Genomic DNA, 64,855 nt, shown 5'->3' on the forward strand with positions numbered 1-64,855 from the left:
AGTCAGACTTTTGATTATCTACCGTGACTACTTTTTCGTCACAAGGGTTTTTGCCACGTGTCATCAGGTGGGACGAAAAAAAAAAGAGTGTTGACGGACTAGAGATTAGTAGCGTCATTGTCCGGAGTCGTCCGTCCATTTTGTAGCGGTCCAGCAACGTACACTAACCCCTAATAACAACCTGCTCTAGGGCCGGCCTCGCAGCCCTCACCCCTTTTTTCCCCTTGCTACAGTCGCGAGAGAGGCGAAAATAGGCGACTCAAGCTTTCTCGGCGGTGACTGCGTCGATCCCCTCGTCTCCTTGGACTCCGGTGGCTCGCCGGGGACGGGAGACAGGGGATCTACCCCTCGCCGTGCGAGTTTGTATAGGGTAGGTAGGTTTAGGATCTAGTTTCTCCTAGGGTTGCGTCTCATCTTCATGGCGGCGATGATTTTGGTGCTGCTGGCGGCGGCGGTGCTGCTGCGGCGGTCAATAATCCTCCTCGGCGGCGTGCGGGGAGAGGGATCTGCGAGGTCAGTTCTTCCTCTACTTGATGCGAGGTGGGGGATGACTTCTTCCCCGTTGTTGGGGTTTGATTCCGGCTCGTCGGTTTCCATGCCGGCGAGGGTGGATGCCTCTGCTGGGTTGCTTGCTCTCAGATCCAGAGCTGGCAACCGTAGCTCTTGCTCTCCTCTGTTTCCGACGGACGATGGCCGGCGAGCTCGTGGAGGAGGAGTTCCTTCCGAGGAGCGCCTGTACAGGAGTCCGGCCTTGGTTCTTCGTCGTCTCCGGTGGGCGGCGGAGGTAGGAGGCTTTTGTTTCAAGGCTGCAGAGTTGGCTAGGGGATGGATGGATGTTTGGTGGCTGGACCAGGCTCGGTCTTCCTTCGACGATGGCGGTCGTCGACGGCGAGCAGAAGTCCAGGAGCTGAGGAGCTTGGGGCGCGGCCCCGGTCGATGTGCGATTGCCGATGGCTCCATCCCGTCCTTTGGGATGGGTGTCCATTGCGACTCACCTCAAAGCCGGCAGGCGATGGAGTTTCTTCAGCTCATGGGGTTGCTCGGTGTGCTCCTCGACGGCGGCTGCCGGCGGCGGAGTTCTCGAGCAGCATTGTTTTCTCAAGGACCTAGGGACTTGGTCGTAATTTTTCTTTACCTCAGGGTCCTTTGTGATGTTTGGGTGACACAGCTGTCTCTGTATCCTTCCAGTGTGTTCCTGTATCTGTACGTGTATGTGTATGTTTTCCTTACCTAGAAATGCAGGAATATTTATCAAAAAAAAATAACAACCTGCTCTGCTCCTGAGCTCCTCCCTGTTATGTAAGGCTGTCACAGCAACACCACCAGTCCGCAACGCAATGGCGATGCTGACGAGCGCCCTCCTCCACTGCCTCTCCGCCGCCGCCCTTCTTCTCGTGCCGCTCTCCACTGCGCAACCGCTTCCATGGCAGCTCTGCAACAACACCGCCGGGAACTTCAGCGAGAACAGCACCTATCAAGCCAACATCCGTCTGCTCGAGAACACCCTCCCCAACAACGCCTCCTCCTCTCCTGCTCTCTTCGCTACCGGCGCTGCAGGCACGGCGCCGGACGTTGTCTACGCTCTCGCGCTCTGCCGCGGGGACACCAACGCCTCTTCCTGCGCGAGCTGCGTCAAGCGAGCGTTCCAGGACGCCCAGCAGCTGTGCGCGCTGAACAAGGGCGCCACCATGTACGACGACCCCTGCATCCTCCGCTACGCCGACCGGGACTTCCTGGCCAACACCACCGACAACAGGGGCGTGTTTATCGCCTGGAGCTTCGACAACGTCAGCGCGTCGGCGGCTGCGGCGTTCGACGCCGCCTCCGGCCGTCTCGTCAACGCGACCGCTGACTACGCGGCGGCGGACCCAGCCAGGCGTTTCGGCACAGGGGAAGAGGCGTTCGGCGACAGCTATCCCATGATTTACTCGCTGGCGCAGTGCACGCCGGACATGACGGCGGCCGACTGCCGGACATGCCTTGGCGACATCATCAGGAGGTTCACCCCCACGTATTTCAGCAGCAAGCATGGCGGCAGAGTATTCGGAGTGCGCTGCAACTTCCGATTCGAGACATACCCTTTCTTCTTCGGTCGAGCGCTACTGCAACTTCCAGGGCCGCAGGGGCCACCGCCAGCGAGCATCACGCCACCGGCTAGCGGCCAAGGTGAGTTGCATGAACAGAATTTTCTGGTTGATGATTTCGTTTTACTCTGATAACTTTACAGTCTTGTTCCACGGCTACTCTGTCAAACTTCTATTTAATTAATTTAAGGACTAAAAAGGTACTGTCTTAAGTGAAAATAGTTATCGGCAGTCTTCGTCACAGTTTATTAATGTTCTGGCTGTGTCCCTTCTACTGTTTGCACTTTTTCAGGAGGAACAAGAGATAGAACAGGACGGATCCTGGCCATTACATTGCCTTTAGCTGCTGCAGTACTAGCTGTCACAATGATATGCTTTTGTTTCCGGAGTAGGAGAACACCAGCACAGAACCACTCAGGAAAACCAGGTAAGCCCTGCTTAATAAGTTACATCAAGTTGTTATTCAATTGGCCTGAAAGCAGAGAACGCGGTGAACAATTTCATACTCCCTTCGTTCCAAATTATAGGTCATTCCAAGAATCTTGGTGAGTAAAAAATTTTCAGGTTTGACCAAATTTATATGACAAGATAATAACATTTATGATACCAATTAAGTATCTACCAATTAAGTATCATTAGATTCTTTGTTAGCTATATTTTCATATTGCACCTATTTGATGTCATAAATCTTTATATTTCTTTTTATAATTTTGGTCAAACTTTGAGATGGTTTGACTCTCCAAGATTCTTGGAATGACTTATAATTTGGAACGGAGGGAGTATGTCATTTTCCAAAGTTTTATGATTATTGACTGCAAAAATACCAATTACACTTTCTCCTAGTAGTTAATAAAGTGGTGATCAAGTTTCCTGTAAAGAACGAAAACCTTGTGTTTATAAGTTGTACAGTATCATTGTGTGCCTATTCTCTTCCCAACAGATTCTACTACTCCTGATGACATTGAAAGCATCGATTCACTCCTCCTTGACCTATCAACGCTACGGGCAGCAACAGATAACTTCGCTGAAAGCAATAAGCTTGGCGAAGGAGGGTTCGGTGCGGTTTATAAGGTAGCAACCATATCTAAATGCAGGCACGTTCCCTTTTTTGTTGCAAATCAGTAGACGATGGTTGAGTGCCTTTTCACACGTGCAGGGAGTCCTTTCTGGAGGCCGTGAAATAGCAGTGAAGAGGCTCTCACTTGGTTCCAGGCAAGGGGTATCAGAGCTGAAAACTGAGCTGGTACTAGTTGCCAAGCTTCAACACAAGAACCTTGTGAGGCTCATAGGGGTTTGCCTGGAACAGGACGAGAAGCTACTCGTGTATGAATACATGCCAAACAGGAGCCTTGACACCGTTCTTTTCGGTACGTTCCTCTTGGTAGCCGTTTCTCAAAATGGTCTAGTTCATAATAGGAGCATCATGATTGCAACGAAAGAAGCCATGTCGTTCTATTGGAATGCATGTTTCAAAAATACACTGGGCCTAGCTCCACATTTGTAAACACTATGAGACACTGGTGGTTCGAATCACAGATTCTCAGAGAAGCAAAGAACTGGAATGGGGGAAGAGGCTCAAGATTGTAAATGGAGTTGCCCGAGGCTTGCAATATCTCCACGAAGAATCACAACTGAAGATAGTTCATCGAGACCTCAAACCAAGCAACGTACTGCTTGACATTGCTTATAACCCGAAGATCTCAGACTTTGGCTTAGCAAAACTCTTCGACGTGGATCAATCCCAAGGTGTCACCAGTCACATTGCTGGAACATAGTAAGTACTATTATGTATTTCCTTGACAAAGCATCTAGATAGCATAGGTATATAAGGCAGTGATAATTGTTTGGTTAATGTTTCAGTGGATACATGGCACCAGAGTACGCAATGCACGGGCAGTATTCAGTCAAGTCAGACGTCTTCAGTCTTGGTGTTCTGATCTTGGAGATGGTCACAGGGAGGAAAAACAGCAGCTTTGATAACTCGGAGCAATCTGTTGACCTCTTGAGTCTTGTGAGTACTTCTTTCTTATAGAATTAAATGGACGGACCCAGTTCGATTGCATAGCAGCAACAGAACAAAAACAGTAATCATTTTACATCCCATGGCAAAGGCTGGGCAGCACAGCACCAACAAGACACTAGCACATACACCGTGCATACTTGGGTAAAACGACCAGGAAGTTCAGAAAAAAAAATTACAACCAAAAAGAGGCAAAAAGAAAAAAGACAAAGAAAAAAAAAGGCAATGACTCCTCCAGCGCAGGCCATCTCACAAGGAGTATTTCTGACAGTAGGAGCCAACCATCGCCCATCAGCCGCACCTCCGGTTTCCCAGCTCCAGCTTCAGAAGGTAGCCTGAGAACATATCCATATGTTTCACTGGGCACAGCACGCCCCAACCTTTCAGCATCGTCACCATGGGTCGCCAGATATATTGCATATATTGCGCCACACACAGCCCTGGAAACACCATTTATTCCTTTCCAAATGCTCCACAGAGCAGAAGCATACACCATATTAGTTAAGAGTCACTATGTGTTTCATCTCGCAAAGCTAAAATCTGGCTAAAGATTCATAGTCAACAACAGTTTGACTATTCGGAAGTTCGCCTAAATAAGCCCAAACCAATTTAGATACCACAAAATCAAAGAGTAGATGGTGTACTCCTTTTCATTACAAAACAAGCATGATCCATCCTCAAGGTATCTCAAGGTATTGTCACTAGTCAGAATTTTGTTTTCCAACACCAACCACGAGAAGACATGAACTATTAGAGGAACTCTAATCTTACAGACTGCTGGGGTAAAAGCAGGTTGCACGCCCCCCCCCCCCCCCCCAACCCAACAACACCCCAAAAAAGTTGACAATGTAATATAAAGAACTGGAGGAATAAACACCACTCGAATTATATTGCTAAACCATCTCATCCTCTTTCCCACTCAATCTCAAAGTGGAAGCAAATAGCAATCTGTACCTTTTTCTAAAGAGGGCAGGTGTAACACATCATCTCCTAAAGGTGCATCTAAGGTTAACACCATCCCAAAGGGTAGCGATAGTCGCTGACTTCTCATTCACCAAGTTATAAACATCCCAAAAAAAAGTATAGCCAAGCTAGCTGACCCAAGCCACTTAACTTCCCAAAAGCGCACTCTCTCACCATTACCCACTTGCCACCAGCCCAGAACAACACACCCTTCAAGAACTGTGAGAAACCAGCATCCCTGCCTGTAAAGTGTGTGTGTGTGTGTGTGTGTGTGTGTGTGTGTGTGTGTGTGTGTGTGTGTGTGTGTGTGTGTGTGTGTGTGTGTGTGTGTGTGTGTGTGTGTGTGTGTGTGTGTGTGTGTGTGTGTGTGTGTGTGTGTGTGAGTTATAATTGGAATCGAAGCTAGACAGTTTTGATGACAATTAATCTCCCCACATAGGAGAATAGCTTTCCTCTGAACCCAGCAATACACTTGATCACCTTATCTACCAAATGCTGGATATCCTATGTGCTTGCTGTTCATCAAGCTTAAGGCCTAAGGGAGACAATGTCCCTTTTTATGGAAGGTGATTCTCATGATCTCGTCCAATTGAGTTGCTCGAAACAAGCTAGAGTACTTGAGATTTCTAAGGGCCCTCTCTTCAAAGCATATTGGAGCGAGAGCGCTAGGACACCACCAGGTCTAAAGTCAATCATGAGGCCCTGCACCAAATCCATGTTGGCCGCTTTGGATAATATCCTAGTTAGAACATCTCTCTCGAGGTTGAAGAGCCTTTGGGAAATAGGGTCACCCTGCTTAAGCTCATTACCAATTTTGAAAAACTTGTGTTCTTTCCCGTTTAGATTACATCGACAGAGCCGCCACTACTATTTCATCTGATGGACAGCTCCTATTTTTTCGAACCACTATAAATTTCTCTCAAAAAGATGAGACATTCAGGAAATCATTTTTTTTTACTGACTAAATCATCAGTCTTCTGAAATCTTTTGCTCGATGGACATCACCCCTCTCTTCCTTCCTAAGTGCTACATATATTCATCATCGCATCCTTATCCTCTACTAGACCATTCGGGCCCTCTAGGACAGTAATGAGTTTCTTCCTGTTGAGTTGGTAAGAGCATCTACAGCCGTCACTTTTCTCCAATAAACTACTACTATTAGGAAAAGAATATGCTCCAGCAGTTTCTCAATACATTCTCTTTCCTCAATAATTATTGGTTTGTCCCAATATTTCCTCCCAACTCCCTCAAATAAAGAGAGGATTCGTGCTCTCCCAGTACGTTTGTTGTATTGAAACAAGATATTGGGAGATCGTAAAAGTGTCTCTCCTAGTAATCCATAAAAATAGCATTGGGACATCCCAGTAACATCTTATTGGGAGGTGTTTATTGGGAACCACAGGAGATGCACGCACTTAGCCACCACTTGAAAGTAAGGCAATATTTCTATCTCCTTCCAAAAGAATCATATCTCTCCACCTCTATCTCGCCTTAATCTCATATAGAGATCCTTGCTGTTCTAGTTTCTTAGAAACCTCCCTAAATCTAGCCCTCTCCTGAATGTTCAAGTCTCTAGATTCAGAGAGTAAGTTCAGAGAGATGGAACTCCTCTGCCAACTCTCTTTTCCGTATTTTGTGAGCACTTCTTCATCTCACAAAGACTATACTGAACTAATTCTCGTAACATTTTCCAATAACTAGTAGAGTAACCTGCGCATTTGTGCAGCTAGCTATGACACATAATTTGTTCCTCTCTTTTGGATCTTGTCAATTTGATTTTGTCACTTTTAAAGCACTTTGATTGATAGTGCAAAGCAAGTGAATACATCATGTTTTTTTTCTGTGTATTTTTAGCTCCAGATATAAGTTATCATACACACTGTCAACTTATTAATATATGGTATTTGGGATACATATTACTTCGTAAAAAATGATAGTAAGAAGCTATAAAATTAATATGTGTTTTTCTTAACAAATCTAATAATACAATTTTATGCACCAATCCAATACTTTTTCTTATAATAATGGCTTAACGTGAGAGTACAACAACGCTTAATCAACAAACTTAGTTTCTCGAATAGCTCCATCAATGGCAGATACCACAACTCTAGCCTCATCAAGGTGTTCCTTGGTAGTTGATACTGCTCTGCCGACATCAACAAATGCTTGCACCTCGATCCGACCCTCCACTGATCGCCATCATGTTCGTGATAGTGTTATATTATCCATCTTCTCGCATTATTTTACAGTTTGATTTAGCTAAGCTCTAAACGATCTTATTTGTAATCCAAAGAATCTAGAAGCATATACAGATAGTATGAGTTGGATTCCAATGTGGTCATGTCTCCGCAATTAATTTTATCTAGTACAACTAAGTTAAATCCTTTGTCTCCCCGTCAGATTTAATATGCTCTTTCCTTTTTACAGTAAGGTTCACATGGAAGCTACTTTTCTAAAATAAGAAAATATTTTTTAAATAGCAATGGTTGGTATTGATGGATAGGCTTAGTGGTATTTTGGGCTAATTTTTATTGTAATGGTAGTTGTGGGTAATTTTTATTTTTTTCTCCGATTAACGTGAGATTTTCTAGACCTTAAGAGTGAAGGTGGAGACTTTTTTTTTGGTCAAGTACTAAGATAAAAGATTGTTACATCGTATGTGCAGGTCTGGGAACATTGGACCACGGGAAAAATTGAAGAGTTGCTCGATCCATTCTTGAGCCGCCGGGCTCCTCAAGATGAGATATTGAAGCTTGTCAACGTTGGGCTTCTGTGTGTTCAGGACAGCCCTGCAGATAGGCCGATGATGTCGTCTGTAAACATCATGCTTAGCAGCAACACGGTCTCGCTCCAGGCCCCGTCAAAGCCAACATTTTGTGTTCAGGAGATGGAAGATCAATCGCACTTCTATTCTGATGCGCATCCTAGAGCAACGCAGTTCCAGTCCACAAGCAAGTCAAAGGCAACAATGTCACCAAATGAGATGACGCTTACAGAGCTCGAACCAAGATGAACATGAGCCTTCCAAATGCTGTCATCAAATATTCCGTTGATAAATAAATAATGCTCCGCGGCCGGAAAAATCGTACTCTGCGTGTTAGTGCATTTCAAGTCTTACATTGGATTAGCAACCCTCTTGGATTATATATATATATAAACAAGCCACCTCACGGCTAGCATCAAGAATCCAATAGTTCTTATATCTTGTCTCTTCTTGGTTTGAAGTTGTACTTATATTTACTATCACCATCTTTGTTGACTGTTAGAATAACTCAAATCTAGGGCATGTCAAACATATTTATTTGTTGGGCTCTGATATACTATTATCTACTTCGATCAACCTCTCATAGATAATTTTATACAAGTTATTTTTTATTTTCACTATAAATGAATCACTTTTATGGCTTTATTTTCTTTAATAGTAGAAGTTTTGACAATTAATAGTACGTAGCTAACAGTATCACTACTACAAAAAGGGTACGTAGGGGAGGGTAAAAACTCATTTTAGAGGTGGGTACCGCACCGGCTCCTGCTTTCCGCAGGTAAAAATAGCTGTTTGCAGGGGCAGGTCACCCCCTCACCCACCCCCTAGAAATGCCCAGTCCACCAAAAAAATCACAGATTTAAATTTAAATTTTTTGAATCTATTAGCCGCTATTTTTGTAATTTGGATTCCCACCAACTTAGAACTATCAAAGCTACTGCGCGATCGAATGTCATAGTGATCGACATGGAACATGTTTCATAAATATAATTAATTATGCATGCAAAATTACATCATATGGAGATAGAACACAGACATATATATATATATATATATATATATATATATATATATATATATATCATCATTATAGTACATCATTAAAATTGAAGCTCGAATGCATATTTTTTCTCCTATTTATGAATGCTACTTAAGGAGGCACGATATTGCTTCTTCTCCCACTCAGGAAGACCAAGATATTTAGGATCCGTTGCTAATTCGTATTCTTTATTATAAAATGTGCTCCTTCACTTCATGCATAATGAAACCACATAAATCGGCGACTACGTGTAGAAGTTCTATCTCATGAAGTTGTCCCTCATACCTTGTTGGATGGTGCTGCAATTAATGAGAATCCATGGAGAATTTAAGCAAGTGTTAGATATACAAAAAAAATAATGTAACACATGTACATCTATCCCTCATAAAGAGTAGTTTCTTACACTTTCAAGATCAGTTGTGTATCTCGCTTGCACCCTGAGATGCTCGCATATGTAATACCCACAATACATGGAATTAGTAGGTTGCATGTGGCACGAGAAGTTGTGCGTAGAGACATTTCTATTTTTTTCTTGGCGGGATGAGCACCTCCTAATTTAATGTAGTGATGGTAAGTCCTGTTTTGAAAATGAAGAAATGAGAAGTTAGTTTGTAAATGCATACTTTATGAAAATTTTTGCATGATGTACATATGGAGGATAATAAGTTCACTAACAATCGGAGGATAAATATGAAATCCTTGAATGTGCCCTTTGACCAATCCAAGGAGTCCAATACAAGAACTCTTCCAAGCTTCGGTTGTAGGACAAAAGCAATCCAGTGATTTCTGCAAACATATTTATACAATTTTTAGCTATATGGATCAGAGCACGTGCATATTGTAACAAATGATTGAAATTAGACGCACTTGATGTTGTATGGGGCAAATATGCAATAGGCCACATCTCCCTATTCTCGAATCATCTTTGATATGTAGGACACAACCCTCATCATGGCCTCTTTGTGAAGCTTTATTCGTTCCTCAACTATCTCCTTAGGCATTTGACAGTCCTTGAACGCATCATTGTCGTCCTCCCACGTACTTGGCCTATTGTGCCTGGCCTTGCAAATAGCTATAGGATCAAGGTACCTTTGCCTTGTATCTAAAACATATGCATCATTTGTCTGCATCCTGTAGAATAGAATATATGACAATTATATATATATACATATATATATATATATACACATATATATATAGTAATTAAGGTCATAGCATAGAAGAAATTAAGTATCGATGAGACAATTACATGCACCAGAGTCTAACAATTTTGATGTCTAGTTCTCCGAGGCAGAACATAGTGGGAATGTCTCAAAAATCGAACAAGACATCAGTAATGCCAACACCTGGAGGTCCAAATATATACTTATGGATAGTATAGAGCGTATATGGTATGGAGCCCAACTCTACATGCCCTCATGTACCAATTTTGCATCCTCTGCATTTCACTTGGAATCTCAGAGATTGCCCAGTCGGGTAGAAATGGTTTTTCGTATTGAAACATATTAGAACAATCCTCTAAATCTTGAATTCCATTCACCCCCAACTACTAGTTTGGAGTTCGTGTCAGTGCGGGGCTGGGAAAATCCTGGTCTTCTAGCACTAGAGTTTGAATCATCTTTTGACTTGTCCTTTCATTGAGCCTTGACTCAGCTTGCTTCATGTTTGGCGTGCCATATATATCTACAATATATTTTCTGTCATTCAAGTCCCCGTAAGAACGTATCACTCGCGGCACCACCCACGGCTGTTGTTGTTTTTGTCATGCTAGGCCAGTGGAGTATGCTCTCGTGATCAGGCAACCGAAACCAGTGGTGATCTCAGAGCCAGTGGTTATGCCTCTCGGGATGGTAGAGCCGGTGGTGATTGTGGCAAAACCGCCCAAATGAAATTGGCTTAAATGCGCTAACTATCATCTTATTAGTTAATCAAGTTGTCACGTACTTAAAATGATGTAATCTGATAGTCTATAGGGTAAGTCCCAATAAACCCGAATAATCTCGATCGAAATGTACACCAGAAGTCTCGCACGACGACAAAATAGATAGCAACATTAAGGCACATATTTACAAAACAGCTTTCAAATTACAATTCAATGTAATAAGTAATAGCAGCGGTAAAGAATCTATCCTGAGAAAACTATTTTTTAGTAGACAACAACGAAATGGTTCGGTAACTACATCATGGTGAGGACGTCACTACATCATGGTGAGGACGTCACATCGAACCCACCGATGTGAATCCTGGTTAGCTCCAACCAGCAATAGTTATACATGAAAACTGAATCAACAACAAACCCTGAGCAACTGAGCAACTAATACTTACTCGACTAGTGGTATATCCTTAGCCGACTCCTAGTATGCAAGGCTTTTGGCAGGTGTGTTTGTTTTGCCAAAAACTACTAAAAGTGGATCCTTACTCTCACGATTTTAGAACAAGTTTAAGTAAGAATTACTATCTGCTACGCTTGCAACATAAATAAAATATCTAGAGTGAAAAACAATTAATTTGATAACCCAATTAATTCCAATAATCACTAACAATCATTTTAATTCTTTTCTACAGTGTGACACAGCGATCAAGGTTCTCTTATTCAAGAGCGGAGGCAAATAAATTCGATTTAATCCTTGCAAGGAAAAACCTAATCACACAACACATGCAACTCTGTCGAGTGACAAACATCAACAGTTTGCCACTACAAAAAGGATGAACCTCCCCTCAACCCGGGACCGCTAGCCCCACCGATACCTACGAAGGGTTAACCATAAGTTTTTTTGGCTAGCACCACTGGAGAATCGGGTATCAGTTCAAACACCAAAGTTACTGAGGTACTTGGCTTACCGGGTTCGACTACCTCCTACTATCGGCATATGATTAATACTGTTCAAACTTGATCAACAGGGCCAACAACGAACAAACCTTAACTGACACGGATGGGACTACATATCCATACCAACCTCACATAGACCATTCTCATCCCCGCCCAGTCCCAATCTTTCCATGTGAAACAATTGCAATAAGTAAATTACCCATAATGAGAGATCCTAAAGCTCGCAAGTGTTGCCTTGACTTCTATCGATCTTAATTAAGCATGGCAAGGCTAATGACTTACACATGCTAGTATAGCCCAAAGGAACCTAGGGAACATGCATCTATGGTTTCATTCAACTCCTAAAAACTTAATGCATAAATACTTAATAAAAGCATTGCATAATTTCAAATTAATGGGTTATGCTCCGGGGCTTGCATGTGGGGGTTCCACACAATGTCAGTTCAGCTAGCTTCTCTGATTCCACAAGCACCTCTACTCCTGATACCCAGTCTGATCTTCCATCTTCTGGACTTGTCCACCAAACACCATCTTGTGGCTCGGCTTCAACATCACACTCTTTAGTCCTCCACATTGTGCATCTAGCGCATTGAGATGCAACAATGCAAGTGTATGAATGTAATGAATGGCAACACATGATGCATCAACCCTGCACTAGCTTAACACACAAGCACTTCACACGATCAGCAGGTCAGAGATAATTAAAGTGTTCCACAATTTTTTTATTAGACATCTCATGGAAGGTAGCTCTCACAAACCAAATCAAGATCCTGATGCCATACACCGAAACAATTGGAATCATCAAAGTACATAAAACTACGGCTTATACGGATTTACCAACATATATATAACAAAGTCATAAGATGCCACAGGTAAATTAATTTAACATCACTGAATTCATGAGCTAACACTATCACACACACCAAGCAAAGCAAAGTGAAAGCAATTAACCTTAGGTACAAACACAGATTCTGGACAGCAGCATAGTAGACACTTGTTTTAACCATAACAGGAGGTATAGACATCCATAAAAGGTGATTATAGACTTTTTGGAAAGTTTACAAAATTGCCTACAACTTTGTTATTGTCTTCTAGAATGGATTCATAAGTTAACCAGGTTGAAAAAACACAAAGAAGCATAACTGCACAAACAAGGCGCTTGTTCAGATGGCTGGCTGGAGGCTGGTATGAACCGTACCAGCTAGAAATTACTGTTACTGCTGGATAGGGCTTGGTTTGCACCCAGTTGGATAGTCACGGTTACCGGTTGGAATAGTACTAGCCCAGCCATTTTCCACCCAGCCGAACAGGTAGAAGGACAGAAAACTAACATGAACTTTTTAGAGATGCATATCTGGAGTTCTTGAAAAACAACAACATCCGCCCTTGGGCTGTTGGTATGAACCGTACCAGCTAGAAATTATTGTTACTGCTGGATAGGGCTTGGTTTGCACCCAGTTGGATAGCCATTGTTACCAGTTGGAATAGTACCAGCCCACCCATTTTCCACCTAGCCAAACAGGTAGAAGGACAGAAAACTGACATGAACTTTTTAGAGATCCATATCTGGAGTTCTTGAGAAACAACAACATCCGCCCTGGGGCTGCCCAAGTTGGGCATAGTATCTCTTTCGATCCGTGATGACATCCACTGGCGACAGTGCATCATCTGCACCCATGGATGTAATGTACGAAACCCTAATGCTGGAGGAGATCCTCCCACGCCTGCTGCCCAAGAGCCTCCTCCGCCTCGGCGCCACCTCCCGCCGCTACAAGGTCCTCGCCCGATGCCCCAACTTCGCCGCCTACTACTGGTGTTGCGCCGGCGCCTTCTTGCATCTTGCCGCGGAACAGCCCGCGAAGGGGGGTTTTCCCTCGCTTCCTCACTGCCCCCGCATGCCGTGTGGCAAAGGCCATAGTGCCTGGCGTGGACCTCCATTAAATGAATGGCGCTCATCAGATTCTTAATCTTAGAATGGCACCTACAACTATACCAACTGAGACAAGTTTGAGTTACATTTTTACCACATTTGCGGATGTGTCAAGCCACGCAGGCATGACAATCGTGTGGTCTCTCAACTATTGATCAAGTGGAGCAATCTACCGGTGGAATCGGCTACATGGGAAGATGAGGACGTCATCAGACCACTGCTGAACTCGGCAAAGGCTCGGGGACAAGCCATTGTTCAAGAAGAGGGGAATGTCACGGTGTCTACTCCTTCCATCAAGATGGGCTGCCCAAGGAGGGAGCGGAAGAACAACCCAAGAGTACATGGTTCCGAGTGGGCCGTCTGAGTCATTTCATAGCCCATGTAACGGGCCAGCACAAGAGTGCTTGTAACGGGATAAAATAAGAGACGTGAGGAGAGGAGAAACTCGATTAGGAAGTTGCTGGACGATATTGGCAGTGAGCATCTGCTCGAGGACGCCGGTGAATTCCTCATCCATGTATTGCACTCATATGTCCTCGTGAATTATCCTATACCAACGAGAGATCCTATATCTTGAGTGTGACATCTGGTATCAGATTGCCTTAGATCCTCCATTCATCTCCGCCAACACTGGATCCAAATCATTCCCACCTCACCCGCTTCCAAGTCCGCATCGAAGCTATGGCGCTGCCATTAGATCCATTCACCACCGTTCTTGCCAAGCTCGAGGAAATCATCCTGAAGTTCGACACCATGGAATGCAAGACCGACGCAACCAACACCAAGATCAAAGAGATGCAACTATCAGTTCAACAGATTCAGAACCAGCAATCCGCCATGACCAATTGGAAGCCGGAGCTTGAACATAAGGTCACGGATCTGCAGAACTCAGTCTTCCTGTTGAAGAAGAACCTCGATCTCTTCATCCATGAGTTACCGAAGCCGCATGCGGTGGAGGATGATACTCTGATTGGGGTGTCCTCTCCCGCCCATCTGGGAGCTACTGCTGCGGCAGGGACCCCAAGGCAAACTGGCCACCACGACGAAACTCAGCACCAGAGTGTTGGTGTTGGGGTTGTTACGACCCTGGTGCCACCTCCGGTCACAGGTGCGGGTCGATTCTCCAATTTCTCACCAATTCCTTTCAGCGGTTTCGATTCATTCAGTGCTACTCAGCGAACTAGTCTTGCTCCTACTGGTTCATATGCTGATTTCCCTAGATTTGATGGTAGTAATCCTAAGATTTGGGTTAAGATATGTGAGAATTACTTTGATGTTTATAAGGTTCCTCCTTCTTATTGGGTTAAGCTAGCTACCACGAATTTTGGGGGTTCAGCTGCCTTTTGGATGCATTCAATAGAAGCTGATATTAGAAAGTGTAGCTAGGAAGACCTTTGTAAGGCTGTTACAGGTAGATTTGAGAGAGACCAGCACAGTCAAATTATTTGCCAATTTTTCCATGTTAAACAATTAGGCTCTATCGCTGAATATGTAGAGGTTTTTGACGAGTTAGTCCATCAATTACTAGCTTATGATCCCTATTTCAGTCCTACTATCATTACAAGTAGGTTTGTCGATGGTTTGAAAACTCCTATTAAGTCAATCGTGCTAGTTCACCGGCCCAAAGACCTCGATACTGCTAGTTCCTTGGCAATTTTGCAGGAAGAAGTGCTGCTGGGTTATCCTTCTATGAACCCCAGGAAGACTGACTTCAATTTTGATTATAAGCAAGCCACTCAGATGGGATTTTCTGGTTCTATTGCTAAAGGCTCAGAAAGTGCTTCACATGACAAAAGAGTGACCAACCCTGGCAAAAGAAAGGTGCATAATGAAAAACTTGTTGCTCTGATGGCATATAGGAAGGCAAAAGGCCTATGTTTCAAATGTGGCATTAAATGGGGACCTCAGCATAAATGCCCTGATTCTGTCTCACTTAATGTGGTTGAGGAACTTTGGCAAATGCTAGCAGAGGAGGTTATGGTCTTTGAGAAGGAAGATTCTGATTCAGGTGATGACCCGATGGCTTTGTCTGCTGCAGCCATAGAAGGGACTAATTCTGGAAAAACAATCAAACTTGCCTATAGTGTCTTACATCACAAGGCAATTGCACTAGTGGATTTTGGTAGTTCACACAGTTTCATCAGTGAGGCCTTGGCATCTCAATTACCCAATTGGAAACCCTTGAAGAAACCTATCCAAGTCAAGGTGGCCAATGGTAGTATCCTCCTCTGTACACATGAACTTGTGGACTGTAAGTGAATGACTCAAGGGGTGCAATTTCAGACAACATTCAGAATTTTACCCTTGACATGCTATGATGCAATTTTAGGGATGGACTGGCTTGAACAACATAGTCCCATGAATGTCCAGTGGGCTCAGAAACAACTATCATTCTGTCATGCCGGTGCTCAAGTTTAGTTGCAAGGCATCAATGACACAGTTCAGTCCCTCTTTCCTATATCAGAAGATCAATTGCTTGCTGCTTTCAAACAAGATGATGTCTGGTGTGCAGTACTACTATATTCCTTGCAGTCCTCAGCTGTATCCACCAAATCTGAATTGAGTTCATCCAAACAAGAACTGATCCGCAATTATTCAAATTTGTTTGCAGAGCCCCATGGTAATCCCCCAACCAGATGCATTAACCACATTATACCCCTAATATCAGGTGCCCACCCATTCAGACTACGTCCCTATAGATATACTCTGCTCAAAAGGATGAAATTGAAAAACAAGTGAAACAGCTATTACACAATCACATGATTGAGAAGAGCAGCAGCCCTTATGCCTCTCCTGTGTTGTTGGTTAAAAAGAAAACTGGAGAACGGCGACTCTCTGTGGATTTCAGAAGACTAAATGCTTATACAATCAAGAACAAGTTTCTCCTCCCTATCATCGAGGAATTGTTTGAAGAGCTTGTTGGTGCTTCTTGGTTTACTACTCTAGATCTTCGATCTGGCTTCCATCAGATTCTTATTGTCCCTGAAGATCAACATAAAACAGCATTCCAAACCCATTCTGGTCATTATGAATACAAGGTGATGCCATATGGCCTAACTGGAGCACCTGCAATGTTCCAAGCCATCATGAACCACATCCTAGCCCCTTTACTCAGAAAATGTGTGGTAGTCTTCATTGATGATATCCTCATCTATAGAAAATCTCAAGCTGAACATCTGCAACACATCAAGATGGTCTTTGACATATTGCAAGAGCACCAATTTAAAGTTAGACTATCTAAATGTTCCTTTGCACAACAACAACTCAAGTATTTGGGGCATATCATCCGTGGTGAAGGGGTAGCCACTGATCCCAGCAAAATCAAAGATGATCAGCAATGGCCTACTCCTACTTCTGTCAAGGAATTGAGAGGTTTTCTTGGTTTGGATGGATATTACAGAAGATTTGTTCGGCATTTTGGCATGATTGCAAAGCCTCTTACTAAGCTGTTAAAGAAAGGGCAACTATTTGTTTGGACAGAGCAGCATGAACTAGCATTCTCAACCCTAAAACAAGTATTAACTTCTGCTCCAATCCTGGCTTTATCTAATTTTGATAAACCCTTTGTAGTTGAAACTGATACCTCTGACAAAGGGATTGGTGCTGTTCTTCAGCAGGATGGCCATCCAATAGCATATGTGAGCAAGGCTCTAAGTCTAAAGAATCAAGGCTTATCCACTTATCAGAAAGAAAGTTTAGCTATTCTTATGGTTGTAGACCATTGGTGACCTTATCTTCAACAAGGTGAATTCATTATTCAGACTGACCAACGCAGACTGATTCATTTGGATGATCAAAGGCTGAATTCATATTGGCAACATAAAGCCTTGTCCAAACTCATGGGCCTTCAGTACAAAATCTGCTATAAAAAGGGATCTTCCAATCATGATGCTGATGCACTATCCCGAGTACCTGGCAATTCTTCTTTAGAGCTGTATGCATTGTCTTCTGCTCAGCCTGCTTGGTTATCAGACCTACAGGACAGTTACCAGGCTAACACTGAAGCTATACAACTATTGTCAGAACTATCTCTGGGTGATACACAGGGTCCATTCACCTTACTACAAGGGATCATTAAATTCAAGGGGCGCATTTGGTTGGGTCATTCTACTGTATTTTAAGATAAAGTCATGCAGGCACTTCATGCCAGTGCTGTTGGGGGTCATTCTGGAGCCTTAGTCACTCATAATTGTATTAAGAAAATGTTTTATTGGCCACACATGAAGAAAGACATTCAAGATTATGTTGTTGCTTGTGCTGTCTGTCAACAAGCTAAAACTGAGGTGTCATATCCTAGATTGTTGCAGCCACTAGCTGTACCTGATTATGCATGGCAGGTGCTGTCCATGGACTTCATCGAAGGTTTGCCCTCTTCTGAATCTTTCAACTGTATCCTGGTGGTAGTGGACAAATTCTCCAAATATGCACATTTCATCAAGTTGACTCATCCATTTACTGCTCTTAAAGTCGCCAAGTTATTTATGGATAGTGTCTACAAACTTCATGGCATGCCCCAAGCTTTTATCTCTGATAGGGATAAGATTTTTCACTAGACAATTATGGCAAGATCTATTCAGACTCTCTGGTACTTACCTTCGCATGACTCTGCCTACCATCCTCAAAGTGATGGTCAAACTGAAAGGGTGAATCAAAGTGTTGAAGCTTATCTACGATGTTTCATTCATGCTTGTCCAACAAAATGGTCTACATGGCTAGCTTTAGCAGAATTTTGGTACAATACGAACTTTCATTTTGCTCTCAACAAATCTCCATTTGAAGTCCTCTATGGCTATCCACCTCGGCACTTTGGAATTGGAGTGGATTCTTGCACTATTACTTATCTGAAAACATGGCTGCAAGGCTGGCGCTCTATGACAGAACTGCTTCGACAATAGTTAGTGCAAGTGCAAAACAGAATGAAACATCAAGCGGACAAGAAAAGAACAGAACAGCATTTCGCTGTGGGTGATAAAGTTTGGCTGAAGTTGCAACCTTAAATTCAGACTTCCCTTGCTCATCGCCTCAGCCCTAAACTTTCCTTCAAGTATTTTGGACCCTATGAGGTGGACAGCAAGATTGGAACTGTGGCATACAAATTGAAGCTGCCTGCTCACAGTACTATTCACCTGGTGTTTCACATTTCACTTCTCAAGAGAGTATAGGTAATCTAACTAGTCCTGTTATTCCTTTACCATCAGACCTTGAAGCTGTGCAGGTTCCTGAGTTGGTGTTGGATCACCGTTTGAAGACTAAAAAATCATGTGGTCTCTCAACTATTGATCAAGTGGAGCAATCTACCGGTGGAATCGGCTACATGGGAAGATGAGGACGTCATCAGACCACTGCTGAACTCGGCAACGGCTCCGGGACATGATGTTGTTCAAGAAGAGGGGAATGTCATGGTGTCTACTCCTTCCATCAAGATAGGCCGCCCAAGGAGGAAGCGGAAGAACAACCCAAGAGTACATGGTTTCGAGTGGGCCGTCTGAGTCGTTTCACAACCCATGTAACGTGTAACATCCCGTAATTTTTACGGAATGTTATATATTACAAAAATATGAGTTTTCAAAAACTTTTTGTGCGGAAATGTTAATAGCTAAAATAATTTAAGAATGTCTTCCTTTCTATCCCAAATTCCTAGTAAATTAAAACCAAATTAAACTTAAGGACAATAATGTTAGTGTGAATCATTTGGAGTTTATTGGAGTTATTGGATCTACCATGTTTATTTGAAATCAAGTTGGATTTGTTTTTCTCTTGTTTGAAATTGTATGGATTTCAAAGTTTGAATTGAGTCATTCAAACTTTGAAATCAAATGCTAATATCTAACCCTCTAACTCTAACCTAGACCTAGACCTGCTAACAAAGCCCATCTAGCCTAAAACCAACCCAACCCACCTACGACCCCTTTTTAGCCTAGCCTCCTAACCCCGTCGGCCCAACCCAGCTCCGCTCTAGCCTTGCGCCCCGACCAGCCCAACCCGCTCTCCCTTCCACTGGCCTAGTTTCCTCGCCTCGCGGCCCAACCCAGCGCGCTGCAGCCCAACGCCGCACCCCCCCTCACCTCTCCCTATGACACTGCCAGGCGGACCCCACCAGCAGCTTTCCCCCTCTTCTGTTCTTCTCCACAGCGCGGACGACGCCTCCTGCCGCTCGACCTCGCCTTTTTTATGCTTCACGATAGAGGGAGCTAACCGCCCGCGTCTCGCACCGGCAGCGCCTGCCTCGCTGACCTCCCTGTCGGCCACGCCAGCCACGCCCGCGACTCTGAACGCCAGGAGGAGCCGCCCCTGATGCGCACCACGTAGCCCCGTCCGCGAACTGCCACTCGCGGGGCAATCCTCGGCGTCTGTGCCACCGTGAGGCCCAAGCCGAAGCCCGAGCCTCCTATAAAGCCCCGCTCGGCCGCATCCCAAACCCTAACCCCGTGGGAATTTTCCCCCTTGCCGCCGCCAGAATAGAGCAAAGGGAAAGGGGCCAAGAGGGGAGGAGGAAGAAGGGAGCAAGAAGAGGAAGGAGGAGAAGGACGCCGCAGCCTGCCGGAGCTTCGTCACGCCGGTGCCCCAAGCGACTACATAGGCATTGCAGCACGGCACAGCACTGCACCGCACCTCCTCTGCCTCAGCTCGTCACGGCGCGGCCCCTTTCGTCCCCAATCCGACCGGGTAGGCCCTGTCTCGCTCTACCCCCTCCTCCTCCTTGCCTGCTGCCGGTGTGCCATGGCCACCGAGGAGACCGCTGTAGTGGACCCTAGGGCCTCCGTCCCTTGTTTGTTGCAGGAGCACGTCGCCCACGTCGCCGCTGTCCACCCGCAACCCGCTGTCGCATTGTCCCTGTGCCGCCGTACCGAGCTCGCTCGTCAGGGCCATGTCGCGGCCCTGGAAACCAGGTGCCTGCGCATGCACGCGCTACCCAATCCTAAGCAAGCCTGGGGTGCCACCTTTGGCATGCCACGGCGAGCTCCGCAACCACCGGTCATGCTGTGCCCTGGCTTCCTAGGGGCTCGCACGCACGCGTCCAGACCCCGGCCAAGCCATGCATTTTTCCTTGACGTCGATCATGCTCTGCTCCGCAGTCGCCCTTCCGCGCTGCCGTGCCGCGCTCTGGCCTCCCAGACGCACGCGTGCGCATGCCTGAACCCGTTGAACGCTTCCACCTCCAAGCACCGTCGTGCCGTGCACGGCCACGCCGCGGCCCTGGGGCACCAGGTGTCCGTGCGCTAGCGCACCCTAGCACCCGTGCCCATGGCTAGGCCTTTGCCTTCCCTAGGCATCGAGCATGAGTATCGCCGCCGTTCGTCGTCCTGCTCCGCCGGACCGCACCCTCGCCCTGCCGTCGAGCCTCACCCGGCCCTTGCGCGTCGTGCCGTCATCACGTCGTGGCGACACCGCGGCGCGGTGACCACGCTAACCACCGTGATGTCGCGGTTTGGCCTAAGCCCTTCACCTCTGTCCTGCCCTGCCACACGAGCTCACCGCGAGCACACCGACCACCACCGCTGTTGGTACTTTGCAACGTCATGAATAAATCCGCAAGCGCACGGATACCGCTGTAGCTTTCACCCAAGAGTATTCCAGGGTATCGTATCCACTGAGGAATGTGAGTACGCTATCTATAGGTTCAGCCTAATCCAAGGACACACACACCGGTGTGGAGAAGATAGAAGAGAGAAGTTTCTATATCTAGAATCTATGCCTAGAAGAAGAGATCACGTCGTCGTTATACTTCGAGCTACCGTTTTCGATCGTCTTATACAAGCTGATAGCTCCAGTAATAGTGCTTTATCCAATATCCGAATGTGGAGAATTACTAGGCTTCGAACAGGGCTGTCACCACCTGCCGGTACCTCTACAAATCGTGGGACTATTGGACAACTGAGTGGTATAGTCCAGCCTAGACACCACATCTACGCCTATCCCTACTAACCTTAGCCCTGGCCAAGACTACCCTTTTCTATCCGGGGTCTTAAGCTAAGATCAAATGCTACTCGCTAAGCATACACATCAACTAATATAAGACAGAGATGATAACTTGCGATCTAAACTCTAATTCTAAATATGCAAAAAAAGTCTCGAACACTTACAACCAAATAAGCATCCGTCGAGGTACAAGCGGAGAAGAGTGCCGACAGACCCGGCACTTTCCCGACTCCTCCTCACTCTCCTCCTCTTCTTCAACATCTCCTAGTCTGCCTAAGCATCTAGGATGAAGGCCTCAAACTCCAAGGGAGAAGGTGAGTTGTGTTGGGTGTGGTGTGTGTCTCATTTCTTCACACCCTCCCCCCCCCCCCCTCTATATTTATAGGAGGGAGCCACGGCCAAGGGAGGCATCATCTACAGCTGATCTTTGGCAAACCGACATACTCATCCAATAAGCTTCCTCCACGTGTCCAGCTTAAGTCGGCGGGGCCCACGGGCAGGTTGGCTGACCAGCAGGTCAGCCGGCCTCCCAGTGGGCCCACCGATCTTCCCTTTTGGTCCATGGGTTCCTTCCTGGGCCCACTTGTCATTGGCACGGGTATTGGCTTTTGTAATGTTGGTTTCTTGCTCTGGTGGGCCCTCTACTCCATATTCTGACATGTGTCGCGTCCTGATTCGCTGGGACGTCGTGTCTTGGATCAAACCACACCATTATGCTGCAAAATCAGCTAGAAATCACCTGCACACATTCCAGAACATCATCTGTGGAATTCGTTAGTAAATAAATCTATCCTAGCATTTATTCCACATTTTGGTTCCTTTTTGTGCAGGTGTTGACGGTCAAAATTGGTCGTTAGTGACCGTCAACAACCGCCCTCATGACCTTGCACGTGCACGGAGCACCCACGCGCACGCTCATCGGCCCTTGGCCATTCCCTACGTATTCTTGCTGCTCGCCTTGCAGCCGCTCTGCCTTCAGCTTCGATCTTGATCATGCTGGCAAGCCGTGCAGCAGCCTCCCATGCACGCACGCGTCGCGGACCGCGCCGAGCGCAAACGCTACCTCGAGCCATCGCTCCACCCTAACCCGACCTCGCCTCGCCCTTGCCCTGGCACCAGACCGAGTCGAGCTCTTTGGCCACCACACGCGTGCGCCTATCCGCGCACCATGCTGCCCAGCCACCCTTCGCCTCACCATCGCCTTGCCATGACCGCGCCATGAGACTGGTAAACCAGAGCCCCACGTGCGCACCCGTGCTCGCACCTCCGCCTTGCCTTGCCGTGCGCGCCTCACAGCTGCCGTAGCACCACCAGTCGTGTCGCCGCCGTCCTTGCCGCCTGGCCTCGCCCTAACCGCACCGAGCGCCGCCGTTGCCCTTGCCTTGGCCCGTCGAAACAGCCTGCCGGCAAGAGGAAGCAAGAAAGAAGAGAAGAGAAGGGAGACGCTGACAAGAGGGCCTGCACCGTCAGAGGAGCCGACGACCGGTGGACCAGAGCTGTCAGTGAGAAGAAGGAAAGAAGGAGAAGAAATAAAGAAGCAGAGAGGGAAGAAAACGGGCTGCCGTCACTTGGTAGGCCCACTGAACCGCGGGCCAAGCCGATCCGAGTCGGCCTGCACCTTCGCGGGTCGAGACACACACGTAAAGCCAAGCCGACCTGCCAAGCCGAGCCGGCCTGTTAAGCTTCCAGCCCGTTTAACCTTTTTAGCATTTTTCTTTTTCTTGAGAAACCTGACGTGTGGACCCCGCCCGTCAGTGGAACAGCGCCGCTGACACGTGGGCCCAGCTGACCCCACTGGAACGTGGACCTATTGACCTGTTGACTTGGTCAACATTGACCAAGTCAACACTGACGTCATGATGACGTCAGCATAACCTGACCCCGTGCTGATGTCATGCTGACGTCAGCATGATACTTGGCACGCGCACGCCCAGAGGCTGCCACGTGGCTAACTGTGTGTTTTTTTTTTCCGAAAATCATTTATTAATTCCAAAAATTGTTTTAAGCTTCAAAAATTCATAATAAATCAATCGAAGCTCTGAAAATTATGAAACCAGTTTCATAATTCTTCTAAAAACAAGATCTACGCATTAGAGTAGGTTTTGTTGTGAGTTGGATCTTATTTGAGTAGTTTTGTGCATTCTTGCACTTTGGCCCCTATAGTAATTTGTAATTACGAATAGGTCCTGCTGCTAAAGAGAAGACCGACGACCAGGACTTCCAGGAGACTCAAGAGTTCTACAAAAAGACCCTAGGTTCATGTCCATCTATGACTTGAATTCCTATTAGACATTGCTTGCTAGAATTGCTATCGCATTACTTGTGTGTGTGTGAGATAAGCCTACATGGCCTACTTATTTACTATATTCCTTGTATCCTTATGATACCTTGATTGATTCTCGTATGCTTTGGCTTCTATGAGAGAGAATGTGTATGGGATTCCATAATATGATAGTCTTGGCATGCATGAGACCCACTTTGTGAGGAGCCAGAGATAGGGTTTTTAGCGGGGGCAAGCAACTGGCTGGGAATGTGTATTGGGCACATTCTGGGGAGCACTTGTGGCGGGTGCGGGAAGAGAAGGAGGGGCTTACCTATTATGGGTGCCCAAGGAGAGGCGCGACCTGTTATGGGTGCCTTTGGCGGACCACTGCGGAGAACTGCGTGAGCAGAGCTTGCCCCGGCTCTTATGGACATATGCGGTATCTAAGATTGGTAGGACTTTTCGTGCACGCCACTTATCCACTATGATGGTGGACCCGGTCCGAGCTAGTTATGCACGTCACCAGACCTGTTAGAAGTAGGGTTGTGCGGGAGAGGCCCGATGTGGGAGGACCATGGGCCTTATACAACTCCGAATGGTAGGGGTGAGCCACACAACTCCAGGGCGACCTCTTGCGGGGGGTTGCATCCAAACCTGGGGGGACAGGATGGTGCCGTAGCGGTTAGTCTCACTCTTCGGAGTGCTTCAGTAGACCGGTGCCTCGGAGACAGTCGGAGTAGCTTGCCAACTGGATTCAGGGCGAGTGGGTACATGTGTACAACCCCTGCAGGGTGAAAACTATACGTATAGTCGCGTACTCGGTCATGTATATTTTCTATGCTTCTTTTACCTCATCTAGAGTAGTAAACCCTGATTTCTACCTCCCTCTAGTCCACTTCCCTCTGTGAAGTCAGATGAGGTGCAGGGAGAGGGAGTTCCTGCACCGACCTGGGATTGACCGGTGCCAGTATGGCCCGTGTCGGAGAGTGACAGATGACTTATGTATATGTATATGTATATGCTTGCAAAGGAAACCTCAGCCTATCCTTGGGTACTCTTTATACATTTGCATCCACTTAAAGCTTGCATGCGGATGGTGACGACTGACGTGAACCTATCCCGTCCTTGGAGATAGTTTAGCAAGATGCAGGATCCGATTAGGAGTTCGACGCCAACAACAATGGATGGTACGACTGAAGCTTAGAAGCTCATGCTACGCTCAAGTGCTGCCTGTGGAGATGAAGTTCGAGTTGAAGGATGGCCTGAAGAACAGCTACCGCTACCGTTTTCTGTTTGTTACAACCAGCTACCGCTACCGTTTTCTGTTTGTTACAGTTTAGATTTAGCCCAATGAGCTTGTAATAAAATATTTGTACTATAAATCCTTTGAATTTTGTAATAATTAAACTCATATTTGAATCTTTTTAAGTGAGTATGAACTAAATTACTGTCTGAAATGATTCTATATGTGATAGCTACTGATTTAGTAATTATCAAAACGATACAGGGATTCGGGTTCTCCTTTTGAAAACCCGGTCGTTTCATAATGGGCAGCACGAGAGTGCTTGTAACGGGATAAAAGAAGAGACGTGAGGAGAAGAGATACTCGATTAGGAAGTTGCCGGACGATATTGGCGGCGAGCACCTGCTCGAGGACTCCGGCGAATTCCTCATCTACGTATCGCAATCATATGTCCTCGTGAATTATCCTATATCAATGAGAGATGCTCCCTCCGTACCTATAAAACTTGACGTTTTGGATAAGATTTGGGTCAAACATTGGAAATATAAATCATCAATAACTTTTAAGTTGTTGAGTTTGCAAATGTGAAAATTATATGAATAGATTTGTTTTGAAAAATATTTTCATAAAAGTATACATATACCTCTTTTTTATAAATATTTTTTAATAAGAAATGGTCAAAACTGTGTTTTGAAGACCGTGTTGTTGTCCAAAACATCAAGTTTATGGGTACGGAGGGAGTATATATCTCGAGTGTGACATGGCAGCGCGACGGCAAGACCGCCATAGCGTACGACAGCGCCAGCGACTCCCTCCGGACCATCCACCTGCTGGGGAGCGGCTGCGTCCGCAGGTCGAAGCGCTGCATAGGGGAGCGCCACGGCGGCGGCGGGGGGCACCGGTACACGCGCGCCGACCCGTCGGAGCTCGAGGTGTGGGACTCGCCCACGGCGGAGGGCCGCGCGTGGACGCTGGTGCGCCGGGTCGGCATCAGGGAGCTGCTGGGGCTGGACGCGGACGCGACCTGGCTTCAGCGCCGCGTCATGCCGGTGGGCTTCCACCCGACCGACGCCGACGTCGTCTTCCTGGCCTTGCCTGCGGGGGTGACCGCCTACTCCATCGAGCGCGGCACCATGGACCCGCTGTGCGCCCACGATTGCTTCGCGGCTCCAGCTTACTTGTTCCCGTATGTGCATCCGCCGTGCCCGGTGCAGATTCCGGCGATACAGCCCTCGCCGATGCTTTCGGATGGGCATGCACGATTCCGTTTGTGCATCCACCCCACCCAATACTGATCCCGGACCCGGAGAGGAAAAAACTCTAACCTGGCACCTCGTGAGATGAAGAACGGCTGATTGAATCTTTGTTTGGTCCTATTCTACTGTGCTGTTTAATTCGGTGTATGGATCTTGCTTTGGCTGTGGAGAGGTGCCATCTCTTATTCAATTTCTGAACCCAAGCCCATCGGTACAAATGAACACTTCGAATTCACTTGATACACTGTCATTCTCAATCGATATGAATGAACTGGCCACAGCAGGTCTTGGAATTTCTCTTCAAGGCTGCATAATTGTTCAACTGTGGATGCGGCCATCTTGATAATGGCAATTGTGTTGAATCGGACCTAGGGGTGGTAATGGGTCATGGCCCTAATGGCCTCTTCACAGCCCAATAAAGCCTTTAAAATTTTTAGTTCAAAAATACATATGTTTAGAGCCCGACCCTTTTAGGGCCCGATCCTTAGATTTTCTAGTTCAAAATGTTGGGCCCTTTACCACCCCTAATCGGACCATGTTTTTCTTTACTATGCTCTTGTGCTCTTCATTCAGCATAAACTGTAGTTTCACCGACCATGTTGTATTCTGGCTCAGCTTTCAGTATCATGTAGCTGTGCTGAAAGATATATGATTTTAACAGACTGATGCAATACTTGCTTGGAAGATATGAGAGTTGGTACTATGAAGGGCATAGCGCCCTCCACTTGCTTGCTTTTACTGGGTCAAAATTGGCATTCTGAAGCATGTGAATGTATCTCTTTTGAAGCTTGAAGTCATTCTTGGAATAAAATGAAAATACATATGAGCACTAAGTTCTTACAGAAACTCCTCGAGTCTCTCATCTGTTTGGGCAACACCTGTGATATGTGGACATCTAGTGGTAGAATTCAAGGTTGTCGAGGACAAATGAATTCAGACTCCCATTATCATGATCCCTGAAAGTGACAATGCAGATCATCACCAATCACCATGCATATGTCCGCTGGACCCACCGTGCCCGGTCAGCACTGTTCATTGCATCCACGTCCGTCAATTTACATGTCTAGATCAGCACATCATTCTTTGTTCCTTAATCCCTGCCGTATAGGTTTAATTACTTTCTCTAGTTTCCTTGTGCTACTGCTCGTGTAGTATTCCCTGACCATATAGTGACCAATAATAACTCCTTTTCGTGTACAAGAAAACTGTTTGTGTTCTTAATCTGTTGGCCCTTCATGTCTTTTCGTATCTGTTCATCACTGACCCCCAAGAAAACTAATTTAATGTTACAAATGTTAATTGTAGTTTTCTATTCGCTCGATCCAAGTTACAGAAGTTTAACGGAGGACAGGGAGTGGCATGATCCCGAGGGAAATATTCGGTGCAAACCAATATAGTGACCAAGAAAACTAATTTATGTTCCAAATGTTAATTGTAGTTTTCTATACGCTCGATCCAAGTTACAGAAGTTTAGCTTAAGATAATGCTAAAATAAACTAACGGAGAAGAGCGATTGGCATGATCCTGACCACCTGGCCATCACCTCGTCATCGCTACTCCAGACTCAAGTACTGTAGGTACAGTAGACATCATCCGACATTTTTAATCCTTCAAAGTTGGAGAATATCGTCAGACCACATCACCAGAAACAACCACAACCATGTTTCCAAGTCAAAACACTCGGTTCCGCCGTGGTATTCAAAGTTGCACCCCATTGTCAGAGTACAAACAACCACAAAGATGTTTCCAGGTCAAAACACAGTTCCTCCGTGCATTGTGTATGGCAAAGAATTATTTCATACACTAGATTTTGGCAAAATTTTGAATAGTTTGATGTCTAGGACATATTCCGATGTCAAAAGTATAGTTTCCTTCTACTCCTGAATTCTTGATGGTTCTCCAACTGCATCTTCCATTCGCTGGTACCACTCACCGATTTGAGTATTCTCAACCATATCTTTTCCAGCTCTCAAGTACCGAATAGGTCTCAGAACACCGAAGACGGCAAGGTCTGCCAAGTTAGGCTTGGAACCACCTGTTGAAATATGTACCAAGACAAAACAACCACACAGTTACTACTGGTTCAAGAAAATCAACTTATCTCTACTATTTCCCTCTTTCTATGCATTTTTTTACTTTGCAAATGAATAAATAGGATACCTAGGAAATCTCTTCCATTCAGGGCTTCGACCCATGTGTTGGCAGCATCATACAATGAAGCACGCTCGTCAGTGATATTGTATTTCTTCTTTAGCTTCTTCGATACCATGTACATGGCCGCAGCACCAGCATACTTCACAGCAAACCTCTCTGTAAAACTGAAATTACCTGCATCACAAAGGTTTGGAGGATAAGAACATATTGTTTGTGAAACAAGTAACAAAATCATGCCTCTCACGCAAAGTAAATTTGAGTAGTCATCACATCAGTTGGTACAGTACAATTTTCTAATAGTTTTTTCTCAATAGCTAAACACATCGGGAGAGAAATCAGAGAACGAAATTGCACAATTTTTTCTAGACAGACATAGGAAACGACCCAGCATTGACTGTGTGTATTAGAAAATGTGTTTATTTGCAAAATGCATTAGGCACAAAAAGTAATCAAGTCAAGGTTCATCAATGATCAGGACTTGACTCATATGCTGTTTGTTTGCCAGTTTCACAAGATCAAAATGTTTGTGCCAGATATTGTGTATGGAGCAAAAAGGAAAAATACCCAAGCAATTCAATGTATGTGATGGTATTTCTGAGCTAATATAAAATCACCAAACAAAGAAGGCAAAAACATTATGTATGTGCAGCTGTAAAATAAATTGAGATGAAGTTTTAGGTGCAATATCTCTGCAAGTTATGAAGAGTCACTGGCTGTTAGATGCAACCACCAAAGAGAATTATTCTTCTGACATTAGACATGATGCTGCCATGGTTAACGCTATCTGAGTATACAAGTCGCAATAACTAAGAGACTAAAGGTAATGGTGTGCTTGTCCTTCATATTTGCCAAGATACAGAAGAAGGCTTCACAATTGTATTGAGGTCAAAGTGAACAATGAGACACAAGTTCTGAATATTCTGTAATACATTTCATGTTCCCTTGCACCCAGTACGGAACAACCCAGCAGAGGACTCTACTTTCTGAAAAGGATGTAATAGCCTTTTCTGGGGACCTACCCTGAATCTTTAACTCACTAGCGCATATAATTTTCAAATATTCTTTTACTTCTCACTAGGGGGAAAAAAGGTGATGGCACAGAACTCCACTGAAGATAGTGTTGGGCTGTCATCACAAAAACTGGAAATCAATGGAGTGATAAGATCTTGAATAGTAGCAGCCATTACTGTGGAATGATGGTAATTGGAACAAAATGAATGGAACGAGATTTGAAAGTGGCAACAATGAAAAATTATCCAGATCTGTCCGTAACCCCTCAATAAAGAGCAAGCAAAATTATAATCCGATTTGATCCAGATATGTTTCTCATCACTGTTCATTATGGAACTCAGAATTTCACAACTTCGTATTGACTTGATCGTATGCTGATATCACCCAAATACCACCTATTAGTCCACGAATCTATGTAACTATTTACAATTGTGTGCTTTATGTGATCTTCAGTAATTAGAAGCAGGAGCTTAAATTTGCACGGGTATTCATGATAGTGCTCACCTCGCCAAATTCACTATTGTGGAAGACGAAAAGACACTGAAAGTGCACCTCTAAAGTTCAACGTATGAAAAGAAAGGAAGCATAGAAGGATACACAGAACACAGTGAGACATGATAAGGTTACCATGTTGGGCAATGTAGTCAAAAGATTCTAGAGCTTCTGAAGTTGTCCGATATATGTTAGGAGACAACATGTGCACAAGGTGCTCATCAACCCACCTAGATCAAGGAACAAACATTAGAGCAAAAAAGAAATTTGGACAAGCAAGCGATCCTAGCAATGTTTGGAAAATTGCAACGCTATAGGTAGGTGGTCAGGCTCCTCAGCGCCTAGTCAACTGTGCTTTTGGCATATCAACACAATAAACATAAAGCAAATACACAAAACCACCTAGAAAAACAAGGGTTTTTTTTATTCCTACCATTACAATTCTTCAACTTTGGAGAAATGCCATTACAATTCAGCTATTTTGAAATTTGCCATTACAATTCTTCATACATCCGAACCTTGCCATTTTATACGTCTTCTACGTGCTTGGGCCCGCTGTCAGGCCGTATATGTGTACGTATATTTCGTAAACACTACTGCTGCTTCACTCCCTCCACTCAATGACGTGCGGGCCCCACTCGTAAGGTTCTTCTTCAACCTCCGTCCTGGTGGTCAGCGGCGGGCTCCAGCGCTGGGAGCACGACCTCGCGCCGCCGCAAGGAGCCAGAGGAGGGCCGCCGCACAAGCTTCGCGGCGAGGGAGGAGGAGGTTGCACCGCCGCTGGCTCCTCACCGACCCACCCTGCTCCCGCCGCCATGGCCCCGCGCCGGAGCTGCCACCGCCGCATGCGCCGGCGAGGGAGGAGGGATCTCGAGCCGTCCCCTGCTCGCCGCCCGGCTGCCGCTCCCACCGCCGCGTTGTGCAGGCCGTCGTTCACGCCACCGCTCGCCGGCCGCTAGCGTCCCTCCCCTGCTCGCTCCCGGGCCGCCGCGCCCCCCCCCGCTCCGCCGGGCGCGGCCGGATGCCGCACGGGCCTCCTCGTCCAGCTGCGCCGCGGCTCCGCCCCTACTCCGGGGCTCCGGGCCGCCGCACCTCCGCCCTGCCTCGCTTCAGAGCTGCTGCTCCTCCCCCACGCCGGCATCCCCTACCTCGCGCCGGTCGTGCCCCGCCTCGCCCTCGCGCCGGCCATCCTCTTCCTCCCCGGCCACGCCTCCTCTCTCTCCCGTCGCGCTCTGCTGCCGAGCTCGCCGGCCCTCGCCCCTGTCCTTGCCGCTCCGCTCGAGCAGGGGAGCTCTGGTTGAAGAAGAACCTGACCAGTGGGGCCCGCACGTCATTGAGTGGAGGGAGTGAAGCAGCAGTAGTGTTTTCGTCCCTACAGAATATACGTACACATATACTGCCTGACAGCGGGCCCAAGCACGTAGAAGACGTATAAAATGGCAAGGTTCGGATGTATGAAGAATTGTAATGGCAAGTTTCAAAATAGCTGAATTGTAATGGCATTTCTCCAAAGTTGAAGAATTGTAATGGCAGGAATCCAAAAAACCCGAAAAAACAATGCCTATCACTAAGTAAAGTGTTGTACCACCTTGTGTATGGCACTGTTCTTTTTAAGCACTGGTTTTAGGCATAATCATGCAGAGTGGTGAAGAAAGCATGATTTAAAAAACTGATTCCAATATAATACCAGTTCGCCCCAATGGGCCATAGTGGTAGTGAATGGTACAATGATAAGGTCAGTACCGGGCAACGGGAAGCTGGGTTGGCACAAGTTTCTTCAAACATGTGTGGAAGTAAGGAGTTAAGAAAAAGGTTATTCACAAACATTTCAAGGAACTAGCAAAACCCGAAATTTACCAACGCAAATTTAATTTGATGTTTGTTTTGTTTAACTTTAAAATACTATATTCCTTCCCATTTCCACACCATGGGCTCGCTAGAAATTTTGCAATGGCAAGTCATAACCTAGTAACACATATATATAAATTAAAAAAAAGAACACTATAACACATTAACACAATAGCTAAATAATGAGAGAACCAACATGATGAAATCATATCAAGCACCACTAACTGCACAGGCAATTAATGAAAGTAATGATAAGATACCTTCGCCACTTTGCTTCTTCTTCATTTGTGAGTTCATCATCAGGTCTGATCCTGTGCTGTAGTATATTGATTATATCTGCCAAAAACAGATAACAAAAATGCAAAAGGAATTCATTGTTTAGCCCATATGGAAAAAAGAACATGGGATTTGCAACTACGGTGATGTAAAAAGGACAAAAGAGTGTAACCTGATGAATCAACAAGCTGTTCACCATCTACCGTCAATATTGGGACTTTCTTGTAATCAGACCACTTGATTTCCTTTTTGCTCAATGGATTAACTTCCACAACCTTGTATGGTATATCATGATAGTCTAAAAAGGCTGATATAAAGGCAATGGAGAAAAGGTTAGTATCATGGCAGTGGGAGCACCAATATTCAAGAATAGAACAAGATGTTGTTTTCAAGCAGACAATTTATATTGCCCTCCTGTTCTATGCAGTGGAAAAAACAACACTGATACAAAAATCTTCAGCAAACTAATACTCCTCTCAGTGGTGATGCACTGTTTTGCAATGAATGATCCCTTGTTGAATTAAGTTCATCTATTTTGTCCATTTATGCATCTCCGAGTACCAGTAGTAATTACAATGAATAAATTTAGCACTACATCAAGAGGATGTCCCTCATCGGACTTCCGTAGCAATTACAATGATGTACTAGTACCGGTAGTAATTTGTAGAACACAAAAATCTCGTATCCCCAGAACCCCAGAAATCTCTACAGCGAAAACTTAATTCCAAACGTACCGCAGATCGGAAAGAGGGATACCATAATCGCGAGACTGGAGCAAAGGAAAGGAAGACTCACCTCTGACCTTGTTGCAGAAGGGGCACGCCTGGTACTGGTACAGCACCACATTCCGCGGCAACAGATCCGTAGGCGGCCGCTCCTTCGCCTTCGCCTCCGCCGCCGCTACAGTAGCGAAGGTGAGGGAGAAGGACACGGCGCCAGCGACCCCGGCCGGCATCGCCCTCGGGGATGGAGGCGGCAAGCGGGGCGATGGCACCAGCGGAGCGCACCACCTCGAGCCAGCGGCGGCGGAGGCGGCGGCAGCCGCCGCTGGGGAGGCCGCGCCGTGGAGCGGGCGGGCGGAGAGGAGGGAGCGGAAAGTCCGCGCCGCTCGCAGGGACCTCATCGTGCGGTGCAGTCGGGAGCGGCGGGCCGCGGGTTCGCGACGGCGGGCGGCGGACTGGCGGTGGGCGGGATTGCGGCGGCGGGCGGCCTGCGTGTGCGGAAATTTTGCGTGGAGAAGGGGTGCAGAGCGTGGCCTGGGCAACCCGCTCCAGATGGAGGACGCGTGGCGGGTGCTCCAATCCGACGGCCGCACCGAGAAGCTGCGTCTCAGAGCGTGACTCGGGCGCCAGCTCAAAGGCGATGTTTAGTTTAAAAAAACTCGTACAACATTATATATTAAAAAAATAATTAATCATACAGTATAATTATTTTATACAAGATGAATCTTTTAAAGTCTAATTAATCTATAATTAAACATTAATTATCAAATAAGTACCAAAACTCAAGCTTTTTCGCGAACTAAACACAACCAAAGTCGGCCCACTACAGTCTGGCTCTACTTTTCGAGGGCTCTGAATGACACGCACGGCATCAACCGCGCATTGCGTATAAATGTCTGTTTATTTTATCTAGCACAATAAGATTTACTACCTCCCATCCAAATAATAGGTCATTTGACTTTTTTAATTCTAAATTTAATTATTTGTCTTATTTAAAAATTTGTGTAGAATTTGACTATATTTTAGGTAATCGTGTTTAGCTTGGACACGTTTAAAAAGCATAATAAGTAATGAACATATAAAGCAGATGGGCGAGTTCGCAAGACCTTGCTGATACACGATAAGATGGAAGCAAACGGAACATGTATTTAATATTACATTAGAGCATCTCCAAGAGTCTTTCTAAAATCTACTCTCTAAATTATCATTTAGAGAGTCATTTGAGTAAAAATCATTTTTATAGTTCTTAAACTTGTCCCACGCTCTTACTCTGGTCTTTAAACTTATCTCGAATTATCATTTCGGTTCTCATACTCTCAAAATACACATATATCCGAAAACTTGTCCCATATTCTCAAACAAGTCCATATACTTCCAAAATAGAAAAAAAAATTACGAATTGTTTCGTACTTTTAGAATTTCAAATTAAGTTCTAATCTCACTCAAAATTGATAAAAAAATTCATGAGGCAATCATCTGGGATACAATATTTGATGATTTCTAGAGTTGTTATTTTAATATATTTATTTAATAGTTGATTTTATTTATAAATTAAAATAATACTGAAATCATTTATCCTCTACTCTAAACAATCCTGAGAAAATCATAAAAATTATTCAAAGATAGGTTATCTAGAGATTTTGATATTTCACATTCAATTTGTCATAATTTATCCATAACTTTTGGATCCACTTTGAGTGGGAATCAAACTTGATTTGAAAATCCAAACAAATTTGAAACAATTTGTAAAAAAAATTCTAAATAAATAAAGCATTTTGGAAGCATATGGACCTTGATGAGAGTGTTGGATAAGTTTAAGGATTGAGATAAGAAAATGGGACAGGTTTACAGATCATTATGTGTATTTTGAGAGTACGAGGACTGGGATGAGAATCCGGGACAAGTTTAAGGACCAGAATAAGCGTGGGACAAGCTTAAGGACTATTATGTGCATTTTAAGAGTACCGGAACCGGGATAAGAACTCGAGACAAGTTTATAGACCGCCGGTGAAATTTACTCTTTCTCAATGTTGCGATCGGTGAATATTGATATTGCGACGTATCATTACAAGATTTTGTTTCTCCTAGATATTACAATGAGTGACTTATAAAATACTTTGGAGAGGGCGGTGTTGAAACGAACCCCACCATTTTTTTATTAAAAGGAACCCTTCCTGCTACTCAGTAGACAAACCCCTTGAATCCTGACCCATGCCTGAGAGGGTCATATCTGAAAGGGTCATGCCTCAAGGCGAGAAAAGTGAGGGGAATTTTTACCCAACAGCCGGAAATTCGCTTCACATAGAAATCGAATTCAGAAACCGAGCAAACCAACTCAGCCGTCCGTCCTTTTTGCAATGGGTTACTTAAACTAATCCCAGTGCAAGGTTCATACAGGTTTCATACACATTAAATGAGATGCCACATAAACAAAAATGATGACATGGCAAGAAATTTATGAAGAGAGAGAAAAAATGGGTTTCATTTAGATGAAACTTAGATTATACTAGTTTCCAAGATTATGAAACTTTATGAACTAGCATCGGGGATAGAGAGTTTCATCTTAGGGTGTGTTTAGTTGGTGAAAAAGTTTGGATTTTGGTATTGTAGCATATTTCGTTGTTACTTGACAAATAATATCCAATTATGAACTAATTAGGCTTAAAAGATTCATCTCGTACTAATCAGTTTGACTGTGTAATTAGTTATTTTTTCAACTGCATTCAATGCTTCATATATGTGTCCGAAGATTCGATGTGACAGATACTGTAGGAAATTTTTGGAAACTAAACAGGGTCTTACCTGATTTCACCCAATCATGTTCATGGTAATTGAATACAATGACTTGCCTATAAAATCGTGAAACTATGCATTGGGAGGTCCCATTTCATCCATAGTTTCGAAAAACTTTTGATGATGTGTTAACCGTGTATTTTGAAATTTTGCACTGGGATTAGTCTTATATCATTGCAAAACTCTTTCTAATGCGCTCTTCGGAATTTCTAACTATTTTTTTTCAAGGTGAAAAAGAGTGTTTTATTACTCAAAATGTTCACTGCAATCCAACTCAGCACATGTCGAAGCTGGGAACCGCGAGTCCGCGACATAGGAGAATGCGTGGTTCACTTTGCCAACTGTCAACTCATGAGCCGCACCATTATATCAACTCTGGAAGTCATTCACCGGCCGCAATTGCCTCTTCGAAGACGCACCGAAGCGAGTCTCGAGAGGAGGGCCCCTCCCGCTTCCCCAGTATGGGCATGGCCGCATGGCAACCACAGAGTTGCAGTTAGTTTCAATGATCATCACTATACTGTTGGCACCACTCCACTGCTACTCGCTCCGTTCGGTTGGTAAAATGCCAGCTGTTTCAATAATATTTTTTTGATAGTGGTTCAATAATATTCTGTGAGAGAGAATAAGTAGTCAAGGGAATAGAAGACCGTCCTTCTTCCAGTTTTTCATCACCCCGTTCCTTTCGAAGTGCGGCCAAGCTCTGAAAATGATCGGTTCCTCCTCGTGCAGCATTAGAGGAAAAACAGAGCATGATGGCTAATATAACTTTTGAGCACAACTTTAAGCAAGATTTTCACATCCTACTAGCTGCAGATACGTTGCTCAATACTGCTCAGGTGGCTGTGGCTGGTGGTTGGTGACTGATACTGATTTATTATGAAAGAAAATTACTGCTGACTGGTTAGTATTGGTTTGGTGTGTGAGACAAACACTGTTGGCTGGTTGCAGCCGAACAAAATCCGTGCAAGAGCAAATATAAACTTCACACTACACAAAGAAGAGCTAAGGAGATGGACTCAAAATTCCAAATGCTGACCAGCTGGGCCCAACGGACGTGGCCCGGCCCACCAGCCCGCCCATGGTCAGAAGAAAATACTTACTCCTACCTTCAAACAATATTCCACCTCAAAAAATATCAAGATACTAGCACTTTGTTATTTAAATATTTCATTCTAGAGCCTCCGCCTCCGAGGGGTAGAAAGCAAGAAAAGAAAAGAAAAAATCGGAGTTCTCCCTCGCCTCGTGTCCTCTTCCTCTCCTTCCAACCTCCCCTGCTCGCGCGTGACCTGGGCCGCCGCCGCTTCCCTCCCCTCCACACCTCGCGCTCCCGCCTCAACCGCGCCGCCACCGCCGCCGCCGCCTAATCCTGCCTCCGCCTCCGCGCGGCCCGGAGCCCTCGTTCCCCGCGGGATCGTCCGGCCGTCCTCCCACCTCCGCCCGCGTGGGCTCTTCTTCGGGATCTCGTCGGTCCGGGCGGCGCGAGGGCTAGGGATTCAGGCCCATGGCGTGGCGGCGCGTCCTCACCCAGGTGCCAATCCTGATCTTTTTTCTTCGTTCCCGCGCTTTGTTGTTGTACGGGGGATGCGGGTTTGGGTTCAAAGCTTCGATCTTGAGGTGGGTGGGGTTGGGGGCGTCGTCGTCTGGGTCTCTGGGATATGAACAGCGTGGGCGTCTATCTGATTGTTATACGTAGCTATCTTAGGAACTGCCTGTGTGGATGCCTCTTCTGTTGAAACATGCAGGCGATAAGGCTACGCTTTTGGACAAACAGTGATCCAGTTTAGTTTTGTATTCTGCTATTTTCAGCTTCTAATGGAAATTGGAAAGAATCCCTTCTTTTTTAGGACAAATAAATACTTGAGGTTCTGTTATATGACCTGTCATCAGATTGGTTTGGTAACCTGTATTTGAGTTTACACGAGATGCCGGATCTAGTCCAATATTGTTGTTAGTTGTTAACTTGTGTTTCGTAAAGCAAATTCTGAGGATGTGGAATAGTAAGAACTAAACAAAAACAATTGTGGCATCTTAGTCTCTTTGAATATTGCGATGTGCTGGAATGATTGTTTCTTGTAATAGAATAACTTCACTGTAATGTTGTGTTCTATTTTCGTTGATGTATGTAAATGTGTTAATGTTGGTTGCTTTAATTAACCCAGGTTTATCTGTGCGTGTGTGTTGTCTTGTTACAGATCGCAAAGCACCGACCCACAAAAGTAATCTACAATGAGCTAGTTGCTTCCTCCCCTTTGGGCACTCTTAGAAGTGAAGTCACTGCAGGTATACTGAGTTTGCATATCAACTGCCATCCATTTCACTTTCACTATTACTTTATTAGTATGTTACCGTGTTGTGTGGCATTTACAACTTTCTACAGTCACCTTGCTCAAACATATGAGCTTCCATATTATTTGCCATCCAACTTTTTCCACATAGTAAACATATCTCCGTCCTTCATTTTTCCTGTTTATGAAGTAATCACTAAAACTGTCTGCAATGGTTGTCTTGGATCTATACTACTTTCTTTAATTCATGTCATCGTTTCCATTCTAGTGTATTACTAAAATGTCTTTCTGCTTCTTGTTTGATATTTGTTTTATTGTTTGGTGCCCGTCACAGGTGCAAGAATTAGAAACTTACAAGAGAGGAATCAGTCCAGCTATATTGGTAGCCTTGCACGCCGTGTGCGAGACCTAGACTCACCAAGCGAAACTTCTCTGCTTAAAGAAATTTACAGAAGTGACCCAGAACGTGTCATACAAATATTTGAAAGTCAACCTTCACTCCATTCCAATCCAGCAGCACTTTCGGAGTATGTAAAAGCTCTAGTTAGGGTTGATAGGTTGGATGAGAGCACCTTGCTTAAAACATTGCAGAGAGGTAATGAAGTTCACGGACATTTTCTTTGTTTCATGATTGATATGTCTTACATTCTGATGCGATGTGTGTGAAATGCTGGTACTGCTTTTATTTTCTAATTCAAAAGGTGAATAAAATACCAACACTTGAAAAACATATTTTTATGGTTGCATTGTTATATTATAGGCACATTCAGTGCCCTGCTCTTTAACAAGCTAGTGTTCTGTTTCTATGCTTGTGAATAAATCACGAAACTTAGCTTGTAGGTGTTCTGTCGAAGAAAGCTTTATGTTCTGTTTTAGTTCTGGTTTACTTTAATATGTAGTTTCTATATGTATTATAAGCATTCTTAGCCATTGAGTTTTATTCAATGAGAAATATGAGAGTTGTGATAACTGATAAGCTTGAGCCATTTATTGTTTTATTATATGTTATATATATGTGGTCAAACACATTTCATTTTCAAAGGCTGAATTAGGATTCAGCGAATATTCTTTGTCATATTACTCTCTTTTTACATACCATTGGCTAAACTTTGCGATCTTTTGTCGTCAAGTTCTGCTTGGCGACGCCTAGGCGGCGATTAGGCGCTAATCGGAGGGGCACCGTGTTGATTTGGGGCTAGGCGGGCATCTAGGCGGACTAGGTGGTGTTGAAGGAGTCAGAGTGGCGCAGTAGGGGTGGAGCGTCCGGCGGAGGAGCTTCGGACGCGCGCGGACCGCAGCGAGTGCGGGCGACGACGGGTGCGCAGAGGAGAAGGGAGAAGGCAGCGCCGGAGAGGGAGTGGAACCTGCAGCTGCTCCCCTGCTTGTGCGGTTGCTCCCTTGCGCCGGAGAGGGAGCCTCCCCTGCTCGTGCGGCTGCTCGCCCGCCCGCCTCGGATTCCACGCCGCCGCCGCCGCCGCCGCGAGATCCCCCATCTCCGGGATGGAGGTGAGTGCCGTCCGCCGGCTACCGCTTGTCTTTGGGGGTGGGATTTGGAATGGACTTTTTCTTTGCGATGACCCCGTCCTTGTATCCGTCCAGCTCTCTCTACCTTGCGCTGCTGCTCCGGGGTGAGTGCGGATGCGGCACGATGAGGACGGGCGTGAGTCCCTTGCGGCTGGAACCAGAGATGGATGGATAAGGTTGGAGTCTGAGTGGGAGATGGGCTGGGCCCTTGCTTCTTGGGCCTTTCTATCTATCTAGGCCAGCCTTTCTATCTATTTAGGCTCACTATTCAGCTATTTATTTTTATCTTTAGAAGATAATATATGCAATATTAGTATATATATAAAACACCTAGAAAAACGCCTAGGACCGCCTAGGCGCGATTAATCCCGCCTAGGCGCTAGGCAGTGGGTCACCGCCTAGAATCCGCCTAGCGCCTAGCTGAACTTGGTTTTGTCGAAATGAGTCTATAAGTAGACTTCCTCTATTGAAGCCTTTGTAGCTTCAGTTGATACTGACTGACCTTTGTTTAACTTGAAACTATATTTAATTATCTATGAATTATCTATACAGGTGTTGCTGCTTCTACAAGGGGGGAAGAAAGCTTTGGTAGCATTCCAGCATTAGTTGGTGCTGGCCAAGCGACAAAAGATGGAGTTCTTGGCACTGCAAATGCACCTATTCATATGGTTACAGCAGAAACAGGTCAATTTAAAGATCAGCTTTGGCGCACCTTCCGAAGCATTGCACTAACTTTCCTTCTTATTTCGGGCATCGGGGCTCTCATCGAGGATAGAGGAATCAGCAAAGGTTTGCTTTTGTGAAACATGTGTATTTATTCTGAATTGAACTTCATCCCATTAACTATTTATGAAATTAATGTAGGTCTTGGTCTGAACGAAGAGGTTCAACCAAGCATGGAGTCTAATACGAAGTTCAGTGATGTAAAGGGTGTTGATGAAGCAAAATCTGAACTTGAGGAAATTGTTCATTACCTCCGAGATCCCAAGGTAAACGTTTTTTAATCGTTGGTCATTAAAAAATGGTATAGTATCCAGCTGCTTGGATGTAGAATTCCCTCAAGTCAAACAATGGTACTTGGAGATTTCTTTACCCCACTTGGTGGTGTTTAGATGTTATATACCCATTAATATTGAGGAGGGTTCCATTGCCTTAGTGGTATGTAACAGCATTCTCCATGCCATGATGTGAAACTACCATGCAATACATCCAGCTCCCTCTTTTTGAGTCTTGAGTTGTCTTGGGACAAATTCATCAACCAATATCTTTTGCTGGCACAACAATTTTAAAACATCAGTCCTTGGGCTGTTTGGTCTCGTCGTTTCATTTTGTTGACATTGCTCTTCCTAGCCTTTGTAAAATAGGTTGTCAATAAATAGACTTGAAGTTTTCATTGATTAGTTTATCAATATTTTACCCTGCTTTTGTAATGTTGTAAATGTGTAAATTCATGCCTTTTCCATGTTGATAGTTTGTGAGTTACCTCCACATTTTTGTATATTTGTATAAGTTGTTAAGCTCATCTTTTCTATGAAAACAGTAAAGTTAGGTCCTTTTTTCCATGTTTTTTATACGGTGGTCACAAAATTGAATCGTTTTCAGCGCTTCACACGTCTTGGGGGAAAACTTCCAAAAGGTGTCTTGCTTGTTGGCCCTCCTGGCACAGGGAAAACCATGCTAGCGAGGGCTATTGCTGGTGAAGCTGGTGTACCTTTCTTTTCATGCAGTGGAAGTGAGTTTGAGGAGATGTTTGTGGGAGTTGGAGCTCGAAGAGTGCGCGACCTTTTTGCTGCAGCAAAAAAGCGATCTCCTTGTATAATATTCATTGATGAAATTGATGCAATTGGTGGGAGCAGGAATCCAAAGGATCAACAGTATATGAAGATGACCTTGAACCAGTTGCTTGTTGAGTTGGATGGCTTTAAGCAGAATGAGGGGATAATTGTCATCGCTGCAACCAACTTCCCTGAGTCACTAGATAAAGCCCTAGTCAGACCTGGGCGTTTTGACCGTCATATTGTTGTTCCCAATCCGGATGTTGAGGGTCGGCGGCAAATTCTGGAGTCCCATATGTCAAAGGTGATTCTTGAGAAGTCCTATTTATGTGCCATCCAGATCAAAAAGTATTCTCTTACCCGTTTGTTCGTTTGTTGCAGGTCTTGAAGAGTGATGATGTGGACTTGATGATCATTGCCAGGGGAACACCGGGATTCTCTGGTGCTGACCTTGCTAACTTGGTAAATGTTGCTGCTCTTAAGGCTGCCATGGATGGTGCAAAGGCTGTCACAATGACTGATCTTGAGTATGCAAAGGACCGAATCATGATGGGTAGTGAGCGAAAGTCAGCGGTTATTTCTGATGAAAGCAGAAAGTTGACGGCATACCATGAGGGAGGGCATGCTCTTGTTGCCATCCACACAGAAGGTGCTCACCCTGTCCACAAAGCTACCATAGTACCCAGGGGGATGGCCCTAGGAATGGTGTCCCAGCTACCTGAAAAAGACGAGACTAGTGTGTCAAGGAAACAGATGCTGGCAAATTTGGATGTCTGCATGGGTGGACGTGTCGCGGAGGAGCTGATATTTGGGGATACTGAAGTGACATCTGGTGCGTCATCTGATTTCCAGCAAGCAACTGCGACAGCAAGAGCAATGGTTACTAAATATGGCATGAGCAAGCAGGTTGGCCTTGTCTCTTACAACTACGAAGATGATGGAAAGAGCTTGAGTTCAGAAACAAGACTTTTAATTGAGCAGGAGGTTAAGAATTTCTTGGAGAATGCATACAATAATGCAAAGACTATTCTCACGAAACACAATAAGGAGCTCCATGCTCTAGCCAACGCACTTCTTGAGCATGAGACTCTCACAGGAGCCCAGATAAAGAACATATTAGCGCAGGTAAATAACAAGCAGCAACAGGAGCATGCCATTGAAGCACCACAGAAGACCCCTACCGCTCCAGCATCACCAGCTGCATCAGCTGCAGCAGCTGCTGCTGCAGCCGCTGCAGCTGCACAGCAGGCGGCAGCCAAAGCCAAGGGGGTAGCTGGTATCGGATCTTAGCGCATGGAGCACCCACCAGTTTGCATTGTGTATATTTCACCAACCTAGCAAGCTGTTCCTGCAATTGACGGTCAAGAGGATCATCAGGAGTATCCTAAACTGCAGCAGCAATAGAACATACTGATTATGTGTAAGCTACTGTTTATGTGCCTTGAGCGCAAAACAAAAGACGAAAACTCTACACATTGTAGTAGGCACATTTAGCTGGTGCTTGAATCAGTTTTGTACCCACATCGAAAACAATTTCTGTTGTTTAGACCCCAATAATTGATAGCCTTTGATCTGCCTGCCTTATGTACCTAACAGAGCATCATAAATTGCAACACATTCTGAATAAAATGTCATTCTGAATAATGACGAGTCAATTTCGCAGCTCTGATTAGGGATGCAACTTGAAAATATTTTGGGTCATTGAGTCAATAAAAAAATTTGATCAAATGGATTAAAATGCATTTCACATAATTAATTGTGAAGGAAAAATAAACTAGAGCGGCAATGCCGTCGCTATTAATCATCTGACCGGAAAATACCATTAGGTACTTGCATCCCTTCCGCATGCTCATTGTTGTACTATACGTCTAGTCAAGCCGACAAAATCCTTTTTTTTCCTGTGGCAACTGGCAATGGTATTACTACGCTTGTTATGAATTTATGATCCAAGCAATTTCTCTTTTTCTTGAAAGATATCCAAGCAATTTCTAGATCGTGTACATGTGCTGCTTCTGACTTGCACATGCAGGCCTACTGCCATAAATTGAAGTTCTTTATTTTACAAATATAAAAAATCGTTCAATGTATGTATAACAGTGAAAAAAATCTTGTGTAGCGCTCTTGAAGAATTCCCCAGGTTTCAACTTCGTCATCTGTTACAACTTGCAAGGACGAAATAATGCCTCAATGGCAGTTGGCAGCTGAGCTCAACAAACTACTGCTGCTGCGAGCTCTGCACTTTGGCTTTGAGCGCTTCGATAACCGCCGAGAAGTCATGGTCAGCGAGGCCGAGTGATTTCGCAGTTTTGTACAGCTCGTTAGCTGCTGCAACAGTAGGAATGGACTGGGATACTGACTCCGCCAGGGCCAGCGCAAGCCTCAGATCCTGTCATGATTTGTTTGTTTGATTATCATCAGGAAGTCAGTCAGGATCAGATCAGGCCATATGCAAACTGTTGGTCACTGCTGAATGCATGGACAAGCGAATAGTCGCTACCTTTTGTTGATGCTGCAGAGGAAAGGCAGTAGGATATGCAGCTTTAACCATGGATGGGCCCTTCAGGGAGAACATGGGAGCACTGATAGCACCCTGTGAAATAACCTGAAAGGATCAAAGTACTAGATTATTAGATTCCTTCCCTATAGATCCTCACTATTTACCACGGTAGCATTGTGGACATCAGATTGTTTCTGTATCGTTTTCGATAATTACCTCAACAAGAGTATTCGGGTCTAAGCCAACTTTTTCACTCAGGAGCAACCCTTCTGAGAAGGAAACCATCATGCTGCAGTATTTGAACAATTACAACTAAGGGGTTACTCATTTTATTGCAAAGCTGAAGATTGTGAATGATTTTGTGTCACCTTCCCATGACCATGTTAACGACGAGTTTCATAGCAGCACCATTGCCTACATCTCCGAGATAAAATCTTGACTGCTTTCGGAGTAGCGAAAAAAGAAATTAGCACATTTTTGCCGACCAAACATGTGATAACTGACAAGGGAAATGCTTCTTCTCGGATAGGAGATATTAACCTTCCCCATGACATCAAGGAGGGGCGCCACTCTCTTGTACAAGGATTCATCACCTTAGTGCAGCAGTGTTTATAGTTTCAGGTAACAGAAAAAGGGGCATTTTCGCCACGACCTACCTATCATCATAGACGCAGAAGTTTACCTGCAGTAAGAAAGATGAGCAGCCCATCTTCTGCCGGCTTTTTCGAGCCTGAAACTGGAGCCTACTGAAAAGTCATCGAGTTAGCGCTGGAGCAAAGTACAAGCATCGCAATTAAACTTTTGGTGACACAACGAGCCAAAGAAGATGAACAGTTTTATTGTACAAGATGATATCGGAGGAGGACATAAGCAATGGCAGGGAGCCCGTGAGCAGGAACTACCTCAAGGAAAGATGCCCCGGTACTTGTGATATGTTCGGCGATCAGCTTGGATGTAGCACCATCAACCGTCGACACATCGACATACCTGCAGGCATCAGGCAACCAAGATCAGACATAATGTTATCTAGTTATGCGTCTTCATATGCTCCAGGCAGGCTCTCAGATGCCTTTTTTTTTAGATGAAGATTAGTTACCCTTTCCCTGGGGCCAACCCTTCTGCAGCTCCGCCGGCCCCGCATGCAACCTCAGCCTATGCACATATCATCACAGACATGATTGGGCTTGTCGTGTGAATTTACATGAACAGAGAACAGTAACGTCTGTTTTCTGAAATGAAGCATATTACCGCGCTTTCTGGATCAGCAAGCATCGCAAAGGTCACGTCGCAAGACAAAGCAACTTGAGCCGGTGAAGGCTCGTACCTGCAGGCCGCAACATGGCAGCATCCTCAGTTCCTCATATATCAAGCAAAGCGCTGCGCGCATCTTTCGTTTCAATATATGATACTGCTTTCGTTGTGGGTCAACATGGATAGCAACATGACGCTGCCTGGTAGCCTTGTACCACCGACAGCAAATTCATGGTAGCTGTAAAGGTCTTAAGTTCCTGGAATCGGAGTGGTACTTTTGGGTGCAAAATTTTGTGTAGCAGAATCTATTTTTCCAAACGGAAATAAAGAACAATGCCGAACGCTAGTGCAGAAATGCGAAGGAGAGAACAACTCGAGCTTTGCATGTAGCTGTCCCAACGGGCGTTTGCACAGGTCCAGTTTCAGTTATCAGGGAACAAGGTGTGACCAATTTCAGAAATTGCATTCGTCGTAGTACATACTTGGCACCGAGGCTGAGGAGGGGATCGCACTTGCTCTTGGTCCTGTTCCACACCGTAACGTCGCAGCTGCAGAACGCAGAAGAGATTGGAGGAAACAGAGTCGTTACGGATGCAGCTGGTCTTACGGGCGCGATTCGAGAAGGCGAAGTGGGGGATGCGCTGGTTAATTACCCCGCCTTGATGAGGTTGGACGCCATGGGCGCGCCCATGATCCCGAGCCCCAGGAACCCCACCGTCCCCTGGAACTCCACTCCCCCACCGCCTGCCAGAAAAATACCGCCAAGCGCAACCGGATGAACAACAAGCCCGCAGGAAACGCTGCCCGCGCCCATACGAGACGCCTGGGCAAGCCCCGGAGAGGAACCAGCGCACCCACCTTCCCCGGAGGCCGAGGCCGCCGCGACGCGGGAGGCGAGGAGGCGGCGGGGCAGGCCGCGCGAGGGAGGGCGCAGCGCCGCCGCCGCCGCCCTGGCGCAGAGGAACGCCGCCGCGGCCATGGCTGCCGCCGCGGTGCTGGTGCGGGATGTGACGGACGGGAGGGGATAACCCACCACGTGCGCAGCGCCTGCCTGTGTCTCGGCGGCCGTTGGTGGTGGCCCTTGGCATTCCCGTCTCGGCCGCCTCGGGGCTCGCGCGGGTGGTGGGCCGAGCCTGCTCCCTTTGCCGGGCCCGGCTGGCTGGCTCAGCTTTGTCCTGGGCCGCTAATGGAGTTGAACCCACCCCAAATCCGCCCCTACCCATATTTCAAGAGTCTTTAACTACCACCCGCCCCGACCCACCTCATCGGCCCAATGCCCCAACCCGCCCTAACCCGAAGTCACGATGGAAGATGATATGCGACTTACGTGCCGATCTACTACCATAGCGCCCCAACCCGTCCCAACCCGTTTATGTCGTCAATCCAACCCGCCCCAACCTATTTCATAGTGTCACCTGTTTCCACTCATCCAATAGTACCTGTATTAAAATCCACCAAAAAAATCCATCAAACCCCGCCCCATTAGCAGGAGTACCCTCGCGTGGGGGCGTGGCGTGGCAGTACGTCACCCCCCGCTGCAGCTTCTGGTTGCTCCTCGGCGGCTCGGTCGAATCCATCTCCGTGTGGCTGACGACTGACGACGATGATTTTGATGATGGCGAGAGAATACGGGACGGAGAGCATACGAGATGGATCCCATCACGTGGCCGACTGCACCGCCTGTCTGCTACTGCCCGCCAGCAGTCGCTGTTGTGTTCGTACGCTGAGAGCATGTGCACGTAACACGTACGCTGGAGTGGTGGAGCACGTAAACGCAGGGGCCGGTTGTTCGGGAGGAGGAGGACGCCATGGCTGATCTCGCGCGCTCCGGCGGCGCACCAGAGAGAACGCGACACGACGGGCAAGATGCATGTGAGGCGCGCGCGCGCGTCGGGAGCCATACGCGCACTTGCCTTTACTTGGAGCCGGGAGAAGTGAGGCTCAAGACAAATCATTGTCACATTGTGCCATTCCAACTCCGCGAGATCGATGCTGCATGCCTAGAGTCTAGAGATAGAGATGGAGGTTTTTCGCGTTAGCTTTTATTTGCCAAGATGCGCATGCGCATGCGCACGACACGACCCTGTCACTTTATTTGTAGCACTACATAAGTAACTCCGATCCACGTAGCAAGCGCGCCACATGTCGTTTTATTCCCTGCGCGCTGCGTTGCAGCCTGCAGCTTCTTGTTCTCGCGCCAGGATGCATGAACTGAAGCCTCCACACCTCCGCAACGAGCCATTCGCCTATAGATCGTACGTGGCGAGAGAGATGAAGATCATCGATCTGGACGGCCCACACTGCTGTACAGCGTACAGGACGACGCTACGGTACCCAGTGGGCTACGCCGGCCGGACCGATCACCCAACCCGACACTATGGGCTGGGGGACGCGCGCGCTGCACAGGCCGACAGGCGTCCTCCGCGCAAAGAGGCCGGCAAGGGAGCCGGGGGTGTGTACTGGACGGTGCTGTGGTCACCTCCGCGAGTCGGCACAGCACATGATGAAAAATACTGCCGCGGAGCAAACGACTGCCCGCTAGCTACTGAATGACCCGATAGCTAGATCCACCCTGCAGGGCGACGTTAGCGATACCATTTGTGATTTGTCTAATGCTACTGCCCCACATCCCGGCGAGTAGGGTGGTTAACAAATGGTAGTATATATAGAGGAACCAACTTTGTTGGCAAGTTGGAAGAACACCTAACAATCACAGCCCCCTCCTCCCGTCTAATACCACAACACTTTCACCTGGACTTACCTTGGGCTTGCGGTCCCCCGCCCCACCCCCAAACAAGGATTCCTCTGTAATACTTCCGAACTTATCAATGACGTGTGGGGTTAGACCCGCACGTCAGTGACCCCCTTACACCGATTGATCAATGACAAGATTATGTTTCCTTTGTTTTGTTGCCAAGCACAAGAAAGCCGAGATTCCATCTGCAAAGAATTACAAAAAAAATTTATTTTAGACAAACAAATGCTGCTCATAATAAACTATTATCTTATTATTTGGCCAATAAATACAAACAAATGCTGCTCATAATAATCTATTATCTTATTATTTGGCCAATAAATAGAGTGTGGCAGCCCCGCCTAAATTAATCCGGCTTAAGTGCGCTAACCATCATCAAAACGACAATCAGGGTTAACACGCACTTAAAACGGAGTAATCCGGCAGTGCTGTCGGGTAAAATCCAGATTAAACCACTTGAAACAGGATCGACAAAACAGTTCAGAGCGTGCAACATTCCACAAATTTTACAGTACAGAGTATGAAATATAATTATTGTTACAAACCAAGTTTGAATTTATAAAAGTACAACAGAGTTTAAGTTTGATGGAAAAACGAACGATAGTCTAGCGACGAAATCAGACGTCATGATGAAGCCCGTACATGACGTCAATCGTAACCTCCGATGTACCACCTGAAAAACAAAGCCACAAGCAAGGCTGAGTATACTAATACTCAGCAAGGCTTACCCGACTAATGGTATATTTAGTTCTTTATCTAGACATGCAAGGCTTTAGGCTTGAGGGGTTTGTTTTGCCGAAAAGCAGTAAAGAGTATATCCTTAATTTCATATTTTAACTGTTCTAGTTCAATTAACCATTCTAGGTGAGCATCTATCCAATAGCATACATGGTGAAAACAATTATCTTTTATCATCCAACCAACCATATTCATCATCATCATCTTTCACTTCTTACTCTATGTGGCAAAAGGGTTTAGCAGTCCCAAACCGTGAGAAGCGGACGATTCGAATCGAATTTGTTAACCTGGCCAGGCAGACCTAACACACACACATGGGGATCGACGTCTCGCTTCGTCCACGCGACTTTTCCCTTCAATTCCCGCTGCACGGAACAGGCCCACCGCCCTCGACTACAAGAATCCACGCCACGTTACGACGCCGGGTCGTGAGCCTTCTTGCACCCGCATGTGGCCGCATGAGAACAACGTTCAAAGACGGTGGGGAGTATGTTTCGGGCTCGGTGCAATCCAGTACTTAAGCTTACCGATTACCATATTTCTCGGCATGTGGTTAGTACGTTCAAAAGCTTAACCACCACTAACACACACTGCGGCCTTATCCATTTTCACTAAACAGACGGGGTATCACAAGTACCACAACCCCGCCCGTGAGCCTTATAGTTGCAGCATTTAGTAAACATTTAACTCCTATAATTCTCGCGAGTGACCGGAAATCACTCGACTTCTACCAAACCATTAGCCTAGCCAACTAGCGACCTACACATACTAGTGTTCAAGCATAGGTTCCTAGGATCATGCAGCTAAGGTTTCAAGCAACTCCTGTAAACTTAAATGCACAAGTAGATAGAAACAATAATAAGTTGCATAAATTTAAAATAGATAGGACATGCTCCGGGGCTTGCCTGGAAATTACACTAGGTCAGTGTTAGTTAGAGAATAGTCGCTCGGCGAACATCTTTCTTCGGTCGTGCACATCGGGATCCATCTGTCCATCTTCTAGATGTGTCCACCATTCACCGTCTTCTGGCTCGGTTCCAACATCACATCCTTCATGTAGTACATCTATCGTACCTAAATGAAATGCAATAATGCATAAGTATGAATGCAAAGTTCCGAGTTGTTTAGCGATTTAGGTTTTATTATTTTTCCTTCACGATAAAGTTGTAATCCAACATAAAGTGAGTTGGTATGGGAAACTTGTCAATTAATATTTCTTGGTCAGTCATATATAGAGTAGAAATTTTATCTATACTAACTCATAAAAGAGCTGAGTGTGTTGCTTTTCGTTTATATTGGTACAGAAAAAGCATTTCTACCCAAAAATAATTCTCCGGGCTAGGAAATGTAAATGCTGGTAATGAAATTTGACCAGTAGGTTAGATTCCTTAAGATGAGCTTGTGATAAAGTTTTCAGGATTAAAAGAGCTACACAGAAGCATGAGAATTAATATTCTTTTTCTAGTTGTTTATCTAACTACAAATCTACATAGTAAACTACTTAGTTTCAGTGGCTAAAATTTTACAGGCATGATCATGTTTTGAAAACCAAGCTCAAGTAAAAATATGAGATTTTTCTAATGAAGGAAACTAGGGTTTTTGATTTACAAAGTTTATTCATGAATAGATCAAAAGGACTAGTTATACATTACTAAAAATTCCCAAAAATTTTCTATAGCATCTAGAAACAAATTTAAGGCTGTTGTAAAATATTTCAGCTCAAGAAAACTAGTATAGAACCCTGTGAATTTAATTCTATTTAACATAGGCATAAAACAAGATCTAATGAAACATATAGCTAGATGTGTCAAAATGTTCTCAAATTTTGACAATAAGCTATTCATCTAGGTTTTAGCACACTGTCCAAAAATAAACTAAATATCATGGATAGAACTTGAGATACATACAAATATGGATTAAACTAATATTTAATATAGAGATAAAACTATTGGTCAAATGCAAAAGTGGATGTAACAAAAGTTGTAGGTTTTGATCTAAGGATTCCAAAAAAATTTAGTTTTCATTTTTTTGTTTTTTCTACGATTTTATACAAATTTTCAAAGTTTGCTGTTTGAAGTTCATGTACATCTTGCAAACTAGCCCCTGGAATTTTCGTTTCTTTTAAGGGGGAGTCCCTGGCCGGGCTTGGAAACAGGGGAGCCAAGGATGCCCGGAATTCGGCGATTCCCCTTGTCGGCGGCGAGAGGCCGGTGGGGGAAAAGGAGGAGGGAGTCGAGGCGCACCTCTAGGAGGTCTCGGGTCGCGAGAAGATGGGCCGAGGCGGCCTGTCCGCGGTGAGGGGCGCTCGGCGGCGGACTGCGCCGGCGGAGGCGGCACTCTGGCGGTTGTGGGCGGCGAGGAGGGGGTCGGAGAGCTGCAGGGGGAGGTCGTGGAGCGATTCCCGAGCTCAATTTGGGCGAAGGGAGACCGGAGGGGGAGCTCCGCGGCGGCTATGGAGGGGCGGCGCTAATGGCGGCTCTGGACGCCGGAGAAGCTCGGCCGGCCGCCTGGAGCAGGGAGAAGAGTAGAGAGGGAGGGAGGAGGCTCGTCTGCGAAGCAAAGGGAAGGGAGGAGAGCCAGGCGAGGGCGCAAGCGGCTGAGCAAGTGGTGCACGGCACGGCTCGGCGTGTTCGTCGCCGTGGCGCGTCGACGGCCGTCCTCGGCGTGCGCGTAGGGAGGGAGTGCCGCGTGGAGAGGCCGAGAAGCTTCGGGAGAAGCCAGGGACGGGGCGCAGCGAGGGCACGGCGCGTGGCCGGCGGCGAACGGCGTCGGCATGGCGTCACGGTGAAAACAGGGAGGGAGGAGAGAGAGATGGAGTGAGGGCAAACTCATAAATAACTCGAAGTTCCAAAGTGCAGTTTGTAAATTCAATTTTTCTCCTTCTACATGGCTTCAAATGAAAAACTTTTAAATACCAAACTTGCTCAAAATTTCGAGATCTACAACTTTCATTTTAGGCAAAAGTTCATTTGAGGCTTCGTTTGAAAAATAAAATTTAAAACTTGAGTGCATGTGAAAAGGTCCTATACGCTTCGAAATTCAAATGTTTCTCCCATTTTTGTGTGGTGACTCGAAAAACTTTGAACACAAAAGTTGTTCGTCTTTTGAAAACCTACAACTTTGATTTTGGACAAAAATTCATTTGAGCAATAGTTTAAAATTCATTTTTAAAACCTATTCGTTACGATTTGAAAGATAATTTAAATCTTTGAATACTACGGTTCAAAGGACCTGTCATTTTATGTGCAAAAATTCATATACACATAAACACACATGCACATAAACATTCATGCATACACATGCATTAATTCAAGGTTTCCTATTTAATGAGGCATGATTTGGTGCTAATTACCCTGAATTGGCTATTTAAAAACCTGGGCCGTCACATAGAGCCTCCACATTCGCTCTCAAGGTCTAGAAATTCTCACGTCAATTTGAGAAAATCAGAAAAAATTAAATTACCCACCACTACTATTATAATAAAAATAGTAAAAAATACCCCTAAGACAAATTTATATTACCCACAACTGCCATTATAATAAAATTAGTCAAAAATACCCTTTATCTTATTAGCCAAGCTAACCGCAACCAATGAATTACCCACCACTGCCAATGTACGTAATATGCGGCAGAATATACAAATTTTGTACACCGGTAGATTGTTAATATCAATGGCTACAGGACAAATTACATCATGATCGCATTTCCATACGTTACATGCGGCACAGAACTACGTTAATCGCAGAATATAAATATTTTGTACACTGGTGGATTCTTGATATCAATGGCTAGACAAATTACGTCAACATCACGTTTGCATATTATCCATTTCCTCACACTTTAGTCCCTAGACAGGTAACAAAAAATTCATTAATTGAAGATGATAGTTGGAGGTAGACGAATAAACTATGTGAGAGTTGATATATAGGATGAGATATATAGAGTATGATGAGTGCGGAAGAAATTAGTATACAGGAGAGAATATCAATGACTAAAACATAATATTCTTTTTAAAGAATGGATTTAGAATATGACGAGTGCGAATAGTCTAAGGTAAAATGAATGACAAGAACAAATCAAATGGGAAATAGATAAGACTGATAAGGTTATTAAGGTCATTTCTCTATCTCATGTGAACTCCACGCTATTTTATTAACATTTGAGAGTTTACACATTCCCTCAATAAATAACTTTGTATACTACTTTTATCTACAAAATATCAAAATAAATTAAAATTTAAAAATTACACATAAACAATAAAGTTTGTACTCAAAGTTTAAGAAGTACAAAGTAAGAATACATTATAAAGAACGTAACCTTATATAATATCTAGCCACGCAAATGCACGGGTGACTCATCTTACATGTACACGTGTATTAATAGGTAGGAGACTCGCACCATCTCATCCTTGGCGTAGGAGAGAGGAAACGCAAGCCGTCCCAGTTCAGGAGGAGGAAGCAGTGATGCGGCTCGATTCGTAATCCCCCGCCCGTTGCGCGGCGCGGGACTACAAATTGGTGTGGCCGGGTGTCTGGTACCCACTAGGAGTGAAACGGGGCATAGTAAGTGGCCCATTTTGCCGAGTTACCTTATCTCATGGTACGATATGTAGGCAAACTAAGAAATCGATTTTCTTTTCTTTTAGGTAATCAGCAGATTTATGAGAGGGAGTGTCGGTGTCCTGACCCGGCGGCCCGGACTCAACTAGTGATGATGCTGTGTGTTCTTCGTCCCAGATGTTGATGCAAGAGGCAACACAGTAACGCACGGGTTTATCCTGGTTCCGGCCATGGAGCCGTACGTCCAGCAAAGGGGTGTGCGAGAGCACTGTACTATCTTGCACCGGGAGTGTTTGTAGTAGAGGGTACAAGCGAGGCGAGAAAGGGAGGAAAGCTCCCAAGTCTCTGCTAGAGGAGGAGTTAATTGAGGCGAGTGCCAATATCGGGGTTCGGAGGAGCGTGTGTGTTCTCCTAGTAGTGCGAAGCGTTGTGTCCTACCGAATGGGCCGACCCCCTAAGGGAACGCCCGCCTCCTCCTTTTATAAACACAAGGAGGGACTGTGTACATGCACAGGGGGTCATGAAAGTCGTCGTCTTTTCCCCGAATCGCGGGGGTGCAGTGGTCGAGCACTGTGGGAAGTACACTGTAGGGTATGGCGCCGGGCGTGGCTGTCATCCTGGGCATCGTCCTTGGTCTTGCGGAGATCACGCCGGCGTCCTAGCGGCTCCAGCGGGCGGCGTGGCGGCGTTCCGAGGGTCCTGCAGGCCAGGGTCTTGTCCTGGTCAAAACCGGAGTCGCTTCCGAGAGTCGTGCCCATGCCGTTCTGGGGTTCCGCGGAAGGGAAAGTACGAAGGAGGTACGGAGAATTGGGAGCATAGTAGCTGGAGCAGTGCCGAGCACGTCTTGCACTGCGTCGCAGGTTCCCACAGTGCCGCCACAGCGCCGGGGAGCAGTGACCGGAGTTGGCGGATGGGACTCCGGTCACTACCACTGTGGGGAGTGGCGGCCTGACGTCGTCTGACCCGGGCGCTGTGGAGGAGTGGTTGGCATTTAATGACTTCGTACGGCGGGCAGGTGAGCGGAAGGGCCGTTTGTCCTTTCTGCCAAGGGGTGGCCTTGTCCAGCGTCAGAAGAGCACGCCTCAACCACTCGCACTTAATACGGGTGGGTGAGGGAGCTTCCATCTTAAGCTTTGTGCCCGCGCCCGCGTCCGCGTGACACGTGATTAGGGGTGGGCAAAATATAACCGAAACCGATTAACCGAACCGAACCGAACCGCTTTAACCGTAAAAGTCGGTTAATTCGGTTAACGGTTAATTTTGCGGTTAAATTTTTTGAGATATTCTTTAACCGCATATTATTTCGGTTTTGATGTGCCACTAACCGATTTAACCGAATTAACCGATTTAACAAGTTGAGTGTAATATGTATTTATCTTATGTCTTAAATATATGTATAATCATGTGAGATATCAAGAATTCTTGGTTTTCATAATTAAGATATCTAAGTGAGGCTACATTAATTGTTTTTCTAGCTTTCTAAGCTTATTTTAGTGGCCAATAGCTTGTAGTTGATGTCATAATTTCATTCTAATTTGCTTGTTATTTATGTATTGTATACATTACGGTTAACCGCAAAACCGAACCGATTTAACCGCAACCGAATTTACGCGGTTAAAAAATTTCTAGCTACAATTTCGGTTAAGAGTTTGTCATAACCGAAATATTTCAAAACCGAATTAACCGAACCGATTTAACCGCACTAACCGAATGCCCAGCCCTACACGTGATGGCTCCGGACCCCTCCCGAGCAGCTAGCTGAGCCGAGAGCTCACGGGGTCCGGATAGGTACGTGGGGTCCCGGACCCATCTGCGGGGGTCCGGGTCCTCGGCCACAGGTGCTGGGCATTTCCATCTCTGGGACACGTGGTGACACCGGACCCGTCCCCGAGCGGAAAACGGGTCCGGGACCGTTGGTCCGGTGAGATGGAGTCGGTCCCCAGGGGTCCGGCTGCTCAGCTCCTTAGGGCGTAGACGGTCCGTTTTCTCGAGGGCAGGCTCGCTACCCTCGAGCGAGGCGGAGGTGCGGGGCGCGGTCGAGGGCTTCGGCGGAGAGCCCTCGAGCGAGGCGGAGATCACCCCGTGGCCCCGAGAGGGGTGCGGACGGACCGCACTACGTACGTGGGCCGCGTGCTGGATTTCTTTGAGTCCTTTTCTTTCTTCTAGATTGGAAGGAGGCTGCGAGCCTTCATGAGCCCGGTTGCTCATTACGTGTTTGCATTTTTAGAGCGATTTTGATCCCCTGATTAGGGTGCCCCTAATCATGATACATGATGGAGCAGAAATCGATTTTCTTCTCTCTTATTTTTTGCGGGAATGGCCACGCATGCATGTCGACCATCGTCCGCGGCCAAAGACTGCCATTTACCGACCTCCGGGAAATCTCGTGTCCTGATGGGCTCAGGAGTTTCGTCGTCGTCGTTGTTATTATTATTATTATTATTATTATTATTATTATTATTATTATTATTATTATTATTATTACAGCAGAGCAGGCCACAAACCACCTTGCTCGCTCGCCTCCGTGTCATACTGTCATCTGCACTGCATACTCACGGTTTTCGTCGACACGCCGTGCTCTTCAGTCGCGTCCGTGTCATCTACACTGCCATCCTCACGGTTTTCGTTGACACGCCGTGCTCTTCAGTCAGAGAAGATGACCGATCGACCGGTAACAAGGCGCGCAGAATAAACTGGCTGACTAGAAAACATATCAGTTGTAAACCAATTTCTCCGTGTAAACTTTGAAAATTTTAATCTGAGTCATTAAATCAACATCTAAGGGGCATAGTAAATTGAGTAATTTTACAATCTGAATCCACCTTTGAATTGGGTAATCATACTTTTACAAATTTCGCCTCCCACCTCTCTGGGCTACTCCTCTTGGATGTTAATTTGATAGTTCAAATTGAAATTTTTATAGTTTGCAACAAGAAGATAGGTATCCCCGGCGGCAGCGACAAAAGCAAGAAGGGCAGGGAACGATTTATTAACCCGCCAATGGAGAAGTTCAGAGCGCGCCTTACGGTCAAATCTTCAGAATTCAGAGAATGTGAATTTAGATAGCGCAATACGTGCTCCCTCCGTAGAAAAAAATCATTCTAGAATTCAAAATTTATCCAAAAAAGTAAATCATCAATAGTACATGTGCATAAAACCAATTAAAACCAAATATGAGACAAACATAATCATTTTAACTTTTTATTAATTTATCATAAAATCCTAAGATAATTTGCTTTTTTAGACGGACAGAGCACACTATACTCACCACCAGCCCCCGTTACCATGACGCTGGCTGAATTTCCACTAGAACTCGCGCGATGTCAGATCCGCTCGCTCAGGAATTCAGAGTATCCCATTTGTTGCTGCACAAGCACAACAGAAAGACCCCCTCCAAAATTCAGCCGGCCTCACGCCCGTAGGCACAGATGACATTACCGTTACACCATGTGCGCCCAGCAATTTCCAGCGCCGCCCATACTCCTATACCCCCAACCCCAACCACTACCGCCATTAAAATCCCTCCCCGTCCGCGCCGCGCGCCCGAAATCAACCCCCGTTTTTACTGTTCTGCCCCGCGCTCCCGTCTACTAGAAATTGTTCTGCCACTAGCATCACTGCAGCTAGCGAGGGAGTGGTGACGTCGCTTTCTCTCTCTCCTGCGGCTGCGGCTGCGGCCACTCCCACCACCACCACCGCTCCCCGACACACGTCCTATCCCTCGCCACGCGGACGCGCGCCCCTTTCCGCACCCGGGGGCGCCCCGCCCCGCCTCCACGTGGGACCCCGTCCGTCGCGGTCCCGCGCGTCAGCCTCCTCCAGCTCAGTCAGGCGCGCCCCCCGGCCGACGGAAAGCGACCCGCCCGTCCGTCCCCCACGCCACCCCCATCAGAAGAGAGAGGAGAGGGCGACCAAGAAATCTAGCCTAGCATTAGCTGGAAACCGACCAAGGGTGACGCCACCGACACGCGCGCGGGCGGATTTGGGTGGACGCCCAGCCAAGCAAAGCCAAATCGCACGCCCAAGCTCGAGCAGCACACGCCACTACTCAGATCAGCACTAATTACCGTCAGTGGCTGGGATTAATTATCGCTAGATTCCTCATCCTGCTGCTGGCTTTACTGTCACTGGAGTGTGGCGTGGACTAGTAGTCCTCTGCTGTATGCAGGGGGGGGGGGTAATTAGCAGTCTCTGAATTGCAGAAGAAAGAGGACCGAATTGAACTTGCTTGCTTGGATATGGATCTAAGCAGGATGGGAAATTACGAACGACGAACCAAACCGGCAACAATTTAGTAGGATGCGAAGGAAAGCAATAAGGGGAGAAGGAGAAATGGAAACCATATAGACTATACTCCAATAAATCAAGAGAGAAGAAGCAAGAAAAAAAAAGAGAGTTGAAACGAAAATTTTTCTTTCTACCCCGGGCCCCGAATCCATCAAAACGACCAAATCCAGATCTTGATGCGGACCTTACACTTTGCGTCCGTCGGCGTCATCTTCCCGCCGCCGGAACTGGAGGAAGAGGACGACGTCCGGACGACCGACCGCGGGGAACGCCCGCGGCTGCGGCCGCGCCCGCGGGCCGGCGCCGGCGCGGCGGCGACGACGACGGTGGGCTCCGCGTCCGGCGCCGGAGCGGGCGCGGGCGGCGGGGCTGGCTTGGCGAGCCCCGCGGAGAAGCCCGCGCAGAGGACGCGGACGCTGATGCGCTTCGACTTGAACCGCCCGATCTGGAACCCCACCTTGGCGTCCATCTCCGCGGACATGGCGTGGGACTTTCTGGATCTGAGGGCGGCCGCCTGCACGGGGTCGATGGTGGCCGCGGCGGCGGAGGCGGCGCCGCGGATGACGGTCGTGTTCCCCGGCGCGTGCAGGAACCCCGGGACCACGCCGTCGCCGAGGGGCGCGCCGTCCGCGGTGAAGGACGCCGCCATGTCGCCGTACGCGAACGCGATCTTCTCGTTGGGGTTGCGCGCCGTCACCGTGAAGTCGATGCGGGAGGTGAGCGCGTCGGAGTCGGACACGTTCAGCGCTGCCAGCCGCAGTGAGGTCACCGCGAAGCTGGGTGGCTGCGGGCGGTACACCACGTAGAACACCCCCGCGGCGATGGCGCCCAGGAGCACCAGGCCCACCAGCACCAGCGTCAGCCACAGGCAGCACGCGCAGCACCACCCGCGCGCGCTCCGACGGGGGGGCCGGGGAGGGGGCCGCGACTGCGCGGGCTTCGGCCGGTACATCGGCGGGGGAGGAACGCGGCCGCCGGGCAGCATGGACGGCGGCGCGGGCCGGGGCGGCCCCCCGGCGCCGCCGTTCGCCGTGCCGTTGGTGGCCCGCACGGGGACCGGCTTCGAGGCCGGCGCGTACGCGCGGTCGCCCATTGCTTCAGCCTCCGGCCCTCGCGGCGGCCTCGCTTCTTGGCTGCCGCTGCTGCTGGGGGGAAGGGATGGAGATGGAGCACAAGCCCAGAAAGGGGATGAGGAGTCAAGGAGCTGCTAGCTAGGACTGAGGTGGAAAACGCGGAGAAGAGGAGGAGCGTAATAACTGTGGCCATTTATATATACACTGTATATATTTCTGTGTGCTTCCTTCTTTTCCCTTCCTTTTCTTTTCTTTCACCCATCCCCTGCTGTTGCTACGGGTCACCCTGGATTTCGGCCTCCTCGTAGATGAGCGAGGAAGTGACGGTTTTTCGGGGGGGTTTTGTTTTGTTGGTTTTCCGGTTATCTTTTTGTCTTGAGCGTGTGTGGGGAGAAGTCTTGAGCGTGTGCGGGGAGAAATATGCTTGGACTTGTTTAGATTTAGTGTAACAATCAAGGAGTAGATGCTATTAGTTATGCTAAGATTAGATTTCTTACAGTTTTGTAAATATGCATTTGGATTTCTCACATATTTTTTTAACAACATACAGTAGGTTATGTTGATGTTTTTTACCATGCCACAATGATCAGTACAATGGTAACTTTATAGTGCACGTCGTATTTATTACTAAATTGTCAATATAAAAAAGTTTTGCAAAAAACGATGGTACGGCAACAAAATAAGTAATGTAAGACAAAATAAGGAAAATAAGAAGTACTGGATACTTTGCGCTGAAGATGCCGACCTACTTTTAATTTACACTGAAAAATACAATATGGATAAAAGGGCGGTGTGATTTGCTTTTGTTTAACACAAAAACGTAAAACGTGATTTTGGCTTCTTATTAAGAGATAACCGAGGAGGGGAGTTTTCTTTTCTTTTTTCGGTCTCAAGAATGTATATTAGAATGCTTGATCCTGTTTGGATTTAGTGTGGTAAACGGAGGAGCATATCATGATTAGATTTCTGACAAAACTCTATAAACATATCATGAGATTTATGTTGTTGTTTTTTTACCGTGTCGTAGAGATTGGTACACTGGTGACTTTTGTAGGCCACATCATATTTAACAATATGATGCCAAATATGCTTGCAAACGATATTGCTAAAGCGACTAAATAATAAAATTATTAAATTAAGACATATTTCGTGGATACTTTGCATTGAAGTTGTAGGCGTAGCTTCTATTTAAAGCTAACAGATGCTAAAAGAAGATATAAAGACTATGTGACTTATGTCCATCTAATAACAACAAAGACATTACATGTTAGGGATGTGATGATGACATAAGAGATAGCAAAGCGGTGCCGGCATAGTTAACCTGCGAATGCCATATAGCCAGCTTCCGAGCGGGGTCAGCCGACCTCAATGAATTTTGGAAAAAAGCAATGAAAATTACTGATTGTAGTTGTTAATAATGCTTGATAACCTCATCATTTGATATACATGACCATGTGAACTTTTATTCTACCTCTACCCCTGAGTATAGCAAAGTAAAACACACCATTATTTACTGCGCATTTCCGGAAGATGGATCTTTAGTGACCCTTTAACAAAAATTTTGCGAGTCTTTTATGATTTATCTATTTATTGTCTTCTATATGTAGCATTGAAGGCTAGTAGATTAGAAACTTGATGCTTTCTGTTGGAAGCAATTGTCCTCGTAGCAATATTGCTAAAGCTAAGCTTTCTTTAGCAATGTCCGATTGACGCCGATGTGATTGTCCTGTTATTTTAAGATAAAATGATACAGTAAGATGCAAAAAGGTCCCGTGGTTTTAGGTTCGTAATCACCACGATGATACAACATGGAAATTTAAAACCATTTTAGTGGAGAAGAGGACGGAATATGACATGTTGTTTTTGGTTAGATTTAATAATATATTGTGCGAGATGATTTGAACCTTTTCTGCTAACGGAAACCCCCGCACAAACCTTGTTCAAGATGAAAAGGGAAATGAAATCCTACGTCCATCGAATTGCCCGTACTACATCTGAAACATTTAAATACCATTCCGCATCATCTGAAAACCGGCACTTCTTGGAGCCAGGCTCATGACTCCACCGTTATTTTTTTTACCTCATGAAACTTACCCGAAAGGCTTCGGTTGCTAATTAACTATCGCTACGTGTCGAGCCCAGGCGCGTCATGGAGTACTATACTATTCGTTAGCTTTAGCAATGATGATTTAGCATCGCCATTAAAGAGTGTCAGGCCATTAAACCAAACCCCCGGTACAAGCAGGCGTACAGTACTCCAGCCGTATAGGTCCGTACAGTACAAGACGGCGCGGTACCAGTACCACCACCACTACCCTAGCTGTAGGCACGATTCGTGATTGTGCCGTGCGCGTATAGGTCCGTCCAAAGCTCCAGGCTCGCACCCGTCGGTCGCGTACAAGCATTCGCGAGTCCGGAACGAAACCGGAGGCCGTGTACTGCCGCCGTCTTTTGTACGTACCGGCTCATGAATACGCGCGCCGCATGATTTTCGGGCCGGCCGGGCCCACCGCACAGCAGGTAGTAGGTACGTGTGTGTACGTGTACGGGGAGCCAGCTGGTTTATACGGGGTGCGGTCGAGTAGCCGCTTGTGGGGGTGCCGCGGCGTCCGCACATGGAGGCGGGGGCCCCCGGCGCCCCCGCGCATGTGCGCCGGCGCGGGCGCGCGCGGCGGACGGCGGCGATGGGGCGGCGCCGGGAGCCCGGGATCGTATGCCGCGGCGGCGGCGGCGCGACGCGAGGTGGTGGCCGGCCGGCCTGGTGGGGAGTTTTGGAGTGTCCGACTCTCAACGGATAGGCGAGTGGGTTTTCGTTGTCTGATGAAGACACACACATGAGCTCGGCCATCGTCCGGTGGTCGTCCCTGCCGCGTGACTCTGAGGCCTGCTGTGTGCCTGGGCCATCGCCTCGAGCCCTCCAGACTCGAGTGTGCGCAGTGCGCTGCACGTACCGGTCCGTATTGAACAATTACACGATGGTACTTCTTTTTGTTGAATACATTCATGGCAACCGATCACATTAATTAGGATATAGGCATGTCATGCCAAGCATTACAAAGTGGCGGGAAATGCACAGATTCTGGGAGTTACAACATGATACACAGCTGGATGAGAACCAAGAAGATCAGATCAAATCAAAGTTCACCGCATCAGGAGAGTATGCCACGGCCTCAGCCTATAATGCGCAATTTCTTGGGAACGTCAAAGTGCCAAAGGCTCAGATGATATGTGTTGGCGAAGAATTAGGGCAAACACACGAAAACGCTTGAACACGAAGCGAGCGACGGCACGATGCAGCGCCGATGCTCAGACCGGTCAGACCGGTCGGATATACCGGTCAGACCGGTTGTCGCCGGGCAGGCCGGCGGCGAGACCAACAAAAGTCGCCCGAAAAGGACCCGTCGGGGCAGGCGCACGCAGGGTTGTTCTAGGGTCGGCAGGCCACCTAGAACGTCCTCAATCGACGTAGAGACGAATGAGGAACAGCAGATAGTAGATTGGAAAAAAGCTAGGGCAAAAAGAAAGTAAAAAGATAAAAGTTGTATTGATTTGATCGATTCGATTTTCTAATCGGCCGTTACCCTTTATATTTATAGGGTGGGGTGTACTCATCCTGCAAGAAATTCTATTACAAGATCTAAATCTATTAAGATCCCTTGTTGTACTCGGATTCCACTTGGACTGATCAGACCGGTCAGCTGCTGCCGGACCGACTACAGCGTCTGACCGGTCAGACCGCTAGGGAGTACCGGTCAGACCGGTCTGTATTGTCTAATGCCAATTTTGATCGTCAACAATATGGAAAGCTTGGGCGCCGCCAAAATACAAATTCTTTGCGTGATTAGTAACCCAAGAGACCGGGTTTGGACTTCGGACAGGCTGATGCGCCGAGACTGGCCACACAGCCCCGCTTGCCCCCTCTGCCGTAACGCTCCTGAGACCACGCTTTACCTGCTAGTAGAGTGCCCATATACAAAGAGGGTATGGAACCTCATTGCGGATTGGTTGGCACAGCCCACCTTACGCCCTGAAGTTTGAAGATAAAGCGATCATATATTTCACTGGTGGACTAATATCACCTCCTGTGAACATGTGCCACGCAAAGGAATCATATCTCTTGCTCTCCTTGTAATCTGGGAGATTTGGTGTGAACGAAATGCAAGAGTTTTCAGAAAGCGAGAGACGTCAGGCTCCAGGTCTACTAGCAAAAATTAAGAGCGAGGCGGGTGCTTGGGCCCTAGCTGGGGCAAAAGATTTAGAGTCCTTGTTAATGCGAGAATAATTTATTTTTCTCTCTCTTCTGGCTAGCTGGTTGTACTCTCCTTCTTTATCAATGAAATAGGCACAATCTCGTGCCCGTTCGTTAAAAAAACTTGATATCATTCGCCCTTTATTTGACTACTGTTATCTACATCACCATCCCCCATATCTAATTTGAATCTGTCAGCCAAGTTTTGTGATGTTATCATAATGAATGAGGGCTTATTAATTAGTACATGTCAATGACACACAAGCCGAAACTGTTTCCATTTCCTTAAAATTAAGGGTCACCATAAGCTAAGGTTAGCAAATGCTGCCGGCATCTTTTCTTGCTACGCTTAGTGAAATCAACGGTCTCAGTTCCATCCCAGCAATGTGGTGGCACTCTGAAAAAAATAGAGTGCTTCCACCCCCTGCATCCTAAGCCTCTCATCGCACAAATCGTTCTTCCTCCCTTGTACTACATCTATGCACGTACGCAGGGCAATGTTCGCTGCCGGCCGTTGCCTTGTTCCGTAGCAGGCATTCTGTAGGTTTGTGCACAGAGGATCTCCCGGCGCTGCCGTGAATGGGACTGGCGGCGGGCGAGAAGAGACTGATAATGCTCGCCCGGCCCGTTAGATTAGCGCGCATAATCATTTGGGCTGGGCGGGCAAGACAGGGACAGCGGTGGCGGCCTGCGGCAAGCCGGACAAGAGTCCTCGCGGCCTTCTTCCTGCCTCCATCGTTTCCCAAATTATTTTTAATGGAGGTTTCATAATAAGTTTCATGATATTTAATACCAACAATTTTGCTAATATAACAAGGAGAGAGAGGGATGAAATTTCATAAAACATGAGGAGAATTTCGTCGCTATAAAACTCATCTAGCACCGGCAATAGTTCTCAATTTAAATAATTGTGCCCATAAAATTTTCACTAAAGCTGATCTTAAAATTCCCTAACCCCAACAGAAGACATGCAGGTCGACCACCAATGCCCAACGGAGTAACATGGACGCCCTCGTTGACCGGGTCAGGGGGCGACCACGACCGCCTGATTGTTCAACGCAGTACGTTATTGGCCGATCACACGCGCGGATTAAACAAAACGATTTTTTTTTACTCCTGCCAGCTGCTGGAGGTGGCTAGCAGTCGGCACAGCTGGTTCCTTCAGATTAATTAATATTGCTGCTAATAGTATAATTTTGTTTGCGTCTGTGTGGATGCCACTCAGCTTATTGCTGGGATCGGATAGATGGCCCCCGCTAATTGATTAGGTAATTAAGGTGTTAATAATGCTACGGGAGCGGCAACTAAGGGCACGTACAGCGGGCCGTCGAGACCCGTCGACATGCAAGGAATTTTTGCGTTTAGCCCCCCTGCAACCTGCAGTAACTCCCGAGCCGTCGTCTCGTTCGTCTACGAGCTATGGCCCGTGCTCCGAGGTGCGGCGACAAGGAAGACAGCCGTTGTACAGAGCGCTACGGGGAGAAGACAAGGGCATGGATCCACTGCGCGCACGGAAGTGGCTCCGATTCACGCCAAAGGTTCGTGCCATCCGCGACTTGTTCCTCTCCGGCCTCTGCCTCCGACCTCCCCGTACTTGGTGGCTGCAAGATCTGGGATTCCCATCACAGTGAGGCTCGGATGGACCAAGGATGGACTATGGAGGTAGCTGCAGAGGTTGCGGCGCCAGGGGAGCAAGGAATCGGCCGGAGGTGAGGTGTGGGTCTGCAATTTTGGCCGGCTGCGGTGGAGCTTCGTGGCTTCAACCGTGAGGAGAAAATACGGGAGTTGGTTGGAGGAAGAAGAAGGGGGAGTTGGTTGGTGAAGGAGAAAGAAGTGTAGGGGGTTTTTGATAAAAGATTTGAGTTTAATTGTGAAGGTGGAAAAGTTCTGGGGGTTTCAATGATAGATTCGAGGATCTATTCATGAGAAAAGGTTCTGCTCATGAATGTTGAAAAAGTTTTAGGGTTCCAGTTGTAAAAGTGTTTTTTCTTTTTCGTTATTGTTTTAGAATTAATTGATGTGAACTTTGAAAAATCATAACAAATCACAGAAAAATGCAAAAATAACAAATCCAACTATTCTAGACTCTATGTGAACAGATTTACACATTCATGCCATTTGTTCACATAGTTAGTGTATGTTTTGGCTGGGAATAAAATCAAAAATAAAAGATTGCCATCATGAAATGCTAATTCTCAAAATCAGAAGTTAATTAGCCTAATTCTATTTGTTTAACACTAGAGGTGTTAGA

General features: G+C 46.3%; 5 protein-coding genes across 5 annotated transcripts; 2 read left to right on the forward strand and 3 right to left on the reverse strand.

Moving 5' to 3' along the window:
* Positions 1-1,266: 1,266 nt before the first annotated feature.
* On the forward strand, positions 1,267-8,407 carry LOC120707170 (cysteine-rich receptor-like protein kinase 10). Its single transcript, XM_039991991.1, has 7 exons — positions 1,267-2,166; positions 2,377-2,511; positions 3,025-3,155; positions 3,241-3,451; positions 3,621-3,858; positions 3,945-4,095; positions 7,733-8,407. The coding sequence occupies exons 1-7, from the start codon at positions 1,338-1,340 to the stop codon at positions 8,078-8,080; spliced, it is 2,043 nt and encodes a 680-aa protein (XP_039847925.1). The 5' UTR covers positions 1,267-1,337; the 3' UTR covers positions 8,081-8,407.
* Positions 8,408-27,957: 19,550 nt separating this feature from the next.
* LOC120707171 (prostaglandin E synthase 2-like) lies at positions 27,958-33,310 on the reverse strand. The gene is made up of 6 exons (XM_039991992.1): positions 32,889-33,310; positions 32,266-32,400; positions 32,078-32,153; positions 30,105-30,199; positions 28,473-28,640; positions 27,958-28,347 (listed from the first exon to the last, which is right to left on the reverse strand). The coding sequence occupies exons 1-6, from the start codon at positions 33,214-33,216 to the stop codon at positions 28,187-28,189; spliced, it is 963 nt and encodes a 320-aa protein (XP_039847926.1). The 5' UTR covers positions 33,217-33,310; the 3' UTR covers positions 27,958-28,186.
* Positions 33,311-36,809: 3,499 nt separating this feature from the next.
* On the forward strand, positions 36,810-42,839 carry LOC120707172 (ATP-dependent zinc metalloprotease FTSH 5, mitochondrial). The gene is made up of 7 exons (XM_039991994.1): positions 36,810-37,139; positions 37,804-37,891; positions 38,231-38,491; positions 39,973-40,209; positions 40,285-40,409; positions 41,023-41,499; positions 41,577-42,839. The coding sequence occupies exons 1-7, from the start codon at positions 37,113-37,115 to the stop codon at positions 42,483-42,485; spliced, it is 2,124 nt and encodes a 707-aa protein (XP_039847928.1). The 5' UTR covers positions 36,810-37,112; the 3' UTR covers positions 42,486-42,839.
* A 388-nt stretch (positions 42,840-43,227) lies between these two features.
* Positions 43,228-46,753, reverse strand: LOC120709884 (glyoxylate/succinic semialdehyde reductase 2, chloroplastic-like). Its single transcript, XM_039995519.1, has 13 exons — positions 46,694-46,753; positions 45,802-46,126; positions 45,597-45,687; positions 45,426-45,491; positions 44,941-45,016; positions 44,789-44,844; positions 44,595-44,679; positions 44,375-44,435; positions 44,233-44,285; positions 44,061-44,131; positions 43,909-43,981; positions 43,693-43,797; positions 43,228-43,581 (listed from the first exon to the last, which is right to left on the reverse strand). Exons 1-13 carry the CDS (start codon positions 46,751-46,753, stop codon positions 43,411-43,413), a joined length of 1,293 nt encoding a protein of 430 aa, XP_039851453.1. The 3' UTR covers positions 43,228-43,410.
* A 10,438-nt stretch (positions 46,754-57,191) lies between these two features.
* LOC120707173 (NDR1/HIN1-like protein 13) lies at positions 57,192-58,539 on the reverse strand. The gene has a single exon (XM_039991995.1). The coding sequence runs from the start codon at positions 58,373-58,375 to the stop codon at positions 57,434-57,436; it is 942 nt and encodes a 313-aa protein (XP_039847929.1). The 5' UTR covers positions 58,376-58,539; the 3' UTR covers positions 57,192-57,433.
* Between the last annotated feature and the right edge of the window lie 6,316 nt (positions 58,540-64,855).

The sequence above is a fragment of the Panicum virgatum genome, chromosome 5K, assembly GCF_016808335.1.
Source record: "Panicum virgatum strain AP13 chromosome 5K, P.virgatum_v5, whole genome shotgun sequence".
Lineage (NCBI taxonomy): Eukaryota > Viridiplantae > Streptophyta > Magnoliopsida > Poales > Poaceae > Panicum > Panicum virgatum.

Coding starts and splice junctions, on each gene's coding strand:
- LOC120707171 (XM_039991992.1), bottom strand. CDS start 33,216: ATGAGGTCCCTGCGAGCGGCGCGGACTTTCCGCTCCCTCCTCTCCGCC. Junction 32,154..32,265: donor ACAGCTTGTTGATTCATCAG/GTTACACTCTTT, acceptor TGTTTTTGGCAG/ATATAATCAATATACTACAG. Junction 30,200..32,077: donor GAAGAAGCAAAGTGGCGAAG/GTATCTTATCAT, acceptor TCCTTGATCTAG/GTGGGTTGATGAGCACCTTG.
- LOC120707172 (XM_039991994.1), top strand. CDS start 37,113: ATGGCGTGGCGGCGCGTCCTCACCCAG. Junction 37,140..37,803: donor GGCGGCGCGTCCTCACCCAG/GTGCCAATCCTG, acceptor GTCTTGTTACAG/ATCGCAAAGCACCGACCCAC. Junction 40,210..40,284: donor GGATAGAGGAATCAGCAAAG/GTTTGCTTTTGT, acceptor AAATTAATGTAG/GTCTTGGTCTGAACGAAGAG.
- LOC120707173 (XM_039991995.1), bottom strand. CDS start 58,375: ATGGGCGACCGCGCGTACGCGCCGGCCTCGAAGCCGGTCCCCGTGCGG.
- LOC120707170 (XM_039991991.1), top strand. CDS start 1,338: ATGGCGATGCTGACGAGCGCCCTCCTCCACTGCCTCTCCGCCGCCGCC. Junction 2,167..2,376: donor GCCACCGGCTAGCGGCCAAG/GTGAGTTGCATG, acceptor GCACTTTTTCAG/GAGGAACAAGAGATAGAACA. Junction 2,512..3,024: donor GAACCACTCAGGAAAACCAG/GTAAGCCCTGCT, acceptor TCTTCCCAACAG/ATTCTACTACTCCTGATGAC.
- LOC120709884 (XM_039995519.1), bottom strand. CDS start 46,753: ATGGCGTCCTCCTCCTCCCGAACAACCGGCCCCTGCGTTTACGTGCTC. Junction 45,688..45,801: donor GGCCTCGGCCTCCGGGGAAG/GTGGGTGCGCTG, acceptor TTTTTCTGGCAG/GCGGTGGGGGAGTGGAGTTC. Junction 44,845..44,940: donor TTGCTGATCCAGAAAGCGCG/GTAATATGCTTC, acceptor ATATGTGCATAG/GCTGAGGTTGCATGCGGGGC.